The sequence below is a fragment of the Monodelphis domestica genome, chromosome 1, assembly GCF_027887165.1.
Source record: "Monodelphis domestica isolate mMonDom1 chromosome 1, mMonDom1.pri, whole genome shotgun sequence".
Classification (NCBI taxonomy): Eukaryota; Metazoa; Chordata; class Mammalia; order Didelphimorphia; family Didelphidae; genus Monodelphis; species Monodelphis domestica.
This window is the reverse complement of record NC_077227.1, coordinates 440,994,788-441,066,876: the sequence shown is the minus strand read 5'-3', so window position 1 is coordinate 441,066,876 and position 72,089 is coordinate 440,994,788.

The window sequence follows — 72,089 nt, the reverse complement described above, 5'->3', positions numbered from 1 at the left end:
TTCCTTAGTATCTCCATTGTTCAGACCACAGCTCATAACTCAATGTGAATGGGCACACATGTAAATAAACTATTTATATACACATATGTTTATATACACATATATGATATTGATTATATTATCTTGAATGTGAGCATATATACTTATGTATTCCTATGGGTATAATAATGTTTTGTAGGTTAGGTTTTATATGCTTGTGTTTTTATGGACTTATATGTATAAACATACATGCATCTATTATAGTCTGTGTGATATATACACGTTATATATGCCTCTACATTACACACATGCATATTTTGTTGTTGTTTTCAGTCATGTCTGACTCTTTGTTCCAGCATTTGGGGTTTTCTAGGCAAATATAGTAGCATGGTTTACAATTTCTTTCTCCAACTCATTTTACAAATGAGGAAACTAAAGCAAACAGAGTCAAGTGACTTGCTCAGGGTCACAGCTAGTAACTCTATAAGATCAAATTTGAACTCAGGTCTTCTCGACTCCAGGCCTGATGTCCTATCCAATGTGTCCACCTGGCTGTACATATGTATAAATAATATAATATACTATATAATATAAATGTACTATATCCTATATAATATAAATATACATACATATTGTGTAATTAGAATTTTTCTCCTCAAGAACTCTCTCTCCCAGCATTCCCAGTTACATATCTATGTAATGTACTAAGGTAGGGAAGATATACGTTTTGTGTAGCTCTGCCCTCTCACACTTCTTCTGGGGATGCAGCTTTTGAGGCTGGGGGAGAGCTTGGCAGGAGAATTTTTCTCATGTGACTTTACTTTGGCTTTTACTTTTGTTCTTTTATTGCAAATGATTATTAATAAATCTAATAAAACATAATACTTGGAGTTATTTGATATTAACTTAAATTGTATAATATATGTATGTAATATTGTATGTCAATGTACATATAGATACAAATATACATACATCTATACATATATACCTACATATTATAGATACACATAGTTTATCTAATATATACATAGAAAACATACTTGTATGTTATCCATATGCATATGCACATATAATAAACATATATATGTTCACCCATATTATAGCATAATATAGAACATAATCACATAATAGGATAATAGAATATATCTATATATGCATATACAGATACGCATGCATATACACATACTCATTTATTTATATTTTATTACAAAGATCAGTATGGTAGAGTGCAGAGTTATAGAAATCTATGTCCTTGGAACCAGATTAAAATGAAATATATAAAAATAAAGATCTGCATGGAAATTTGGCAAAAATGGGTGGAATGAGGAAGGATTGGAGGAATTAGAGAAGAGAAAAAAGAAAAGAGGACACCATACAAGTGCCTGAAAACACAATTAAATAATGATTCAAAGGTCCTAGATAAGAATCACTAATTGGGTTGAAAGAATCCATACTGGACAGAGAACATTGAATGCATCTTTAAAATTTGGCCAAAGCTGTAGGTAGCAGCAAGGATTTTTAACAAGAAGAAAGACTGGACAGGGTATCAGGAGACCTGATTTCTAGCCTCAGCTCCGCTGCTTGCTAACTGTATGACCTGGATTGATCTCAGTCCCTTTTCTGGGACTCAATTTTCCTCTTCCATGAAATGAGGGGTTTGGACTAGATGATTTCTGAAGTCCCTTCCAGTTCTGATGTATTGGGGTGGCAGCTTTAACCATTGATACTTGCATACTCAGAAGAGAAAAAGTGGGAAGACCACAGAGGAGAGGAGTAGAACATTTGGGACTCATAGAAACAGTAGTGGTCATCTTTTGTTGCCATCATTAAAAACAACAAACAAACAAACAAACAAACAAACAAAACCCTCACCTTCCATCTTAGAATCAATACTGTGTACTGGTTCCAAAGCAGAAGAGTGGTGAGGGCTAGGCAATGTGGGTCAAGTGACTTGCTCAGGGTCACACAGCTGGGAAGTTTCTGAGGCCAGATTTGATCCCAGGACCTCCCGTCTCTAAGGCTGGCTCTCAATCCACTGAGCCACCCAGCTGCTCCTAACATTAATTTTGGAAATATTCTGCCTATTGAGCGCAACTTTCTGTTATTCTAGCAATGATTTGGTTAGCTCCTTTCTCTTTGTTTCTTGTGTCCCTTTCTGTTTTAGGTCTTACTAATGCACTGGTAATGAATTAAGGGATTATATATTATATATATATATATATATATATTATATAATGGATATATTTTATCACATATCAATATTTACAAATCATTCCCCTAATTAGAATAGAAGCTTTACCAGGGAAGAAAATACCTCTCATTTAAACTTCTTTACCTCCCCTAGGCTCTAGCACAAATCTCTTTGCACATGGTATGTGCCTAATGAAGATTTGTGTTGTCTTTTATCTATTAATAGCCTTAGACCAGCACAATTATCCCCAATTAACTTTTAGAGCATTATAAACCTTGCCTCACTTAAACCAAAAAGACAAACTCTTGAAATAAGGACATTCCCATTTCACAGATTAGGAAATGGAGATGTTGGAGGCTAGTGTCAGAGGCAGGATTTGAACCCAGATTTTCCCGACTCCAACTTTCACCACTCCAGCCACTGTATCATGCTTTCTCTTAACCACTGAATTCCTGAAGAATGGCAACTCAGAGCCAGCTTTTGGGCTGAAGGCTCTTAGTTGGTAGCTTTGCCTTCTTATTCTCTGTCATTCACTTATTGCCTGTCACTAAAGTGTTTTTTTTTTTTTAAGAAATTCTTTTTGGAATTCAGCTTTCTTGATGAGGAAACAAAGACAGGCAGCACATTGCAGTGGGGGAGAGGAAGGTGGTGAGACTTAAGAACAACTTTGGAAGCCCAAACCACAGAGGAACAGTGTCACCTCATGAAATATTAAATCCATTAAATTAAATGGAGCAGATTTTGAGAGAAGCAAGAAAATGTACCAAAAGGAATAAAGAGCTGAAGGAGGAACAAAGGGTCAGCCTCTTAGTAGCCTTTGCAAATTGGTATGCACACAGGAAGCAATAATGTGTCTGCAATTTAGTGATTCTGCAGGCCTCCTTCCTGCCTAACTACCTGTGGGGCCAGAGGGAGAAAGCACTCCAGGCCTGTGGTGCTTTTGTTTCACCTTAAAATCAGGTGCAGATTTGCTCAGATGTGAATTAGGTTCAAAATGCTGTTTTCCTTTCAATTTTTATACTTATCTTTCAAGCACACATTTTCCACGAGACCTAGATATTTGAACCTTGCAAATTGGAACTTTATGAAATAGAGAAAACTCCATTTTATATGTGGGGTAGGCAGATGAGACAGTTAGACTTGCCTGGGATCCAGGTTCCTATATGGACATTTCTCAGTTTTCTTATGGCTTTCTTCCTTCTGATAACCGTTTCGACTATCCAGATTGGTCTGGGAAAAGTTAGGTATGAGTTAGCCCAGGGAGCTTTCTATTTGCCCTTGATGCTAGGGAGTCTCAAAGGCCAGATATCCTTTAATCTGCTAATTCACTCGTTTCCTGTCACCAAAATATTTTTTTAAAGACATTTTTTCAGACTTAAATTTCCTTGATGAAGAGACAAAAATAAAAATACACAGGCAGTGGCTTGCTATGGGGGAATGGAAGGTGGTGAAACGGAAGGACAGCTTTAGAAGACAAAACAATTGAGGAATCGTGACACCTCATGAAATATTAAGCCCATTAAATTGGAAGGAGCACGTTTTGAGAGAAGAAAGATAATGTCCCACGTGAAATAAAGGGTTGAAGGAAGAACAAAGGGTTTTTACAGGGAATTCTTAATCTGGGATCAATAGATCCAAATATTTTTTTTTTGCCAAATTTTTTTGCAAAATTGTTTCAGAACTCATTTAAAAAATTTATTCAAGGAAAGAGGCACTATCTCTGGAAAATGTGGTATATTCATGGTAATAGTCTCAACTAAAATCCTACCACCTATAGGAAGCCTTTCCCAATCCCACTTAATTCCAATGCCTTCCCTCTCTTAATTATTTCCTATTTCTAGTTCCTATTTCCTATTCCTATTTCTTACTTTGTATATATTTGTTTACATGTTGTTTCCATCATTAGATTGTAAGCTCCTTGAGAGCAGGAAATGACTTTTGCCTCTTTTGTATTCCCAGTGCTTAGCACATAGTAGGTACTTCATGCTTGTTTAATTGAATTGAATTTTTCATCTCAGTCCCTTTTCTGGGACTCAATTTTCCACTTCTGTAAAATGCAGGGTTTGGGGCCTCTGTATGGGGGCGTTTTATGATTGGAAACATAAAAATAAATAAGTTACTGTGAAATTAACCTGGGGCGGTATGGCTCTTCCAAGCTCTACAAGTATAGAATAATCATTAAGAAGGCCTACACCACTTTGCAAATACAAAGAGTTCTGCCTAAACACTCAACAGAATTATTGCTATTAATCCAAGGCTCTGAGCAGCAATCTGAAACTGATGAGCAAACTCGACTTGACGGGAAGGAACATGGAAGAGAGCAGCTATTTTTTGCTTCTTTACTGCAGTCGTGCCAGGGCTCTGCCCTCTGAGCAGCCGCCAAGGCCCGGGACAAGGCTGCGTGTCAGGGAGGAAGAGGATGAGCACGAGTACTCGTGAAAGACTGCCAACTTCTGGGTTCCTTTGGGGCCACTCACCTCATTGACTTTTGCCTCCAAAGTTGGAAGGTGAATTAGCCAGTTTGAAAACCAGTAATTGGATCATTTGGGTATTTCACTGGCAGGCTGGTAGGCGGGACTCCAGTGTGGTGGGGAGTCTGCCTGCATTAAATAGGCTAGATTTGACTAGACTGGAATCTTGAAGGCTAAGCAGCGAACAGGGAAATGCCTTCGGTGAGGCCGAAGTCGGCACGATGAGTGATTTCAGCTATGGAAAGGGTATTAGAGGCTGCCTTGTTCTACCCTTTTCTTTAACAGAGCGGAAACTGAAGTCGAGGGAGAAGAAATAATTTATCTAAGGTCACGCAACAAGTTCAAGAAAAGGACCCAGATGTGATAGCTGATCTATATGTTGCTTAGCTCAGTGGCCCCAGAGCTTGTAATAATCTCTCTATCTAGCTTCTATTTATAACACAAGAAGCTCTCTTCATAGGGGCAGCTGAGTGGCACAGTGGAGAGAGCGTCAGCTCTGGAGTGAGAAAGACTTCTCTTCCTGAGTCGAAATCTAGCCTCAGTCACGTATTAGCTGTGAGACCCTGGGCAAGTCACTTCACCCTGTTTGCCTCAGTTTCCTCATCTCTAAAATAAGCCGTGAAAGGCAGTGGCAAACCACTGCAGTATCTTTGCAGAGAAAACCCCAAATGGAGTTAGAAAGAGTTGGATGCAACAGAAATGGTTAGGCAACAACAATAACAACCTCTATTTATAATTGAGTTTAATGCCGTTAACATTTATTAAGGAACTCTTATGGGCAAGGCAAAATCATCATATCATCCGTTAGAGTTAGCATTTATATAGCACTTAATATATAGTCCAGGTCCTGTGCTAATTAAGCACTTTACAATTATTATCTCATTTGATCATCACAATATAAGCTGGGGAGGTCGGTGCTATTATTGAATAACTAGGAGGTAGATGCTGTTATTATCCTCATTTTTCAGAGGCATAAGCTGAAACAAACAGAGGTTAAGAGACTTGCCCAGGGTCACACAGCCAGTATATATCTGAGGCTGGATTTGAACTCAAGTTTTCCTGATTCTAGGCCCAGTACTCTATCCACACATCATCTATCTTCCCCATAGGGGAGAGAGAGCTCAACTCCATTTCAGAAGGTCTTGGCTCAGGTCTGGCCTCCTTAGACTTCTTCTTCCTTGTTTATAAAATGAGAGATTTTATAAAAATGGTTTTGAGAATCGAGCACTGGCTTTGCAGTCATGAAGGCAGTCATGAGCTTAGGTTTCACTATAGAGACATACTGTGTGACTCTAGACAAATTGCTCAACCTTTTTGGGACTCGGTTTCTCCATTTATTAAATGAAGAAATTGGTCCCTTCTAGATCTCCATCTATGGCTTGGCTTTGATAGCCTCTTTGGCCCCTTCCTGATTCCAGTCATCTATGATCTTGTGACTTTCTCCAAAACCTCCTCACTCTGGGAAAAGTTATACCAGAGCCATAGATGATACCCAAGATGGCTCTTGTTAAATTTGTTTCTGGAATGGATGTGGGAGAATATCAAGGGGAGTATCCTGGGTCTAAATGTCATAATCGTAGAAGGAGACCATTAATAGGGCAAAGGGAAGAATAAGCAATTGTTAAAAAATACTATTATTTATATGTTATTATATTTTAATATGTTTTTGTTTTATATTATATAATATATAATAGAAATTTGATGTTTAATAATATGTTGTAATTATTTAATAATATATCAATATATTACATATATCAATACATGTATTAATATTATGTAATATTAATTTGATATTTAATAATATAATTTATACTATTATATATTAAAAATACTACTATGTGGGGGGCAGCTAGATGGTTAAGCAGACTGAGAGAAAGACCTAGAGATGAAAGGTCCTGGGTTCAAATATGGCCTCAGACACTTCTTAGCTGGGTGACCTTGGGCAGGTCACTTAATCCCCTTCCTTAATATTTACCTCTCTTCTGCCTTGGAACCAATACACAGTATTTATTCCAAGAGTGAAGATAAGAGTTTTAAAAAAAATCAGCTTACTGTGTGTCAGGCACCGTGCTAAGCACTTATTATGAATATTATCTCTTATGATCCTCAGGACAACTCTGAGATGCATGCTTTTATTGTCCCCATTTTATAGTTGTAGAAACTGAGGCAAATAGAACTTAAATGACTGGCCCAGGATCACACTACTAGTAAGTGTCTGAGGCTGGATTGGAACTTAGGTCTCTCCAGACCTAGTCCTCTAGCTACCATACCATTTAGGATTTGTCATGATAAAGCTTCATGACCCCTTTTGGGGTTTTCTTGGCAACTGTACTAGAGTGTTTTGCCATTTATTTCTCCAGCACATTTTACAGATGAGGAAACTGAGGCAAACAGGAAGTGACTTATTCTGGGTCACAAAGTCAGTATCTAAGGCCAGATTTGAGCTCACAACTCCAGACCTGAATCTCTATCCATTGAGTCACCTCACTGCCCTCCTTTGGGGTTTTCTTGGCAAAGATACTAGAGTCATTTGCCATTTCCTTCTTCAACTCATTTTGCAGATGAGAAAACTGAGGCAAACAGGGTGAAGCAACTTGTTCAGGGTCACATGTCCAGTAAGTGTCTGAGGCCAGATTTGAACTCAGGAGGATGAGTCTTCCTGACTTCAGGGCTCTATTGACTGCGTCTCCTAGAAGCTGCCAGCTGACCTTTAGAGCCATTTTATTGTGAGTACTACATATGTACCTAATCACAGACAAATCTCCACTTCTATCCATCGGTCTGATCAGTTATTCTATGCTCTGCACATTCTGAAAAGGACAGAACCTGATTGCCCCTCCTGACTCTTGATGCCAGGAGGAGGAACTTTTAGGGCTGGCAGACACTTCCTGCATGAAGCAGGAACTCCTTCCTGTGTTCCACTTCTACACCACTGGGAGACGCACACACACACACACACACACACACACACACACACACACACCACTGCTTCTCCCCTCTCCCCACAAAGCAATTAAAGTTGTTAAAATTTATTCTTGGTATAAAAAGTAGCTACATTTTTTTCCCACCATAAGGCACACATCTGCCTGATTTAAAAGCTTGAAGCTCCACACCCTAAAGATAAGTTGGGATCTGTAGTAAAAGAGAGAAGTTTGAAGTAATGAAGCATAAACATCAACACATATAAAAGGTAATGAAAAGAAAGTGGTAGCAGGACTCAAAAGCTTTTGCTCAGGAAATAGGTCTCTTTGCCTGGGCCCTGGGAACGCAATGAAATCCCCATTTGCAGAGCTGTTGCTCTCAGACACAGGCTCAGATCTTCAGCTGGCAGGTGCCTCGAAGGGCTGTGCTGAGGGAAAGGGGGAGGGCTTCTGCTGGAGCTTCAGCAAATTCTATGCCTCCCCCCAGAGTGGGAGACCTTGGGCTCTGAATGACTGAATGGGGTCATACTATGCTTCCTGCCCCAAAGCAGCCCCTGAGCCTTCACTTTCAGGCTCATCTTCCTGGCTGAATCTGATCCAGACTTTGGGGCAGGGAGACAAGGAGCTGCAGTTGTATGAGGCTTCAGGCACTTATTAATTGTGTCATCCTGAGGAAGTCACTTCCCTTCCATCTTTCTCAGTTTCCTCCATTGTAAAAAATGGAATAATAATAGCACACACCTCCCAGGGTTTTTGTGAGGAGATAAAATCTGGCCTCAGACATTGTGTAATTGTGTGACCCTGGGAAAGTCACATAACCCCATTGCCTAGCCCAGTGATAGCAAACCTTTTAGAGACAGAATGCCGTACTCCTCCCCTCCCACACGCTAGGTATACCCTGCCCCTTCTCCCAAGGGGAGGGAAGAAGTGCTCCCATTTGTCTGCTGGAAGGAGCGCAGATGAAGTGAGGGATGTCCTCAGTGAATATAGAGAGGGGGATGGGAGTCACCTAAGAGCTCTGCTCTCTTCCAATTCTGCAGCTGTGAGCCTCCCATCTTATCCCCTGTGTCCTCCCATTGACTGCTGGGCAGAGGTGGGGCATGTGGAAAAATGTTATTAGGCATGGTGGAGATGGGGAGGAGAACAGCTCTGCCCAAGTCCTTCTGCCTTTCTAGTAAGGAACTTGGAGGGGTTGGGGAGGGAGGATGACTGAGTGCCTACACAGAATGTTCTGCATGCCTTCCTTGGCACCCCTGCCATAGGTTTGCCATTACTGGCCTAGCCCTTACTGCTCTTCTGCTTCAGAATCAATATAGAGTATTGATTCCTAGATGGAAGGTAATGGTTAAAAAGAATAAATAATAATTTTTTTTAAAAGAGAGAAGGCAAAAAGAATAAATAAGATCTAATGAGATAATGTTTGTAAAGTACTTTGCAGAGTGCCTGGCACATAGTAGGTACTTATTAAATCTTTCCTTCCTCCCTTCATCTCTTCCTCTCTCCCTTCCTAAGTGAATTAGTTTATCAAATACTAGCCTTCCATTCATCTCACTCAGTCCTCTGGAAACTGGTAATCAGATAGATCACTTTTGGTGCCGGAGAAGGGAAAGGGATGGTTCTGAAAGGATGAGTCATGACTGTCCCAGAAAGAACTATGCAGATGTGGATTGGGAGGACATAAAGGAAGGACTAGTCTTAACACAGCTACCAGATGGAAAGTTTTTTTTTTTTCCACTTGATGTACTCAGAATTTCCTAGACTTTAAAAGTAAAGGGGTTAAATAGAGGAGCTTCACGTTAAAGACTTTGAGTTCTCTGATTCTAAGATTTTCTTCTGTAGGTCTTCAAGTACAACTGTCAGAAAATGGAGAAGGGAAAAGGAAAATAAAGGTAGGAAAAGTCTTTCTATATCCCAGCCTTGATTTGGACTCTCTCCTCCCTCCTTCCCTTGCTTCCTTCCTTTGTTCATTTTTTTTAATGGGGAAAAATGGGAACCTTTTGTTGAATCACAGGAATTTGGGTACTGTCTGAATCTGACTAAACTTCTGCGGGTCAGTCCTTAATTTCCCCTGCAGAGGCAAAATTCTAGGCAGGTGGGATGTGGCCAGGATGAGTTGCTGGCACTCTTACAGATGTCCTGAAATATACCTCTTTGAATGAGCCCTTGAACCAAATATTTATTCCAAGTGTTCTGATTAATTTCTCTTTTCTAGGTCTGTAATTACCCAACAGCCAATCAATCGTGTGTTTTACTGTTCCACCTAATTGCTAATTGTCTGAGCTTGATTTTCAATCACTGATCTTCCAGTAGGAAGTGTTCCAACATGGATGACCACAAAATACAGGCTCCTTTATTAGTGCAGTGCCCTCTAGTCAACCTGTCCCTGCCTAAAAGTGTTTTCCTTCTCATGCATGGAACCACATGGTACATTGACTGCTACCATTCATTATCAACTAAATTGGGTCATTTTAGAGCCTTTAGGAATGTGCGATTATTCCTTGAGGGAAGGGCATTTGACACAATGGAACATATCTTTGACTGGGAATTGAGATTTTGGCTCTTGTTCCCTCCCTATCCTAGGAGCCTAGGATTTGTATCACATCTAGACATAGAATCAGAAGGTAAGAGTTAGGAGGGACCTCAAGAATCATCTAGTCCAATCCATACCCAAGAGGAATCCTAACATACTTTATGAGTAGTCATCTGACATTTGCTTGAAGACTTTCAATGAAGGGAAATTTATCACCTCTCAAGACAGTCCATACCAATTTTGAAAAGGAGAATTAAATCAGAAGGGAGGTAATTTTAAATTATATGAACTAACACTAATACACCACTTTGCTGTGCAAAGTATTTTTAAAAATATTTCATTTTCTCACTAACCCTTGACAGATGATACTATTACTTCCATTTTACAAATGAAAAGAACAAGGCTCAGAGAATTTAACAGAATTTTTCTTGGTCATCCAAGTAGTTAATATGATTTTTGGCATGGTATATTTACCCTCCAAGTTGTGGTTTAGTCAATTTTCAGTCATGTAAGACACTTCTTGGTCCCATTTGGGATTTTCTTGGCAAAGATGCTGGAGTAGTTTGCCATTGCCTTCTCTAGCTCATTTTACATATGAGTAAATTGAGGCAAACAGAGTTTAGTGGTTTGCCCAAGGGTCACGAACTAGTGTCTGTGCCCAGATTTGAATTCATGAAGATAAGTCTTCCTAACTTCAGGCTTGGAACTCTATCAACTATGCCACCTAACTGCCCCATTTACCCTCCAAATATACATATCAAAGAGCAATAACAAAACCTTCTCTACTTGCCTTTCTATGTTTCAGGTTATTATGGGGATCAAATGAAATCTTGGTTATAAGCACTTAGTTAAATTTTTAAAAGCTATGCAAATGTAAGGGATGTGAATTACACTGATCTAATTGACCAGATAATGGGTCAATTACCCTCCTTGCTTGCTTATAAAGATACAACCTGTTTCTCCAAATTTCATTGATTTGGACACTTTTAAATCTGTCTGTGTTAACAGTGTAAAAAAAATTAACACATTTTCTGTTCTCTAGCTTTGGCTTTATTCTGTAGCTTAGATCTTCCCTCAGAAATATCCCATCTTAGCTTTAGCTTCACTGAAGGGAAGAAAACGAAATATAATTAACTTTTTAATTGAAGCACTAAAAGGAAAGAGGTGCTCTAATTATTCATTATTACTGTATGCAATGTTCCCGAAAGCTATCAACTTATTTAGTTTGGGGAACAAGAGATTTCAAATGAGTGCTGTGGGCATATTGTAATTAAAATATTTATTTAGAAATAGCACCAAAGCTGTATAAGTTCTGATCACAGGATGTGTCTGTCAGATTCAACCTATGGTCATATTTCCACCTCAAGGCAAAATCAAAGTTAAAAAATCAGGAACCTGAGGGAGAGGTGTTAAGATTTAGGAAGGTTCAGAGTGCTAGCAGTCTAGTACAAGGACACATGGAGCTCACAGTATGATCATAATGAGAGGCAGCTTTGTTGAGAGAAGAAACTCACAAAATGAAACAGTCCAGAAGAATGATGGAACTAGATTCTCTGGGAGTTCAGGTGGAATTGGGTACCTTGTTGAGACTCCCAACGGAATTATGGTCTTTCAGGGACTCTGAAGGAAATCAGCTACCTTTTCTTCAACCAATAAAGTCTGATGGATTTTTATTGTATTCTTATCTATAAAATACTCTCCTGGTTCTGCTTACTTCACTTTGCATCAATTTATATGTTTCCCCAGGTTTTTCTGAAACATTTACCTTTGTCATTTTTTTTAGCACAGTAGTAGTTCATTGCAATTATATGCTAAAACTACAATTGATGGGTATCTCCTCAATTTGTAATTTTTTGCCACCAGAAAAAAGAGCTGCTATAAATGTTTTTGTACTCATGAATCATTTGATCTCTTTGGGATATAGACCTACTAATGATATTGCTGGGTGAAAGAGGTAGCCCCAGTTTTATAGGCCTTTGAATTTGATTCCAAATTGTTCTCTAGTATAATTAAAATAGTTTGCAACTGCACCTATAGGTACACTATTAATGTGCTTATATTTTACACATCCCCTCCATCATTTGTCATTTTCCTTTTCTGTCATGTTAGCCAGTATAATAGGTATGAGGAGATAGCTTGGAGTTTTTTATTTGCATTTCTCTAATTAGTAATTTAAAGAATTTTTCATATGACTGATAAAGTTTTAATATCTTCTTCTGAAAACTGTCTCTATATATGGATTGGGGAATAGTTCAGTATAAACTCTTAAGGAAAGAATTTGAGGGAGAATGGGTAGCTTAGGAGAATGGTAAACCCCTTCAAGAAATGGATTTTCTAAGAACTAAGATAGACCAAATAGAAATTAATGACTACAGAAAATATCAAGACATAATGGGCTAAAATAAAAAGAAAGAAAAGAAAAGAGGAAAAAGAAAATGTCTAATATAAAGAAACAATTGACTTGGTAACCTGGTCCATTTAAGAATCACTGGACCTCCTGAAAATCATGATTAAAAAAGACCCAGACACTATATTTGAAGAAATCATAAATGCAAACTTCCCAGATCTATTAGAGTCAGAGAACAAGGTAAAAATAGAAAGACACAACCTTATTTATTTTTTATCCTTTATCCATCATCATTTTTTCGAGTTCTTCAGAGTTTCTCATTGGTTATATGCTGCAGACTACTCATATACATTTGCCTCTTCTTTGGCCATTGTATGATATTCGCCATCAGTTTTTCAGACAGTGGTGTTCATTTGTAACCTGCATATAGCAACACCAGTAAAATGTTAGCATTGAAAAGATGGGTCTTTTCTTTCATGTTAATTTTGGAACCGGTAAAAATACTTTATAATTTCCCCAAAGCAAGGGGATACAAAGATGACAATTGAATCAATCCCAGCTCTCAGAGAGCTTACATTCTTTGAATGAATGAATGCAGCATTTATTAAGCATTTACTATGTGCAAAGCACTGAGTATACAAATGGAAAAGTAAAACAGTCCTTGCTTTCAAGAAACTCATATTTTAATGGTGGAGATAATCCATATAGAAGGTTTCAAATACAAGTCAGATGAAAAGGTCCCATCATCCTTATGGTGCAGCAGTAAAAAGGATGCTAATGCTTCTTCTTTAAGGTCATTTCCACTGACAAAATAATAGCAGTTTTTGATGTTGATGATTTGATAGTGCCAAGGACATTAAAGGTAAAAAAAACAACTTTTTTTTCCTGGGTTTTTTAGTAGCTGTGGCTGTAATACCCATAGGAGCAGTCATGAGGCTACATCTTTACATACATATTCAAGAATATGTGGAATAAATGCAGGCAGAAAAATAAAAAATAAAGAAGTACAAGACAGTAAAGGAGGAAAAGTACTACCAGTTGGGAGGTGGGAGATGTGTCAGGAAATGCTTCACGTAGAAAGTGGTTCTTGAAGGACTTGAGGGCTTCTATGAGGTAGAAGTGAGGATGTTTATTTCCCACATGCACATCCTAGTGCAAAGGTAGTGAAAGGGTATGGAGTGCAGTGTGAGAAACAGAGAGAGGGTCAATGAGGTTGGACGATAGAGTACAGGAAGTAGAATAATGGAGACTGGAAAAATAAATTGAGGCCAAGTTATGAAAGGTTTTAAAAGAAAAAGAAAAGCATTTTTTTTAATACTAGAGGCAACTGGAGTTGTTGAGAATGGAAGTGACATCAAAAAATGACCTTTTTAAAGAATAAGTCCAAATCAGTTTTATCCAAGACTTCAGTGAAATGTTTATATATCTTTTTGTATTTATTTTTCTACAGTGCTGATTTTGAACAATAGGCTAAAGAAACCCACCAAAAATTAATATATTAAAATAATGTACAAGAGGCATCTACATGTTTGAGACTCATACATACAAAGAGTGATCAGTGTGTCGTTGCTGTAATTACTACTTTAGAATACGTAGCTTTGCGTTTATCAGCTAATATTATAGCTATCTTCTGATTGTTCACTTTCACATAATTCACATAAATGTACAGAGTTCTTAACATAGAAAGTGAATCCCCTTTGAAAGCCACACCGAGGCAAAAGTTCAACACCAGACAGTATTGTCTGGTTGCAAGAATTAGAACTTTTATAATCCAGAAAGAGACAAATCCAGGGACAGTGAGAATGCTGCCTACCAGAAATCCTACAGAAAAAAGACTTGTCAGCAAGCAGAGACTAACACAACATTAGAAGACCCCCAAGGCAGGACTCCCGGAGTGTCCACCATGTTCCATGGACTCCTCCACCCCCCTCACATTTATTAGCTCAGCAGGAGAGAGCAGGCTTAGGTTTCCTTGCACAATGGGAGGCTGCTGCTATTACCAGAGGCAGCTGAAAAATGAGAACTTTTCACTGGGGGAGAGGGGTGGGTGGGATGCAGCTACTAGGAAGGGGGTCTCTTTAGAGTCTATTAAGTCATCATCATAGCAACTCACATTTTATGGAAGCTTTTAGGTTCCCTGAATGCTTGCCCTGCACCAGTTCTATGACATAAGCAAGATATTTCAGAATTCTGGTATCTTTGAGTTAGAACCAACATAGAGGTAATCTCTTTCAATGCAAATTGTTCCCTTACAGTAAACTCTGCTCATAATTCTCCAGTGGAACCTACCACTTCCTAAAACTACCTGGTCATTGCACTTTTAAATTGTTCTGATGATAATTAGATCTTTCATGCTGTGGAATGAAATCTTCCTCTATGAAACTTCCATCCATTGCTTTAGTTCTGTGCAAGAGAAGCAAACAGCCTCCAATCCTCTCTCCCTTCCTGCTTACCTTTCTTTAAAAACTCCAACTTGTCCTTGTTCTTCTTTTTGCACCTCACCCTCTAATCCCCTCCACAAAAATAATAGAGCAGAAATGATAATAAATCGATAAACACGAACGTAAAGGTAGCAGGTTCTCACTTGGTATTTCATGATTTTTTTTCTCATCAAATAAAAAGACATAATTGAAAAGGAGGTACTAAGACCCCCAAAGGTTACGGCTAATAAAACCCTAAGTGACCCATCTCTCTCCTCACTTGGACCTTTTTCAAAATCCTAGCTTCTTTCCAACCTCAGCTTATTCTTTACCTTCTATATGATACCTTTCCTGATCTCCCTAGCTATTATTATGCGGCTGGGTGCTAGAAGGTTAGATTTAGGATTAAGCAAACCCAAATCTGAATCCCTTTGCCTTCAGGGGGGCACTGTACATCATGGAGAGTTTCCTTGAATTTAAAGTGGAAGAAAGAGAATTTGTCAGTATCTCTTGAGACAGGACACCCTTCAGGGGCAGAAAAGTTCAGCTGTAGTGTTGAAGAAAGTCTAGAATCTCAAGTCAGCTCCATTTAATTCAATTCAATCAACATTTACTCAGCATCTTTTTAGAGTAGGATGCTATAGTAAATGATGGACCTGGGTTTAAGTTCTTCTAGGTTCTCTACTAACTAGCTGTATCACAAAGAACATAAGGTTTTAAATCTAGATCCCCAGGCATTGCATTTGACTTCTGACTCAAACACTTATTAGCCTTGACCTTGGACTTTGAATTAAGGTTTCTGTACCTCCTAGATGATAACAATTCCTGTTTTACTTCCTTTAGAGTCATTTCTTTTGTTATTTTGATGTACCCATGGTTTCATTGCCTCCTCTGCTGATGTACCTCTCAAGCCTAGGGGAGCACAATGTGGAACAACACAGATTTATTAGAATTGAGACAGAGTATGTAAAAGTTAACATTACCAGTGGTACAAAAAAATCTCAGGGTTCATTAGGATAATAGTAACAGTTCATTTTCTCTTTCTTAAGAGAACTTTTCTAATCATAATTTTAATCATGAAAGAAACTCAAGTACATAAATTAAGGAATAAACCTCATCTAAAACTCATAACATTTTACAAAGAACATGGAATAACAGACAATTAACAAATAATTGATTGGTATTTTTATCTTAAGTTAAAGACAATGTATACCTGGTCATTATTCTCCTGATCTCTTCTTCTTGACATACTCATATGCTTAATTTTAGATAAATGTATATTTTAAAAGGTATTATTTAATTACATCAATATATCATAATTCAGTGTCCTTTTCTTTCTTTGTTAGATATGTTTATTGTTTGGGAATAATACAAATAAAGCAATTATTGACATTAAAAAAATTATCCAGTTTAGCAATTATCCAAACATAAGTGATTGGTATTATAATTAATACAAGTATTTCAACCCTAAAACCTTCCTACTGCAGTTTAATGTGATTTTCTCTATGACTTGTAGCCGAACTGGCCATTAGCAGAGATTTAGAGATAGCCCTTGGACTTCTTTTCCTCGTGGTGTCTTTAGCAGTTATATGGAAGGACATGGAAGTTCATTAAGATCTCATTAATTAGTCCTTTGTCATCATATGATTCATATGATCATAGAGCTAAAAAAAAGTTTATATATCATCTAATGTAACTTCAGTTTACAGATGAAGAAAATGAGGATTAGATTGTGGAAATGATTGACTTTTAGAAGAAACAATGTCTGGTAGGCCCTTGCTGTCCCCCCAGCCCCACACCCTCCAAATGGACTTCCAACTTTCACCCCCCAAACCATGAAAAGCATTTAGAGTTTAGCCACACAAACACAAGTTTTTCCTGCTCTGTCACTGCCGCACATTTCGTTCTCTTCCTCCCTCTCTGTTCTATTAAGAGTAATCTGTTCTCAAAAGACTAATCAATTCAATCCATTATTTTTAGACAATATACATCATTTGATAGCACTATAGTTCAACTCACTATCTTAAGGACTTCATCCTTCCCTGTCTACAATGCCCCTAAATATGTTGTTGTTTTTTTTTTTCATATTAAAATATAAGCCCTTTGATTTCAAAGATTGTCTCATTTTTTTTTGTTTGTTTGTTTGTTTTTTTTTTTTTTGGTTTGTGATTCCAGGGCTTAGTTCAGTGCCAAGCACTGTAAGGACTTAATGAATGCATTTCATTTATTCATTAATAAATGCTTCTTGTCTAAGGTAGACAATTTACCATCATGTAAATAATAACTTGCCAAGTTGGGATCATTCTAACTGGGTTGAACTGAGTAGAGTTGTACTGAACCTTGCTCAAAAAATTCTGTCCATTGTCAAAATTTCAATGTGAGTATTTATACCTCAGAAATGGGCAGTATTACAAGTCAGGGCTTTTTTGTTGTTTGCTGATTGTCTACATTTAAGAAAGTAATGAGGAAAATTGTACCAAAGCAGATTAAATTCAAAAATATGTTTTTCTTCCATACTGTTTTTAGAGAGCTGATTGTTAAACATTTGCCAGTAACCACTGCTGAGTGAAGGTTATTTTCACTTTCCATATGAAGTTAACATTATAAACAAGATTATAGGGATTATATTTAGTAAACAAATGATTTCAAGAATTTTATTAGCTAGTTTATATACAACTGTGTTTCTTAAAAAGATCACCTATTTGTTGATTGGAAAGCAGTTGTGATGTATATGTAGTGGATCTCCAGTTGGCCTTGAAGCTGAGATGATTGGAGTTCATATTCCAATACTGACTATATGTTCTTGGACAAGAAACTTAACTTTTTCAAGGTTCTAGATAATTCCATAAGATAAGAAGTTGTAGGGAAAGGTGTTGATTTGCCTTGGTAAAGAGATTTTCTTTATCTGGGAGTTCCCCATAATAGTGAAATGTAAAAGTTAAAATTAAGTCTCAGTAATAAAAATATTGTATTTTAGGAGGCTTATTAATGATCATTAGAAATCAAAGAATAAAGAGGATACAAAATAAAGACCACGTGCCCATGGCTGATTAGCCATTTCAAAATCCCTATGCTTAGCTTACCACTGCCACCATGCTAGCTGCAAGCCCAAGCAAAAGGCCCAAGAGGAGCGTCCACTCACTAATATCCTCTGTCTACAGGAAGTATGTAATGACAGGAAGTCAATGGGCTCCTGGGAAATGTAGTTCTTTTTTAGAGTAACAGATTTTCAATTATACAGAAATCAACAAGTCCATTCCTTATCCCTATATTTACTGATTAAAGTTGGCCCCTCAAGGCCTACTTGGCAATATTTGGCAGCAAGCTCTTATGAGTTATTTCAATGTATTTGAATATAAGAAGACAATTTTTCTTATAATATTCAACTGTTCAAATTTTTAATTATTTCAGTTTGATCTTTTGCCTAAATAGTTCAGATCAACAAGTTTTTTGTTGGAATGTTGAAACAGGATTCCTCTATAAGAACATGGGCCTAGAAATAAGAAGAACTGGTTTTGAGTCTCAGGTTCCACCATTAATAAGACATGTGACCTTGGGGATATTTCTGAGTTCCTGTTTTCTCATTTGTAAAATGGGGATTTTAATATTTGATATTTGAACTATAGGTCTCAAAGACTTTTTTTGGGGGAAAGTATTTTCTAAACTTTATAACATGTTCTTGAAAAGCGATGAAGCTGGTGCTGATAAAATGATGATGGATAAGGAGAAAAAGGAGAGAGAAAAAGAGAAATAGAAGTGAAGGAGTATAAAGATATATCCATTCCAGGGGGAGAGGAATAGGTCTCCAAAGCCAGCTGTCAAGAGAGCAGAAACTCAAATTTAGGGAAAGGATAATATTCAAAGCTTGTTCTAATCTAGACCTAGATGGTGACAGATGATTTGAACTCTCCTTTCAGAGCAATGCTTTCCAGTTGATGGTATAGGATGCACTTTAATGTGCCTTACCTATTGCACATTGGGGTGTGTTAGGTCATACATTTAAAAAACATTTCACTAAGGAAAAGGAAATACTAGAACTGAGGTCCTTATAGCCTTAAAGCACTAAGGCTGCCAGAATTATCAAGAGACAGGGCCTTGCCATTTAATTAGATTTTCTTGTTCCCTTAAGACTCTTATTGCACTATTTGGAAACAAATATGAAGTTTTAATAGAGAAATACATTGCAAAGGTAATTTTGTGAATCTATGGTCTATTGCCTTTAAGTAAACAACCACTCATGAAATATTTTAGTGCAAATGAAATTTAGAGGGAGAATACAAAGCCATTTCTCTTGCTTGGGCAAATATACACATGAGTGTATTATGTGTTGGGGTATATGTGATCCTAATATCAATTTCTTGTCCTTTAATGAAAGGAATTTGATCCTGAAATTGGTACTTTTCATGGTTATTTTTTCAAGTCCCGACATGGCTGTAAGGGTCAAATTTGAGATCAAATGTTTGAAAGTGCTTTAAAACAGTCATGTATCCTGGACATGAAAAGGTTTATTTATTTTTGGAAATATAGAATAAGAAGAATTGTGGACTTTGAGTTTGAAACATTGGATTCCAGTCCCACTCTGCCATTGAAAAGCTGTGCAACTCTGGACAAGTACAACCTCTCTGAAGCTCAATTTCTCTCTATACATTAAAAAAAAATCCTTTATTTACCATCTTAGAATCAATACTGTGCATTGGTTCCAAGACAGCAGAGCAGGAAAGAATAGGCTATGGGAGTTAAGGGACTTTCCCAGGGTTACACAGCTAGGAAGCATCTGAGGCTACATTTGAATCTAGGACCTTCTCTTTGAGCCAGACTATCAATCCATTGAACTGCCTAGCAGCCCTACCTTCTATACATTTTTAAAGTTGAAAGAAATGTTAGAGGCCCTATAAGTCAACCTTTTTCCTTACAGAGAACCATACTGAAATGAGGTAATTTGCCCAGGTAATCGAGGTAAAATATTTTAACATAGTTTCTTCGACACCAAATCTTCCTATGAGCTCTACTGCTCCTAAAGTATAAGCCCTGTCTGCTTCTCAAGGTTCTTTTGAAGACTCCATGCAGTAGAGAGTCTTTTGAAAAGTGTTCTGAATACTGTCAGTCAATAAGAGTTTCTTATGTTTCTACCATTTGCCAGGTTCTCTGCTAAATGCAGGGGACCCATAGAAAGCTCCCAGATCATCACTGTTCTTTGGGAGTTCAGTCTAATGAAGGAGATATCCTGAAAACAGTTTGTTTACAAAAAAAAAAAATTTATACAGAATAAATTAGGGATAAATAATAAAAAAAAGGGTTGTTATTGTTATAGTGATTTCAGTCATATCAGTCTCCCCATATTCCTAAATTTTAACTGTTACAGATGGCGACCACTAGATTGGATGAGAACTTCTCAAATTTTTTAGGCTAGAGAATTTTTTTTTAAGCCACGTATCTCCAAGATGCCTTTTAGAAAACCATCTTGATCAGCTCCTGCCTGCAGCCCTCTCCAGCTCCTGCTTCTGCTCCTGGCCTCTCACCTGGTGCCCGAGCTCCCGGCCCTGTTTTTCTGCACTCTGGCTCCCGGCCCTACCCACCCCGGTGGTCTGTCTCTCACCCATCTGGCCTCCGACCCAGACAGCTCATCACCCAGATCCTTGGAGCAGATCGCTTAGGACTCATTTCGACCATCTGGTAACAGTATTAGCCACGTGGGCAGAGGGGAGAGATGAGAGGGAAAGGAGAACAGGCAATTTTCCCTTAGGCTAAGTCTCCGAGTGGACAGGGGTATTGACTCCACGTGGGCGGCCTGGGCTCCACGTGGACTGGGGCAGGAGGAGGTATCAGAGCAGGGGAGAGAGAAAAAGGAGAGGAGAAGAAACAGATTTTTTCAAACAGAAACTTAAAAAGCAATGGGCTGTTTAAAAGGATACCTTTTGACTCTTCTGGTAATTTCATTGATTTTACCTGCCTGTCAGGGAGCAGATTCAGCCCAAAGATTCAACTTTAACTTTGAAGGGGCAAATGGGTGGCTCAACAAACTGGGAGCCAGACCTGAGGACATTTGGTCCTGCTTTAAAAAATCTGGCCTCGGATACTTCCCAGCTGTGGGGCCCTGAGCAGACCCCTTAGACCCCATTGCTTAGCCCTTACCACTCTGCCTTCTGACAATAGACATTTAAATGGATAAGAACCCAAGGAACTTTGAAGAGACTAAAGGCTATATTCTAAGGCATTTCAGACTCCAATGGTTTATAAAAATCTCTGTATTCTATTGCATTTTTTGTTATGGTTTAACTTTGTGATTTTAAGTTCATATATTACTGGATTCAATATTCTCTTACACTGAAGGTTGATTGAATTTATTTTGAATGTACTGAGTTTTGAAATTCTGTTGTTTTTCCCCTATAACTGTGCTGAACAAATATTATTGTAATTAAGCCCATATGACAAAAACAAAACAAAAAAACAGCCTTTCTATTTTGACTTTGTAAATTATCACAATATATCACATATAGATGGACTTCAGGACTGGTTATAATTGTATAACAAACTTGGACAATTTTAATGTGCTAAATACCTCAAATGATTTGACTTTAAGGGTTTTTAATATGATTTTTGGAATTTTTTTAAACAATCTGGTTATTTTTGCCTGCCCCTACCACGAGGTAAGGCCCATTCTAGTAGCTGAAGTGAAATACATTTTATAAACCCCAACCTTCCCACATGTGAATGGAAGTTGGGCAGTTAATCTCAGGGCATTTGTATCCCTAAAAGCCTCCAAAAGGAGCACCCCTTTATTTATACTCTTCAGCTCACTACTTTACTTCTACCAGAATGATATATAGATTTCTTGATTATTTTCTTAACCCAAGATGAGTTTTACTTTGTTTAAAAAATAGGTTTAAATACTAAGGTTGAAAGATTGCTACATTTGTAAAAATTGTGACAAATGTCCATCAATTCATAGGTTTTAAAAATGTCATACAGCAACTTATGTGAAATATGAAAGTGTGTTTGTTTGCTATTGTAAGTAATTGGGCTATTGAGCATTTTGGGGATTTTGGTAACTACATATTTGTACTACTGTATTTTTAAAAATGAAAAAATTGTTAACCTTGTTCAATTCATTTGCCTTCTACTCACAGTGATCATGGCCAGATATTAAAAGGAAATGGATTTCATTTTTGGTGAGAAAGCCTTGTAGTCTATATTTTCTTAGCTGACACAGAGTGTCAATGATTATAAGCTATATTTTTTAATTTTTAAAGCTCTTTTATTATTATATTTTTCTTGCATGTGCAATATACTTTTTCAGTTTTTTTATTATTTTTTCTCTCCTTTTTATATTTGAAGCACATGTCACCAGCATTAAGATTTTCTTTAACTTTTTGACTTTTCAGTGCTACAAGTTTGAAATACATCTGCTAATGCATGCCCTAAAAAGCTTGTGACTATAAAAACGATGCCACTAATTATTTAAATAAATTATGGGACTTTGCTTAATGATTCTGTCTGCTTCCAGGACAAGATATACACACAAGAGCCATTGCACAGAGCCAAAGAAAAGCCAATCTAGGGTGGATTGATGCACTTCTAGGCCAATACAAAGGTCTTGAACCTAGTGTGAAGACTTGAGGTTACTATGTTTAACATGTGTTAAGATATAGGCTTTCCTTGTGTCCACACTCACTCTGAAAATACTCACAGATGAGTATCCCCAAAACCTTGACTCCTATAATCTGGTCCCCTTTTCTGCCTTCCATAGTGTGGTACCTTTCTGTAGTCCTGGCTATTGACTGGGTAAATGCATCATTGCTTGGATCATTTTGATTGGGCCCTGATTCAAGGACCTGTTATAGATTTATTTTTCTTTTACTTGGAATTTTTACACATAAGACTTTGATAGTCTATATTTTCATCCAGAATTTTTTTCTTTTCTTTTGGATTTTTCTGATATCTTTTTAATATTTCTTGCCAATTGATTCATATACCTCAGCCATGTATCCCTAAGTGATCCCGGTTTTTTTAATCACCCTCTTAACAGGGGGAATGTAAAAAAAAAATATTATTATTTAAATTGCAAAGTTTAAATTCCTTTTGAGAAGAATTTTAGGTAAAGAAGATGCTACCTCTCTGAATCCAGAACTGAACTGTTGGAGAAGCCATTATGAAGAAACCTCCAGACCACAAGTTGCACAAAATTGAACTTTGGGTATGGTTGATTGAACATTTATTTGTATGTATACTTTTATGACAAAGGGGACTGCCCCCTAACTGGCTTTCTGTCACTGCTTCCAGTAATTATTGGTTTTGTTCTTTTTTTTTCTTATCCTCAAATTATTGTAATCTTTAAATTGATTATGTTTTTATGATCCTTTGGGGAAGGACTTCTTCCCAGAGAATCAAACGAGGGAATATAAAAATAGACTCGAATACAGGACTACAATCCCCACAAGATTTGCTCCACTTCCCCAAAATGCTTTGTAATCTCACAGGAATTCTGAGGTGGGCCGATATCAAGGAAGGATTTAACCTGGTGGCAAAGGTTTTTGGGTCTCTTTTTTTGGACTTCCATTTTGGAGCAGAGGCGTCTCTTCCATGATGTGAGGTTATTTTGTCTAGGCCTCTGGCCTAGGCACATGTTTCTTACTTGTATATTCTTTAATCCTTAATAAACCTTTAAAAATATAATACTCCTTGCAGAGAGAAACTAATTTCTACCTGCCTCAGTCTCCCCATATTCCTAAATTTTAACTGTTACAGAATGACACCTATGTGATGAACAAGGATGACTAGAAAGGTGGTGGCATTCTTGACAGTAACAGGGAAATTTCCAAGTGGAGGAGAATTTGGGGAAAAAAAGATAATGAGGTCAGTTTGGAACATGTTGAATTTAGGATATCAATGATATAATCAGTTTGATATGCCTAATAGGCAGCTTCCAGTATAGCGGTAAGGAGAGAGGTTAGGGCCAAGTAAGTGGACCTGGGAATTATGAGTGTAGAGATGATTATTGAAACTTGGGAAATCACCCACTGAAATAGTTTAGGGGGGAAAGGAAAAGGCTCAGGACAAAGCCTTTTTAGACACCTGTGATTAGAGGCTTGTGACCTAGATGAAGGTCTGCCCAAGGAGACTAAGAAGGAATAGTCAGACAAGAATGAAACCATGGGATAGAAATGTCATTGAAACCTGGAGGGAAGAGAGAATCAAGAAGAGGGCAATTGATAGTCTCAAAGACTGCAGAGAGTGAACAATTGTCAAGCTTGAGGCTCAGATAGTTTAAGTGACGTACCTGTGGTTAAAATAAGTCCTAGACTCTTGGTAAATATGAAAGTAAGGCTCTGAATCCAAGTGGTTGTTGCTCAGTTGTCCCAGACTCTTATTGACCCTATTTGGGTTTTCTTGACAAAGATACTAGAACACCTTGCCATTTCCTTCATCTGTAAAATTAGGATAATAATAGCATCTACCTTCCAGGGTTGTGCCTTTTCCAGCTCTTTTTACAAATGAGGAAACTGAGGCAAACAGGGTTAAGTGACTTGCTCAGAGTCACACAACTAGGAAATGTCTGACCCCAAGCTGGAGTTCTATCCACTGTACCACTTAGCTACATCACTTTGGAGAATAATTTCAGTTGAATCTTGAGATCAGGAGGCAAGCTATAGAAGGTTTAAGTAGATAAGGGGAAGGAAGGGAAACAGACCCCTCAAAGTAATTTTAGATTTGAAATCAGGAAGACCTGAGTTCAAATCCCTCTTCAGATACTCACTAGCTGTGTGGCACTGAACGAGTCAGTCTTAATTTCCTCATCTGTTTGGTAACATAGGTAAAGTGTTTTGCAAACCTTAAAAAGCTTTATAAATGCTAACTAAAAGCACGTATGCCATGAGGTTATGCAGATTAAATAATATAATGATCTTTGGATAGATACCATAAAGTGTTATACATAATAGCAGCATTTATGTAGCTTAAGATTTACAAATTATTTCATGAACACATAGTGTATATTTATGATGTATGTGCATACATACATTTCATTTCATCTCCCTAAAAACCTTATGAGGTAGGTGCTATTATTCCCCCATTTTACATATGAGGAAACTGAGGCTTGGAGTTGTTAAGTGACTCACCCAAGGACACACAAGTAGTAAGTGCTTGAGGCAGGGTGTAAACTCTTTTAAATTCTACACAGGCTGCCTTTTGACTTTAACATTCAGCTTCCTAATTTTAAATCCTAAACTCAATCTACTGCACCACCATGCTGGTTTCCCTTAAATATGTGGACTCTGAAAATAATGGCTATTCTTGTTACTCTCCTGACAGAGTGAGGCTAGAATCAGTTGACTCTGGGAAGCTTTATTATTGCTTAGGCATTGGAGCTTAAGTTCCTGGGCCCCTGCCCTCTGCAGCCTTGTTGTAGCTGTCAGATCATAAACTGATATGCAGTAGTGATGATTATTGATGGAATTCTGGCTCGCCAATCCCCCCTCCCCACTATCCTCACTATTAACATATGTATTTAGAACATTCCTGCTCATTTTGCCCAGTGTGTGGTTAAGATAAATTCTGGTCTCAGCCCACCTTGGTCTTTCCAATTGATACCACACTAGTTAAAATCAGGAGGAAAATGTGGTTGATTTTTATGTGCACACGCACACACACACGCACTCTCACACACACACAATCACACACTCACACACACTCACACACACACACACACACACACACCCTCTCTGAGCTCAGGCATAGGACATTGAGGGGCAAGCTGTGGAATGTTTTGTCATGGAATGAACTTCCCCTGACTTTTGTACTTGGAAGAATATGAATATTTGTGAAAATTGGTACTTGGAGAATCAAGCCTCTTTAGAAGCTGCGGGTTCATTTAATTTCCCCTTGTTAAGTCCTAATTTGGAGGAAAAGACTCTCTTCTCTTACAGTAGAACAAACTTGATTCATATGAATGACACAAATGAGCAAGTGGAATTTTAAGTCTGCCTATTAAGTGAGAATTTCTCTGGGCTGAGGGAGAGAGCGGAGAGTTTTAGTGGCAGGGGGAGCTGTGTGCAGCCCTTTCTGGACTTTGGGGCCTTGGCTACTTCTTTAATATTCCCCAAACATTCCATGGGCAGCAGTCATGGGGGATATTTATGGAGCAAACCTGAAGAGCAAACAATGCTTTTTAACTCCATAGCCTGGCCGATTACTAGCTCTCCTCCCTGAGAAATAGCAGAGGACTTTGGAGATTGGAGTAACAGCAGAAAGAAAATTGCTGTATTACTGTATGAATGCAAAAACCTGGTGAATCGCTTTGCTGCTACTAAATGACATTTACCACTACAAATAAAGGAAGGAAAACTGGGCTTGACCTTCATATTTACTGTATTTTATTGACACGGGGAAGACTTTGGCAAACAATCAGAAGGTTCTGTCTCTCTCCAAGTGCCCAAGTCATTTCATCTCAGGGTAATATGCATAATGACAAACAGTGCTTTAATAAAACATGAATAAAATTGTCATCATTTCATTTGAATATTTTCCATAGATCTCTAGTGAAAGTCATGCAGTAGGCAATAAGGCTGTAGAGGAAGTATGGAATATCAAGTGTTGTCTTCTTGGCCCGGGGTTTCTGTAGGAAAAATATTATGACCCTACAGGAGATTACAAAACATGGTTCATAGAACTACATATGTAGTTTATGCATTCAGTCATCAAGACTATGAAGCCTCATCTAACATGGGAGGAAACTGAAATCAGCGAGTGACTTGCTCGTCACCCAGTTGGTAACAGGATGGAGATTTGAATTCAGATTCTCGAACTTGAAATCTAATGATTTTTCCACAATCCCATACAACCTCTCAACCGAATGATCCAATTAATTATATTTCTCTTCCAAATTTAATTTGTAGAAGACAAGTGTGATTTGATTCAAGAGATATTCAATCAGTGAACATTTATTGAGTCCCTAGGTAAGACAAACAACATATTCATGCTAGAAGGTACCTTAAAAATCATTTTCCTTGGAAACAATGTGATTATTGTAACCAAGGAATAATGTTCTAAATTGACTAAATAAACTAATTCAAATGGAAAAAAAAGTAAAAACCCTTTAATGCAAAAAAAAAAAAAATCATCATCCTTGTTCAACAGGTCAGGAAACTGAGGCCAAGTGGGTAGATCTGCATTTTGGACATTAGAAGTATCATACTTATTTTCATATATTCCACTCTTCCCTACTAGACTGTAGGCTTCTTCAGGATCAAACTCTTGTTACCCATTACCTTTTCTATCCCCAGAGTTTAGCACAGGGTTCTGCATTTATACATGCTTATTTTTTTAAATGTATTTAATTTCGAAGTAAGTTGCTAAAAGTCATACAGCTAATAATGGCAAAATTGAGGCTAGGTACCAATCTTTTGGCTCTCATTCCAGCCCTCCTTCTTTTATGTCATGCAAATTTTCTGGGGCATCCTCTTCCTACTCAACCCTCTATTTTAGGACTTCAAGACTACAGTAAGTCACTGAGTATTTCTGGTTCTCGGTTTCCATGTCTACAAAATGGGAAGTTTGAATTAAGTAGCCTCTAAAGTTCCTTCCATCTCTAAACCTCTAACTCCTGGGTTGTTCACTCTTTTTTCATGTCTGACCCTTTATGATCTCATTTGGAGTTTTCTTTTCTTTTTTTGTAAACTGCACATTGGTCCCAAGGCAGAAGAGTGGTAAGAGCTGGGCAATGGGGGTTAAGTGACTTTCCCAGGGTCACATTACTGGGAAGTGTCTGAGGTCAGATTTGAACCCAAGACCTCCTGTCTCTAGGCCTGGCTCTCAATCCACTAGGCTACCCATCTTCCCCCTCATTGGGAGTTTTCTTGGCAAAGACATTGGAGTGGTTTGCCATTTTCATCTCCAGCTTCTTTTACAAGATAAGGAAACTAAGTCAAACAGGATTAAGTGACTTGCCCAGGATCACAGTTAGTATGATCAAATCTGAAGCCAGATTTGAACTGAGGAAGATGAATCTTTCTGACTCCAGATCTGCACTCTATCCACTGTAACATCCAGCTACTAATCCCTATAGTTCAGTGCCAGGAAAGACCATCTGAGAGGATGCACTTCATACCTAGTACTGGGAAGCTTTAATTATGGTTTCCAGCAAGATTTACAGCTCCTTAAATCAGAAAACAAAATGAACTCATCTTTCTGTCCCTTTAGATCATCACGAATATGAAAAAAAGTCATCCCTATTCCCTACCCCCAGTGGCACTAAGCCTTAAATGTGATTCCTTTTCTAGATCTATATTCTAAAATCTATATTCCTTTTCTGTGTCACTAACTAGAGTTAAGCAGATTCTGACCACTCAAGTGAGCCACAGAGGTCTTAATCCAGAAGATTCAGGATTCTTTGTGGGGGAAATTATTTTCTTCAGTAGTTCCCAGTTCAGAGAAGAGATGAATGTGAGACTCATTGTTTCCTAAGAACCTCAAGCTGAGGAACAAATGATTTGTGGACATGGAGGTCCACAGTGATAGCCCTGCTACATACACCAAAGTCTGAGATCTGTGGATTGTCTCCTCCTGGGGATTTGCAGATTATTTCCTTTGGAGATCTGAAGCAAATCCATTCTGTCTGGCAGCACACTATGAGGTTCACCCCAATACAATCCCTCTCCCACCCCTACATCCTACCTCACTGTGGAACATCCTATAGAAAGTCAACATGTTTTCCCTGAATTCTACATATTTATAATCTTTTCCACAAGATCCTGGGATCACCCTGGTGAGTTCCAACAGATGGCACTGTTGAGATTCCTCTCCTGACACTCAGATGGGAACTTCCTTGCCTGTGCTCTCCCTTCGAAATCCTCTCAAATCTCCATTTCTTTGCAAATTCCATCTTTACTCCCTCGCTGATGCCTCTTAATTTCTTTCTACATCTTTTATGCATGATCCAGCTCAGAAAAGCATTTTGGGATATAGTCAGTATCAGAGTTGCAACACAAAATAAAATCACAGCTCATTATTTTTTCTATATCAAGGCTTATTTCTCCCTGTTCTGTGGAGGCTAATCTTCCCTGAGCTGCTGCCTTTGGATCCTTAAACCCTGACAATTTCTCCTTTCATCTGTCAGTTGCACCACTTCGGGATACCTGGGATGCTGGAGTTTAAGACTGGAAACGGTTGGAGAGCATCTTAGAACTCATGGGCTGAGCTGAGAATGCAGATTTAGAACTGCAACATTTGCATGCAGACAGCTGGATGCGATACATCCTTACAGTGTGCCCTCCAATGTATTCTTCTGTCTTCTTCAAACCAATGTGCTGAGAAGCCTCCTTAAGTCGAAGCTCCCCCTTCCCCCTCCCCCCCACCCCAGATCAGAAGCAGGACTATAGTGGCATGGATTGGACTGTATTCTACCTTTGAAGGATCTAGGAAAATTGTGAAATGTTATTACTAGATGTTGCCTGCTTCATAGGGTAGGTTATATACATTTTGTTTATAGCTCTGCCTCTGGAATTGTTCAGGAACTTACACCAGCAGGTGTCAAGAGATATGACAGAGTTTCAAGATTCTCTAAGGGTCCATATGCCTAAGACCATAGTTTGGGAGAGGTAATGGAGGACTTAGTTGGTGGTAAAGGGGATAGGGGAAGAATGAAAATCTCCCCCGGAAAGCAGGATCCAGGAGAGACAGCTGATGGTTTAAGATTGGCTCAGAGAGAGAAGAGGGGGGTTTGAGTAATTTCCCCCTTCAGCCTTCCCTCCTCAGCTATGGCTGCTCTCACAAACTGGCTCCTGACTTCCTCCACTACTAGAGCCTAAAGGTTTCTTCTCAGGAAGATTACTCTCCCCCCACAAGCTGTCCCACTCACACTTGAGTCACTTTGGGAAAGGATGACAACTTTAATATGAATTAAGTCAACTAGGGTAACACAAAGAAAAATGGCTGGCAGGAAGGGAATTGGTGAGGAAAGCAGGGGAAAGGAGTCCCTTCTCTAACTACTGCTTTCCCTCCCTCCTTCCAGAGTTGGGGAAACTCTGGCCTTGGCATCCTGGGCCCCCTGAGAAAGCGTCAGGCTGGACTGGCCCTGGTCTTTGGCCCCCTGGCCACAGTTCAGACCCAGGGCACCAGGAACTGTGAGGTAAAGTTTTTGACGGAGGCTCAAATGTCTTCTTCAGCTGTCCCTTCAGTTGGGAATTGGTGGAGGGGAGAATGTCCAGTTACAATTCATTTTCCTTTATTAGTCTTTCAGTGGACACATTTAGCTTATAACAAAGGAATTTGCTTAAGTGGTAAATCATAAACACTAAATATAAAGCATTCCCTCCATACATCTCAGGCATTCTCTACCACAAATATAGACACTACTGATGGATAAACTGGGTACATTGATGGAATACAGTAATAGAAAGGCATATAGAAAATGAACACATAGCATCAAAGCAACTTACACCTTTGGTACTTCAGGGTTCTGATGTTTTTTCTTTTTTCTTTGTGTCTTTTCAGTGTTCTCCCTGGGCACAGGGTCTCTACTGAGATAATGTAGGTAATAAATTTAGCAAACTTGATAGTTTCATAATAATAATAATATTATTAGCAACAACAATAGCAGTGGTAGCAATAACGACAGCATTTTTATAGAGCCTGCCCAAGTCTAGAAAAGATCTTCAGCAGGTATATCCAGTGAACAAACTTTTTTCCATCCACAGCAAGTCTTAAATATTATCTCCTAAATTACTGAAGGAGTAACGACACTATTGAAATCCTATATTGGTTTTAGAGTGCTGTGAAGTTGTCGTGGTTTTATGTATTTTTATTTTCTGCCTATGATTTCCTTAGAGATTTTAATTTCTGTTTTCATGGCCAGTCTGGGATCCATTGTCAATATTCATTTCCCTTTGAGATAATTTTTAGCCTCTGTTCTTTTCTTTTGGCATCAAATAGTAATAACAATAACAATAATATTCCTCTTCAGTAAATCTGCTATTATATTGGGGCAAGTACATCTTCTCCCTGTGCTGAGGGGATCTTATCCTCTCCCCATCCTGAGTAGCCTGACCTGCCAGTCAACATTTTTCAAATACCATAGTTGCACCAGGTTTTGCATCCCTGTATGTCCTGAACATGAATAAAAGAAAGGGGACAGGGCTTTTCTGGGCTTTTGGTGCAGGCAGCAAGGGTGAGAGAGGTAATGGGGAAGAGGAAGGGGAAGAGTTTTGGCAGGCTAGGAGACACATGGTTGGAAGACTTAGAGTAAGAAAGAAATTTTAAACTATGCTTATCTACCTTTCCTATTAATAAACTTTATAAAATGAATAACTGGATAGATATATTAATTTTTGCTTGTAACATCCGCCACATTGGTTTAGATAGCAACCAATCCATATCCTTTCAACCTATATGTCTTATTTATATATTTCCATAACTCTTTTGTTATTATTTGTTGTTATTTCATACAAGAAAAAAATTCTTTTTACTAATACAAATAAACATATGCTATACAATTTATATATTTTAGATGCCTAGGACGGAGGGGTTAAGAGACCAGCCTATGATCACAAAACCATCATGAGTCAGAGGCAGAATTCAAAGGAGGTCTTTCTAACTCCAAGGCTATCTCTCTATCTGTTATAGCTTCACTATTCACAGTGGCCTCCATCAACTTTTTCAAGATCTACCCAATGTATTAGATAGAATTTCCCCCTGGTTCTCGTAATACCAAGTGGATATGAGACCCACAAATAAAAATAATTAAACTACATATTTGTACATGTGTAGTGCTTTATAGTTTATCAATCAATTCCATATACATTGTACTTTAACCTCATACCATCTATATAAAGAATTATTGTCTCCATTTAATTGATGGAAAAATGTCAAGTTCTCTGGAGTCATGCAGTTAGTAAATGGTAGACCAGGGACTGATTCCCAGACCTTGTGATTTCTTATCCATTGTTATTATTACTTTATCATGTTATAGAAAACCCACTGAGAAAGTTATGGAAGGTGTGTGATCTAAAAGAGTATTTGATTAAAATAAAAACAAAAATGATGATTATCCTGGATGTCTTCTTTAAGGAATAAAATTAGCAAGAAAAAAAAGGAATAATCAACTAAGATAAGATTGTAAAAGAATGAATTTCAATACACTGTAGCCATACTATCAGAGGACAGTTTATCACAGTGATAATGGCATTAAAAGTAGACATTCCTCTTAAAATAACTGACCTTACTTTTTGCTGAGTGTCCTTGGCATGGCCACAAGACACTCAGGATAATTATCAAACAATAAGTAACCACTCAATGGACACTACTTCTTAGTTATATTTGTGAACACATATAAGTGTGCTTGGAAGGGCAACTTAGGATGAGTTGGTAATGAATCATTTTTAGAAAGTAAATGATGTAATACTGAAAGCAGGGCTTGATTTACCATAATATAAAGTGGGGAGAACTGCTGCTAAGTCAAGCTTTAATAATAATTTTTCTCAGTACTCTTTTTGCTGATAAAAATGATCTCCCTACTGCAAGTATACTTAAAAATATTCTTGTGAAACTTGACCAATAAATTAAACTGAATCTAGAGCATTACCACAGACTTAATGATTGTCCAAAGTTACCTATAGATAATATTGATTCACAAACCATAAGGTCAATGTTTTCAATAGATGTTACTGTACCACATACTCATAATCTCCAAACTGCCAGAAATGAAAAGCTTTTGAAATATAGAGACCTAGGGATGGTGAACCAATCCAACGATTTTGGAGAAAGCGATTTGGAATTGTACCCAGAGAGTTACAAAACTGTGTATATCCTGAGATCCAGCAATACCACTGTTGGATCTGTTTCCCAAGGAGATCAGAGAAAGAGGAAAAGAACTTATACATTCCAAAGTGTTTACAGCAGCTCTCTTTGTGCTGGCATAGAACTGGAAATTGAGGGGCTGTCCACTAACTAGAGAATGACTAAGCAAGGTGTGGTTATGATTATAATGGAACACTACCTTGCCATAAGAAATGATAAGCAGAGTAATTTTTTTAAAACTTTTAAAAACTACATAAAATTATGAAGAGCAAAGTTAGTAGCACCAGAAGAACATTATATATAGCTACAGAATTAATGTCTGAAGAATAACTTGTGAATGTCCATTTCCAGAGAGAGAGCTGATAAATAGAAACACAATAGACATTTATACATACATTTTTTTGTTGTTGTTGTTCAAGTGACATGTTATGATGTGGGGATAAGGGAGAGATTCCTAGAAATTTTAATGAAACCAACAAGCAAATTAATTTAATTTATTTTTTTAATTTAATTTTTTTTCTCTTTTGAATTAATTTATTTAGTCAATTTAGAACATTATTCCTTAGTTACAGTAATCACATTGTTTCCTAGCTCTAGGTCTTTCCCTCTGCCCAACACACAAAATTGCCTAGCTTAAAATATAAGTTATAAAGCAGTATAGGCAATGCTTAATGAATGTGATTATGGGATATGTGTGTTTATGTGTTAGGGGAAGGGCTGGGAATGGGGAAAATGCTTATGTTAAATCTGTAGATAACTTCTCAATTTTCTTTTAACTAAAGTCATTGCAACCAAACCTGGAGTATTTTTCCATCACAAAAATCAAAGAATTATAGAACTGGATAGGTCTTTGGAGATCATTTAGACCTATCTCCCCATTTTATAGGTGGAACAATTGAGGCCCAGAAAGGTTGTTTCCTTACTTTCTTTTAGCAGTTGATGACTGTTCTCCTTAAATTACTTGCCTTTATTCCATATATACTTAAATATATGCATGCTCAACACTCTGAAAGAAAGTTTCTTCAAAGTAGGGACTGTAGGATCTGGGAAGAGAAACTAGAGAGTTCTGATCATGAATTGAGCATTGTCTGCCTTCCCATGTGTAAAGAAGCATAAGACAAAAACCTCTATCTGGGCATGGTTTTTCTGCATATGATGATACTACTACTAATAATAGCTATCATTTAGAGAGTACTTTACAGTTTGCAAAGTACTTTATTTATATTATCTCATTTGATCCTTACAACAACCCTAAGAGGTAGTAGCTATTATCATATCCATTTTACAGATTAGGAAACCAAGGCAATAATATGCCTAAAGACACACAATTAATACTTGATTGAGGGTACATTTGAATTCACATTTTCCTGACTCCAGGTTCATTGAACTATCCATTCTGCCATCTAGCAGAAATCTGATGAAATCTGTTGACCCCTTCTCACAATGTTTATAAATACAAAGAGTAAATATTAAAGAGTTTAAAAAGTTGTCAAAATAAATATTAAAAATTCATAGATACCATGAATTCTATCTTAAATATTCTATTTTAATTTAAATTTAAGTTTTAATTTAATTTTAATTTAACTTCATTTTTATTTAATTCTATTTTAATTTAAAAATTCTATTTTAAAGATCCTTACCTTTAAATCTTAGATTAAGATTCCTTGGTTAAAAAAGATGATGGAGAAGCCATCTTGCAAAAGGAATTCTTTTTGTTGGACCTCCTGTCACTCCTTGCCTTGGATTCATGTTTTATATCCTGAAAATCCTTCTGAGACTAGGGATGAATTTCCAGGAACTAATAGGTGAATCCATTGCCCAAATGGGACATTCTAGAGAGCTACCTGATTTGCTAAACTCAGTTTTCTGGGATCAGCTCAGTGCTCCTATTGGAGAATGGCATTATCTTTTCCTCACTTTGTCCCACTCTTTTCAAAGCCAGTAGAAATCTGCTTATGGTTTTCATTGGGCAGAAATCTCAGCCACTGTCAAGTGGAGCTAACCCGCATACCCTGGGCCCTTTGCTCTAGTGTTGTTTTTATTTTTTTTAATTTTAAACCCTTACTTTCTGTCTTAGGAAATAGTCCAAAGCAAGAGGACAAAGGCTAAGCAAACAGGATTAAGAAACTTGCCCAGAGTCACACAGGTAGGAAGTGGATGAGGCCAGATTTGCCTTTGCACTGCTTTTAAGGTGTCCTCACAATATGTGTAGCTGTCTACCTGAAAGGAGATGACTTTCCCTTGACTTTTGCACCTAACTGACCAGCATCTTCTAAGACTGCCAATAACCCCCTCTCCTTACCTCAGCCTCCCTAATTTCTGGTTTCCTTCAAGACTCAGTTGAACCACTACCTTCTCTGTGAAGTCTTTCTCAGTCTCTCCAGCTGCTAGTAAAATCCATTTCTATGCCTTACACCAAAACCAAAACAAAACGAAGACTACTTTGTTTTCCTATCTGGGCTATGAGGTACCACTTTCTGTTCTCGTATATTCATGTTTCTCCCACTAGAACTTAAGCTCCTTGAGGGAAAGCCTTGCTTCATTTTTGTCTTTGCACTTGACAATAGTGCTTGGTACATGGTAAGTGTTTAATAAATGCTTGTTGACAGATTGGAAAAGTCAGAGGAGTTTATATCCCTTGAAGAAACGGCTATATGTGTAGGAGGTTGAGGATGGACTGGGAAAACAAATGATTGATTACTCCATCTAAGAAGCCTTCCCTATTTAACCCCACTCCCCTCAGTTGCTGTGCACTTATATATTCATAAGATCATGGACTGAGAGCTGAAAGGAACATTAGAAATAATCTAATTTTGGGCGGCAGCTGGGTGTCTCAGTGGTTTGAGAGTCAGACCCAAAGATGGGAGGTCCTGGGTTCAAAACTGGTCTCAGACACTTCCTAGCTGTGTGGCCCTGGACAAGTCACTTCACCCCCATTGCCTAGCCCTTACACCTCTTCTGCCTTAGAACCAATACCCAGTATTGATTCTGAGATGGAAGGTAAGGGTTTAAAAAAAGAGAGAGAACCTAATTATTTTTTACATTTTACAGACGAGGAAATTGACTCCCTAAGAGCTTAAGTGACTTGCTCAAGATCACAAAGATAGTACGTGGAAAAGGTGGGATTCAAACTCAACCTTTGCTGACTCCAAACCCCAGCACTCTATTCACTCTGTCATGTTTGATTTGTCCTTCTGTTTATCATAGAAAGTTATTAGACAAGACCCTCAGAGATCATCTAGTCCAGGGATTCTTAATATTTTTTTTGTGTCATGGATATGTGGCAGTTTCATAAATCCTAGGGACCCTTTCTTATAATAATAATGTTTTTAAAGTATTAAATAAAATGCAAAAGAAATATTAAAATAGTTATTGATATATTGAAGAATAGGTTCATGCCCCATAGGTGAAAAAGTCCTCATTTAGTCCAACCTCCTCACTTTAGAGATGAGGACATGGAAGTCAACAGAAACAAAATGACTTGTCCAAGGTCACATAGTCTGTGGCAGAGTCAAAAGTTGTACTCAGCTGTCCTGATTTCAAATCTAATGCCCCCTCTACTTTGGCCTTCTTATAGATCCTCTGCTTTGTGACCAAAGAGGTATGACATGATGGATGACACATTGGCCCAAAACTAGTGTTTGACTCTTACTTTTTCCAGCTGGAGATGCTGAGTCAGGCCCCTTAGAAGAGGAAACAAATTTGGGAAATGAACATGAAAGGGAGACTAATTAATACTAATTGTTTTGTCTCCGGAGAGGCAGGTCATCTTCCTGGAATCTTGGAACTCAGGTACCATCTTCAGGTTGAGGAAGTGCCTATATCAATTTTTTAAAAAGCTAATCATTTTGAACCTCTCCTACTCTTTTTGATGCATCACATTTCAGTTCTCAGTGGCAGGCTAAATTAATGTGTGAAGCTTTGATGAATGTACAAATATTTACCCAAAATGCAAACACAGCAGAAAATAATGGAGGGGATAATAAATCAACCTTTCCTTAAGCAAACATATCTCTAAATCTGGCTCAAACTCTCACAGCCCTTTTTTATTATTTATTATTTGCTATAACATGACTGCAGAAGAGGGCCGCTGTGACCTCGTCTCCTGAAAGAGCAACAGGTGTGGGCTGGCCATGATGGTGTTTCTTTCTCAGTCTCTCTCTGATGACAGTTTGGAGAGTAAACACTTTTCTGGGTAATTTATCCAAGACAGCTCCACCATGGCTGTGAAGGTTTGCAAGCTCATGTGGGTGAGGGGCTAATTCCCCTGGAACACTCCATTACATTGGCCTTGAGCTAAAAGGTCACCCATCCATGCTGACTATATCCTCGGCATCAGAAGGACCAAGCCGCCCTAGAATGCCTTTCTCAACGATTGTGCTGGGTCCTTTTTCCCTTTTCCACCTGAAAATCTCTTTGAAGTCCTGTGGCGGTCTAGCCAGAGCCATCAGCATTTTCCCTTGTTGGGTATGTCTCGTTTCATCTCCAGGGATGTCTCTCAGCATCCCTTTATGATGTGGTCTTTGTAAAGTTTGGAGGGGAGGGGAAAGAAGAGGAAGAAAACAGACTCTGTTCCTCAGTTCTCTTCATACAAAACAATGCTCTGACAATTCCCAGTACAACGGTGTGGGCAGAATTTTAAGCATTATTTTTGCAGGTTTGTTGGAATCCAATGCAGAGCAACAACTATCCTGAGGGTGCCAGGGTGGTAGGTGCCTTGTTTAATGCTTATATGGCCCCAAAGAGGACCTGGACCAGGCTCAGATGTCATTCTGCTCTATGGCTGAAGTAGTTTTATGGTTCCCTTCTGCTCCATGACTTACTATCTTCCCCAGTCATTCAGTCATCCAGCTTATATGTCATTTGCCACTCCTTGCTCTCTGACTCATACTGAATTCTTTCAAAACCTTCCTGTTGTTTTTACATTCTCTTCTCTGACACCGCCACCACTCCTCTTCAGGCCCTCATCACCTCATTCCTAGATCATTGCAATAATTTGCTGGTGGGTTTGTCTGGCTTATATCTCTTCCTGCTCCGGTTCATTCTCCATTCAGCCACCAAAATGAATTTCCTAAGTCACAGGTCTGATCAGATCACTACTGACCCCTTTCTATTCATTCAACTTCCTATGCCTCTGGTATAATGTATAAACCCCAGTTTGGCTTTCAAAGTTCTGAATAACTTGCCTCTTTACTAACTTTCCAGTCTTCTTATATTGTTCTCTCCTCTGCTTCTTCTACCTTATATCTTCTGTGATCCAATGACATTGGCCTCCTTACTGTTCTTTAAAAATGGCATTCAATCTCAAGATCCTGGACATTTTCATTTGCTGTTACCTCAATGCCTGGAACTCTCTCTCTCCTCATCTCAGGCTCCTGGCTTCCCTGGGTCCTATTAGGTCTCAGCTAAAATCCCACTTTCTAATAGAAGCTTTTTACAGACCTCCCTAATTTTAATATCTTTTCTCTCTTAATTATTGCTAATTGACCCTGTTTATAGTTTGTACATAATCCTTTATATGCTATCTTTCCCAACAGTCTGAGAGTTTCTTAAGAGTTGGGATTGTTTTCAGCCTGCCTCTTTTTTTGATATCCCCAACATTTAAAAAATTATTTTAATTTTTAGTAAAGATATTCTATTTTATCAATTACATGTAATAACAAATTTTCCTATATATTTCTGAAGTTATTTGATCCAAATTGTCTCCCTCCCTCCCATTCCTTCCCTGTTCTAGAGCTGGCAAGCAAAACAATCTGGGTTATATATTACACAAAACATTTCTATATTGTTCATTTTTGAAAGAGAATAATCAAATAAAACCTGTAAAAGGGAATTCTTTGTTCTCTTTGAGTTTACACTTATGAAAGGGAATCCTTTATTCCCTTTGTCTATTTTGAGTTTGGTTAACAATAACTTAAATATCCTTACATCTCTAGACTGAAGACAGGATTAACTCTCCTTTATCTACTTTTAAATTGAATCAACAAAAGATTGAATGCCCTGCTTAGTACTCTGTGAGATTTAGAAAATTCATACCCTTAGTTGTGAATCCTATGATAAGAGTTGACACCTTCATTGGATGAGAGTTGTGAATCCCACAGTCACCACCCCCTGGACAGTGCTAGACAATTTGGAAACTGTGATTGGTCCTTGTGAAGAGGGGAGAAGACAAGAAGTTATTGTAAAAGCAAGCCCCGAACTCCTTCAGAACAGATTGTCTTTGAGAAGATAGTCTGAAGCCAGTGTCTTCTGGAGATAGTCTTCTGACTGGGGAGAGTCTTCAAGGGAGCTTTGCTGGAGACTATGGCTTGGATTGTGGGCTTGGAGCTCAGTTTCAACTTGGACTCTGACTCCTGGACTAATTCATTGGATGAGTGAAAGACTGACTCCTTTCCTATTTTCCCAAGAGACTAGCTTCTATCTTGGAGGGGGTAAATCATTCTATGTTCCCCGAATTTATTAATAATATCCCACTTTATGTCTAAATCATATATACACTTTGGACTTATCTTGGCATAGGGTGTGAGATATTGCTCAATTCCTAGTTTTTGCCATATTGTTTTCCACTTTTCCCAGGAGTTTTTGTTAAATAGTGAGTTCTTATCCCCCAAACTTGGATTTTGGATTTATCAAACACTAAATTGCTAAGGTCATTTACCCCTAATCTATTCCATTCATCCACTATTCTATTTCTTAGTGATTACCAGATTTTTTTTGATCATTTGTGCTGTACAGTTTGAGTTTGAGTCCTGATAGATCATCATCCTTCACATTTTAAAATTAAGTCTTTTAATATTCTTGACCTTTTGTTCTTCCTGATGAATTTTTTTCTAGTTCTATAAAACAATTTTTGGTAGCTTGATTGATAATGGCACTTAATAAGTGAATTAATTTAGTAGAATTGTCATTTTTATTATATTAGCTTAGCCTACCCATGAACAATTAATGTTTTTACAATTGTTTAGATCTAACTTGATTTGTGTGGAAAGTGCTTTGTAATTGTATTCATATAATTCCTGTGTTTGTCTTAGAAAATGGATTCCCAAGTACTATATATTGTGTAGTTATTCTAAATGGAATTTCTCTTTCTATTTCTCTCTCTTTGCCTTTGTGCCAATATATAGAAATGCTGATAATATGTAGATTTATTTTATATCCTGAAACTTTGCTAAAGTTATTTCAATTAGTTTTTTAGTTGATTCTCTAGACTTCTCAAACACTTTTAAACAGTTCCTGAAAAATAATAGATAATAATAAATATTTCTTGACAACATCATTATGTATGAAAAGTGAGCCATAAACCATAAAGTAATATGTAGTGTTATCTAAAATAATCTATATTATTAGGAGGAAAGAGACTCGGATTCTATTCCCAATTCTACCACTAATTACTGTGAGATCTTGGCCAAGTTGATTTGACCTTTCTGTGTCTCATTTTCTTCATCAATAAAAGGGGCATTATAATTTCTGTCCAGACTAACTTGTAGGATTGTTGTGAGAATCAGTAGTGAGAATAAACATTGAGAGTTTTAGCAAAGTACTATTAAAACACCAATTATTATTATTATTATTATTATTATTATTATTTAAACCATTATTTAGAGTAAATACTGTGTATTGGTTATCCAAGGCAGAAGGCAGTAAGGACTAGGCAATGGGGCTTAAGTATCTTGCCCAATGTCACAAAGCTAAAAAATATCTGAGGCCAAATTTGAACCCAGGACCTCCTGTCTCAAAGCCTGACTCTCAATCCACTGAGCCACCTAGCTACTCCCAAGTATTATTCTTATTAATATACTTTTAGGTACTTGAAAGCACTGTAAGAGGAGCATAATTTACTTTATGTATATTGCCTTTCCCTTGTCTCCACTTTTCTCTCCATGGAGAAATCATGAGTCCCATGAGTAGCAAAGTGGAGACATTCACCAGTCTTCCTTTTTGATGGTCCACTATTTGTTTGTTTATTCTAGTATTGAAAAATTCTCCTTTCTGGTCCCATGGGTCAAATGGCCTGACTGGCTTGAATGCTTTTATAGTGGTCAACCCAGGATCAGTAGAGAGGGTGAGTTCTTGAGGTCTGAAGCTGGATTAAAAAGCTACTTCTACTCTCTTCATTATATTTATTTTTCTCCTCTCCTAACACCTTCCCTATTAGAATACAATAGAGAGACAGTATTATTGTGAAGGAGGAAGTTTAAAGTTATTCTGTTGCCTTCTTCACTGATGGAATATTTTGATACTACTAACAGTGAGCAAGGTTTTTGTTTTCTGCTCTAAAAAAAACATAAAAGTATGAACCTTCATGTCTAAAGGAAATGAAATGCAGAAAGCAAAGGCTTTAAACCTTGGTTGGATATAATACTTTGCTATTTTTATTTTCTTTTCCTCAAAAACAGTACTAATTATAGAAATTTATTGGCCTTCTGTAGGATCCATGGTGGACTCATCAGGTTGAGAAAGATGGAATTTTTCTCTATTCTGCAGGAAAATAGGAATGAAATCTAAAAACAACAGACAATATTTATTTTCCCTGTGAATTCCTATAAAATTCTGCAATATCTTATTCCCATTAGAATCTCTGTGTTGGTTTACTAAACACTGTAATTCAAGTTATCTATCAGTGCTGTGGTTTGAAAATGTTATTTTGACTTAGGGAAAGGTTTAATCTAACCAAATAGGACAACTGAAAATCAGAGCAAATGAGATAATTTTTTATTTATACTTTGTTTTTTTTAAATCAACTGAAAAATTACAGAATGGGAGAAGACTACCTCTTCATGTAAACAGACAAACAAACAAACAAACAAAACAAGATCTGGAGATTTTGGTAGGTTTTAAATTCAATATGATTTAGCAGTATAATATGTCTGCCAAAATTTTATTATATCTTAAAATGCATGGAGAGGAACAAAGTATTCAGAATAAGTGAGTCATTATCCTGTTTTATTCTGCCCTGAGTAGGCAACAGCTGGGGCATCATATTCACATCTGGGTATAACATTTTCTTAACCCTTACTATCTATCTTAATATTAATACTAAGTATTAGTTCCAAGTCCTTACCAAGTGGTAAGGACTAAACAATTTGAGTTAAGTGACTAGTCCAGGGTTACACAGCTAGGAAGTGTCTAAGGTCAGACAGGTTTAACTATGACCTCATTTCTCTAGGTCTGGGTCTCTATCTATGGAGCCCTTAGCTACTTAAGCACAGCATTTTAGGGATGACATTGGTAACCAGAATTTCAAAAGACCCCAAATCACATTGGTTGAAGGAACTGAGGATGATTTATTTGAATAAGGGAAAACATTGGAGGACAAAGGGAGGGAATAGCAGTTACCTTTGGAAATTTGAAGAATTGTCAACTAGGACAGCAAGATTACTCATTGGATAGAGCCCTAAGCCTCAGTTTGAGAGGACCTGGTTTCAAATCCAGCCTCAGATATTTCCTAGCTATGTGACCCTGGGCAAATTACTTAACTTTGATTGTCTAGCCCTAGCTGTTCTTCTGTCTTAGAATTGATATTAAGACAAAAGGTAAGGGCTAGAAAGGAAAGAAGGAAGTAAGGAAGAAAGGAAGGAAGGAAGGAAGGAAGGAAGGAAGGAAGGAAGGAAGGAAGAGAGAGAGGGAGGGAGGGAGAGAAAGAGGGAAGGAAGGAAGGAAGATAGACAGAAAGAGAGAAAAAGAAAGATGCTATGGGGTGGGCCAGCCTCCCACAGGGAATGGGGTCTTGGAGGTGGGATGGTGTTGGCGAAATGATGGATGGGACAGTTTTTGCATTCAACCCAAAGCATAGGTTTCACAGGACAAACTGTTCTGCCTTGGCTGAGGCCTGGCTTTATTTTATACCCTCATGATCATACATCTACTTGGCACATAGTTTCATTCTCAACATACATGTTTCCATGGAACTTAACAACAGACAAGAAGCCTAGGGAGATAGTCAAGGAAACATTATTGCTAAGTTAGGATCAGAGGGTAGAATCAACATGACCCAGATATAGGTTAGGGAATTCAGAGCACAGATTTGCCAGAAGTTTTTATGACTAGAAAAGAGGGTCCTATCTAAGTGGGTATATAAGAATCCTTAGATTTAATTTTGTAAATGGGCTCTCCTGGTAATATCCTAGGGGGACAGAGTGGGACATCTGTATTAACCCTGCAAGCATGTTGCTTTCATCTATTTTTTCCTGGGGCTAAGTAAGAAAATAATCATATCAATTCTAATAATAAGGAGATGTTAATAATGAAAGCCACATAGGGGGATTCCAGTGGATGTTTCCATCCTTCCTGGGGGCTGCTTTGCAGTCTCCAGTTTCCATGTGGACCTTGTCAAACAGCATGGCCTTGATGGCTCCTGGCAGAAAGAAACAAAGAAAGGGAGGAAGGAAGGAAGGAAGAAAGGAAGGAAGGAAGGAAGGAAGGAAGGAAGGAAGGAAGGAAGGAAGAAAGGAAGGAAGGAAGGAAGGAAGGAAGGAAGGAAGAAAGGAAGGAAGGAAGGAAGGAAGAACAATTATATACCTGGGAAAAGGATTAAATTTGTTCTATTTGTCTCAGTGAACAGGACTGATATAGTAAAGAAGGAGGAAGGAATGATTTCTGGGCCCTGTTTTGGGTCCACTTCATTCTAAAAGCTTATGATAAGAAAATAGTTTAAAAAAAGAAAAAATCTAAAAGTAGATGATGACATAGGTCAGAAGTTAGAAACTATATAGCATGTTCTAGATAAGGTAAATTCAAGGAAGACTGGGAGGATTGAGAGTCACAGAAGCAATCTTGATTCCAGGCACTTGTCCTTGAGACTATTATGGGGTATTGCACAAGGAGAAATTGGTGTCTGCAAAGCAAAGCTTTTGAATCAGAAACACTGAGAAGAAGGTGAAAGGAAGATGTGATGATACTTGAAAGCTTTAGTCTTCAACAGAATAATAATCAAGAAAAAGTGACCTGAGAAGGAATTTGATTCTGAGTTTCCTCCACTAATAAGACATTGGAGCTATGAGTTAAAGTATTAAAGATGTTTGCTAGTTGTAGGAAAGGAGGTCTGAGTATAAGTATATGCTTCTGGAGCTAGATGTGGACCTTGCTTGGAAACTGGTTAAAGGCTGCTTTGATCTGGGAAGAACTGTGGGCACACAATATGTATATTATATATTTTAATATTTTAAATATATTGTTTTATTCATTTTGATTCAAAGGGAACAAATCAAAAAATTATAGTCTATGGAAACATGTTAGTGTGATGGAGTCCATTCATTGTTTTGTTGCTGTGATTTCAATAAAACATAGCTTGGAGGGACAGTGAAATTTTCTCAGTGGATGGGGACTAAGCCAAGAGGTGGATTGCATGAATCAACATATACCATTTCTTAGATTAATAAACTAAACACTGCATTCCAAAAATAATGGAACTAGGGGACTGAGGGAACTAGCTCACTCTGAACTACAGAGTACCTACCTCTTTCTCCAAGCATTCTCTGTTGATAGTGAAGCATATAACCACCGTGGTGAGTTTAGAAAAAACAGTGCTTGGTCCTTATTATTGAACAAGGCCAAACAAATGTCCACCCAACATTTGTTGGTTAAACTAGAAAAAATACATAGAAGTTATAGCAATGTGTATTTCAGTTTAATATAAAGAAAAACAATTATAACTATAAAAAAGTGAAAGGACTCCACTGGGAGATAGTAAACCCCTTATTATTGAAGGTCTTTAATCAAATCCTGCATGACTACCTGTCAATGATGCTATAAATGAAGTTTCTTTCAGGCATAGATTGGGTTAAATTGCCTTTTCACTCTGAGATCCTATGATTTTGCCATGTTGATAGATATTTGAAAATCTACTTTATCAAGGTCATGAAAATCAAGATATTTTCTCTCTGGTTTTATGTCACAGCAGTCTTGGGGAAGGTAATTTATCTAGACTATATGATCCATCTTCTTTTCTTGCTTTCTTTGGATCAAGAGCCAATCCTCCCACTAAATTTCTGCTCTGACTCTGAATTGTGACAGAAGGGAGTCATGAAGACTCTGCTGGTGGATCACAAGTTTTAGAATGTTCCACCAGACCTAAAAGCTTTTAATAAAGGATCAACAATGGCCCAACAATGGATAGCCCACATAATTATAGCCTTAAAACCTGCCCAGGTTAATTCAAAGAGCTTTACCATCAGCAGAAAGATGTCCACCAAGTGGAGGCAAGGGAAAGGGTTGCTGTTCTCCCTACCTCATTGTTGGAAATTGAGTTCTGTTTTGCATCAAAAGAGAAAGAATAGCTGTTACTCTAGAGAAACTTTCTCTAGCACTCTGTTTATTGGACTGGAAGTTTATAATCTAATTCATGCAAGTAATTTCTTCCTTGGTCCTTTCTGTTACCTTAGAAAACATTGGAGTAGATTGAAGTTCCTTCCTTGCCAGCAAAAGGGAATGATTTTAGATGCTTCTTGAAAAGCATTTGCATTATCTCTGAGGGCTGGTATTGGCAATAAAATTGATAATAGGAGAAATCTCATGGTCTAATAATCCAACCACTCAAGATATCCTAATGTTAGGGATGAGGTAAGAGTTAAAATGCTACCTACCTCCAGAGAAAGAACTGATGGAATCTGGATGTATAGTTTTTTCTTTATTTATTATTCTTATTTTTTTCTTATTCTGTGTTTTCTTTTGCAACATGACTAATATGGAAATGTTTTGCTTGACTGCACATGCATAATCTATATCAAATTGCTGTTCTTCTCAAGAAAGGGAAAGGAAGCGAGAGATAATTTGGAATTTAAAATAAAAAAAATCTTAAAAATGTTGTTTACATGTAATTAAGAAAAGAAAAAGAAAAGAAAAATTAAATATGGCCTCCCGGCCTGCGAGAGGCTGTAAAGGTGAGAAAGATAGGATAGAGATAGAGTAGAAGTTTGGATCCCGCGAAGGGCGTGAACGAGCCGACTTTAGAGATGTGAATAACCGAGTCAGTAGACAAATATTATTTGTATGAGCCACAGCTAAGCTCCGACCACTGAGTGTAATTATTCAGGCTAAAACCACCCAATGATCTCAATTTAACACCATACTGGTCAGAGGATAAAGCTAGCTCAGATGGAAAGGAGATCAGAAACTAAAGCAGGTAGATAATGCTAGGTAGCATTAGGAGAAAGAGAGGAAGTAAGGCAGGCCTGGCCTAAGGACCAGGCCTTAGTGAGAAAGATAGAGAGGAGAGAGACAGGGGAGAAGATGTTCCTTATCAAACCTGTGGATGCTCTTCAAGTGGGCGGAGCTTACTGGGGCTCGTTTATTTATAGTCTTGACAGCTCAATACATATTGAACAGTTATATGATACCTCAATACATATGGATGAGTTACCTGGGGTATTCCCATTGGATAATGCAACTTATGACAAGGTGAAGGTGGGGTTATTATCCCCGGGAGAGTGAGACAAAGGAAAGCAAGGTTTCGCGCCTAAACTTCAGCCACGCTGGCAATAAAATTTATTGCCATGCACAGGATGGCCATGTGCTCACTCACATTCCTTGTCTCCCCATAATGTCTATGGGCTGGACTGCTACATTAAATGACAAGGTAAGATGTGGTTTATGACCATTCTGGTACTATGCATGTTCCCACATAATGGATTTATCTTTTCTTTGGAGAAAAACTGCTATGGAAAGATATTTAGTTGGCTATGATAGGACTCACTATAATGACACTTGTATTAGAAACAGAATTCAGAGTCATTCAGAGAGCCTATTGGAGAGTATTTAGAAACAGAATTATAAAGTCTTAGAGTTAAAAAGGATGTAAGAATGCATCTGGTTGATCATTTTACTTTTCATAAAAATCTCTGGCTAAATTCTTGTCTCATTCCTTCTTGAATATTTGAATATTTTCATTGCTAGAGAATGCACTACTTATAAAGGCAAAGTAGCCCGTTTTGGGGATTCTAAATGTTGAGATATTTTCTACCTGTCATTTCTACCCACTGATCCTGTTCTTCCACTTCCCCTGGAACAACAGAGGATAAATCTGATCCCTCTTCAATGTGATGTCTTCAGTCTTCTCTCCTCCAGTCAAAATATTTTCAATTCCTTAAACTGTCATAAGGGATTTTTTTTTTGCTTAACTCCTAATTTTGGCAACCTTCTATTCATTGTGTTTCAGTTTGGTGACATTCATTCTTAAAATTCAAAGCCTAGAGCAGAATACTATTCACTAATGTGTCATCATCAGCTAACAAACCATGTGATTATTTAATGAAGATACTTCTATTAATCTCTGGATCTTTTCTCCATGAGCCACTTTCTTATCTGTAACCTATCCTAAATATGTACAATTGATTCCTTGAACCTGAATATAAAATTTTACATTTATTCCAAACCCATCATTTTAGTTTGTCAAAATCTTTTAAAATCAGTTTGTTTAACAAGACAACAAAATGATTTATTATTAATTATAATATTCTCTAGTCCAAATTAATCTTTTCCCAGGGAGTTTAGATACTGAAATTTGTCTCTATTTGAAAAAAAAATTATTTCCAAGTAATGCTTCTATATCCAATCTCCCCCTCCCCCCCACTTTTCCCCAGTGTCTATGCTTTCTATGGTAATGAAAGTCAGAGCCCAGAGAAGTAGTGTTTCATCTCTCCTTCTCTTTGTTTTAAATTAATTATTTTTGTTTCAGAGAAAAGAAATCACAAATTTAAATGATTGTGGGAGTGGAGTGGGAAAGAGAGGTTACAAAGGAAAGGAGGTTGATACCATCCAAATGTGTGCTAGAAAGGATTAATGTTTCAGAAGAGAAAGAGATTAAACAAAGCCCTAATGACTTGAAATAGTTTACTTGTTGAAAAGCTCTGTTCTGCCTTTAATTACTGCTTTTAAAATTAGGAACCTCAGACACTTCCAGAAAGGAAAAAAAAATTTAAAAAGCCTATTGTAGACTAGTTTTGCTGAGTTATTTGACAATTTCCTGATGAGATTGTACATCATGGAAAATCTGAAAGATTCCTGTTTATTTAGATTTCAAAAATGACTAACATTTGTTCAGTTTGTTTCCTGTGATCCTTACAACTACCCCCTCAGGCTAGATGAGGCAAGTATGATTATTCCCTTTTACATTTCAAGAAACTAAGACTGAGATTGTTGACGTGATTTAGTCAAGGTCACACAACTGGGAAGTGGCAAAACTGGGGTTGGAACCTATAACTTCTATTTTAGCATACTTTCCATTACAGCACATTGCTTCCCATTAAATGTTTGCTATTAACTGATTGAAAAATCACCTAGACATTATGTTGGAAGAGCCTGTGGATGTCCTTGGCATTCATACTAGAAAGCAAGAGCAGACCACATTATCAAAAGTTTTCTGGGAAGCAAGAGTGTAGCAACCAAGGGTGGAATTTGGTTAGGAGAAGCCACCTCTTGATTTTTTGCCCAGGAGAGGGATATGGAGATGAGACATCAACCGAGAAATCCTTATTTTTCATGCTCTAGTGCCTAAGCCTAGCTTCCCTCAGTACTACCCTGCTAGAATATTCTCTTCATCTTTCTGAGGCTTGACTCATCTTCTAAGCATTTGTGATTGTCAAAGTCCAGTCTACTTGATATTTCTTGTGAGAGTGAGCAAAAGGGAAAAGCTGGAAAGAGAAGTAGAAGGAGGTGTCTAATGGTGAGTCCTTTAGACTCACTCCTTACTGGGGAGTCCAGGAGTCTCCATTTGACTCCTGAGGAACATGGTCCTGTGAAAGACATTGCCTCCTCCTCACCTTTGTTCATGTTGCTCCCTTCTGCAGTAGTCTGCACGTCCATTTCATTTGTCTAAATATTAATATTTTTCAAGGCCTCAGTCAGGTCCCACCTCTTCGAGGACAACTTCTCCAATAAGCAGAGTTATGATTAGTCATTGTGGCACCTGGGGCAACCACTTTCTGAAGTATCACTTGGAACAAGTCTCACAGAAAGCACTCTCAAATTCACTTTGTAATTTATGATGTGACAATATTACAGAAAATAATAAAGACAAATTTAATTAAGCAGGGAAGGAGAATTGGATACCATAGTAGCTTGAGGGAGAGGTTAGCAAAGTTTGAAGGGACCTTGGTGGTCATTAGTCCAATCTACGACTTTAGAGTTTCATGCCTTTTCTTTTCTGCCATAGATAAATTAATGAAATCCCCCCCCACACAAGATGAGGAGAACAATGATACACTTGGATTGCCACTTATTGTCTTTAGGGGAAGGTTTGCTACTTATGGAGGGAAGGCAGAAAAGGGGGTTGATTGCCTGAGAAAGCAGGGGTAGTTGGGGAAAGCCTTGGGTTAGAGAGGAGTGGGCTGGTGTGGGAAAGAGGGAGATACTGAAAAGACTATTTCACTATTGACCCCACAGCCATACAGAATCTAAACTTCCTCTTTTCTGTTCCTTAGATAGCTCATAAGTCTCTTCTTTTCTTCTTTGAGTTAAATTTTGCTTCCTTTAAATTTCCCTCCCTAAGAACAAAGTCCCAGTGGTCTTGAGCTAATTATAGTTTTGCCAGTGATTCCAACCCATACAGAACTCTTAGAATTCATCTGGCATTATCATCTTCTCATATATAATATTTCTTTCTTTTTTTTTTAAACCCTTACCTTCCGTCTTAGAGTCAATACTGTGTATTGGCTCCAAGGCAGAAGAGTGGTAAGGGCTAGGCAATGGGGGTCAAGTGACTTGCCCAGGGTCACACAGCTGGGAAGTGGGTGAGGCCAGATTTGAACCTAGGACCTCCCATCTCTAGGCCTAGCTCTCAATCCACTGAGCTACCTAGCTGCCCCCTCATATATAATATTTCTTTGTGGATTACTTTCAACTGTTCTCCAGGGTGATTTTGGAAGGGATGTGTATAAAAGTCATCTTATCAACTAATCTTTGAGCCCTTTGAGAGTTTATATGTTTTTGTGTCCCAGAGGGTGACTGATGCACAGTAGATTCTCAATAAACATGCATTCATTAGAATCTTGAATATCAGAACTGAAAGGAATGGTGATCTGGTTCAATGCTTTCACTTTGCAGTTGGTAAAACTAAAAACCAAAGATTACTGTCTGACATATAAACATAGATATGACTTCCTGAAGAAACTAGGGCTTGTTGGGTGACAATGGGTATTCCCCTTCCCTTTCCTACGTCTCAATTTATTTTCCTGTTAAATCAATGTTTGGTTGAATTAGGTGTTCTTAATATTTTTGTGTGTGTATTTTGTGATTACCTTTGGCAGTGCAGTGAAAAATAATCTTTTTAAATACCTAAAATACAATACATAGGATTGCAAAGGAAACTAGTTACATTAAAATACAGTTACCAAAATACTATAAATTCTGAATTTATAGATGCTTTGAAGCATATTCATGGATGAGTATCCAGGAGAGCAAATAAATCCCAGGTTAAAAACCTCTGAATTTGAATTGTGATTGGAAATGTGATTTCTTCTTTACTCCTTTACACACAATAGTGATATCACTGTTTTTGTCTTAGTCACTATGGACCTTATTTTGATATATACTGTGAAATATTGGTCTGTAACTAAATTATTTTCTAATTGCTTTTTAAAATTTTATCAGCAGTTTTTGTTAAATAGTGAGTTCTTGCCCTTATTTGCTTTTATTATATTGGCTTGTACTATCCATGATATAGACTTGGACCTCTAGCTCGAATCTCTATCTGGGTTCTTTGTTTTTATCAAACACTAGGCTATTATGTACATTTGTTTCTGTATATTGTGTACTTAATCTATTCCACTTGTCACTGTCTATTTCTTTTTTTTATTAATTTTATAATATTTTATTTGATCATTTCCAAGTATTATTCATTAAAGACAAAGATCATTTTCTTTTCCTCCCCCCCAAACCCCCTTAGCCGACGCGTGATTCCACTGGGTATTACATGTGTTCTTGATTCGAACCCATTGCTATGTTGTTAATATTTGCATCAGGGTTTCCTTTAGAGTCTCTCCTCTGTCATGTCCCCTCAACCTCTGTAGTCAGGCAGTTGCTTTTCCTCCGTGTTTCTACTCCCACAGTTTATCCTCTGCTTATGAATGGTGTTTTTTTCTGCTGGATTCCTGCAGATTATTCAGGGACATTACACCGCCACTAATGGAGAAGTCCCTTACGTTCGATTATACCACAGTGTATTAGTTTCTGTGTACAATGTTCTCCTGGTTCTGCTCCTCTCGCTCTGCATCACTTCCTGGAGGTTGTTCCAGTCTCCATGGAACTTCTCCACTTTATTATTCCTTTTAGCACAATAGTATTCCATCACCAACATATACCACAATTTGCTCAGCCATTCCCCAATTGATGGGCATCCCCTCGTTTTCCAGTTTTTGGCCACCACAAAGAGCGCAGCTACGAATATTTTTGTACAAGTGTTTTTGTCCATTATCTCTTTGGGGTACAGACCCAGCAGTGCTATGGCTGGGTCAAAGGGTAGACATTCTTTTGTCGCCCTTTGGGCATAGTTCCAAATTGCCCTCCAGAATGGTTGGATCAGTTCACAGCTCCACCAGCAATGAATTAATGTCCCTACTTTGCCACATCCCCTCCAGCATTCATTACTTTCCTTTGCTTTCATGCTAGCCAATCGGCTTGGCGTGAGGTGATACCTCAGAGTTGTTTTGATTTGCATCTCTCTGATTATAAGAAATTTAGAACACTTCTTCATGTGCTTATTAATAGTTTTGATTTCTTTATCTGAAAACTGCCTGTTCATGTCACTTGCCCATTTATCAATTGGAGAATGGCTTGGTTTTTTGTACAATTGATTTAGCTCTTTATAAATTTGAGTAATTAAAACTTTGTCAGAGGTTTCTATGAAGATTTTTTCCCAATTTGTTGTTTTCCTTCTGATTTTAGTTACATTGGTTTTGTTTGTACAAAACCTTTTTAATTTGATGTAGTCAAAATTATTTATTTTACATTTTGTGATTCTTTCTATGTCTTGCTTGGTTTTAAAGTCTTTCCCCTCCCAAAGGTCTGACATGTATACTATTCAGTGTTTACCCAGTTTACTTATGGTTTCCTTCTTTATGTTTAAGTCATTCACCCATTTTGAATTTATCTTGGTGTAGGGTGTGAGGTATTGATCCAAACCTAATCTCTCCCACATTGTCTTCCAGTTTTCCCAGCAGTTTTTATCGAATAGTGGATTTTTGTCCCAAGACCTGGGATCTTTGGGTTTATCATATACTGTCTTGCTGAGGTCGCTTTCCCCCAGTCTATTCCACTGATCTTCCTTTCTGTTTCTTAGCCAGTACCAAATTGTTTTGATGACTGCTGCTTTGTAATATAGTTTAAGGTCTGGGACTGCAAGGCCCCCATCATATGTGGTTTTTTTTTTTTCATTATTTCCCTGGATATCCTTGATCTTTTGTTATTCCAGATGAATTTTGTTATGTTTTTTTTCTAAATCAGTAAAGAAATATTTTGGGAGTTCAATGGGTATGGCACTAAATAGATAAATAAGTTTGGGTAGGATGGTCATTTTTATTATATTGGCTCGTACTATCCATGAACAGTTAATGTTTTTCCATTTGTTCAAGTCTTGTTTTAGTTGTGTGGAGAGTGTTTTGTAGCTGTGTTCATATAGTTCCTGTGTTTGTCTCGGGAGATAGATTCCTAGGTATTTTATTTTGTCTAAGGTGATTTTGAATGGGATTTCTCTTTCTAGTTTTTGCTGCTGAGCTGTGTTGGAGATATATAGAAAACCTCATGACTTATGTGGGTTTATTTTGTATCCTGCAACTTTGCTAAAGTTGTTGATTATTTCAATTAGCTTTTTGGTTGAATCTCTAGGATTCTTTAAGTAGACCATCATGTCATCTGCAAAGAGTGATAACTTGGTCTCCTCCTTGCCTATTTTGATGCCTTCAATTTCTTTTTCTTCTCTAATTGCTACTGCTAGTGTTTCTAGTACAATGTCAAATAGTAGAGGTGATAATGGCATCCTTGTTTCACTCCTGATCTTATTGGGAATGCATCTAGTTTATCCCCATTGCAGATGATATTAGCTGATGGCTTTAGATATATACTGTTTATTATTTTTAGGAACGACCCTTCTATTCCTATGCTTTCTAGTGTTTTTAATAGGAATGGGTGTTGTATTTTATCAAAGGCTTTTTCTGCGTCTATTGAGATAATCATGTGGTTCTTGTTGGTTTGCTTGTTGATGTGGTCAATTATGTGGATGGTTTTCCTAATATTGAACCAGCCCTGCATCCCTGGTATAAATCCTACTTGATCATGGTGGATGACCCTTCTGATCACTTGCTGGAGTCTTTTTGCTAGTATCCTATTTAAGATTTTTGCATCTATATTCATTAGGGAAATTGGTCTATAGTTTTATTTCTTTGTTTTTGACCTGCCTGGTTTTGGAATCAGTACCACGTTTGTGTCATAAAAGGAGTTTGGTAGAACTCCCTCTTTGCTTATTATGTCAAATAGTTTGTATAGTATTGGGATTAACTGTTCTCTGAATGTTTGATAGAATTCACTGGTGAATCCATCAGGCCCTGGGGATTTTTTCTTAGGAAGTTCTTTGATGGCTTGTTGGATTTCATTTTCTGATATGGGATTATTTAAGAATTCTATTTCTTCTTCTGTTAGTCTAGGCAGTTTGTATTTTTGTATATATTCATCCATATCACCTAAATTGGTGTATTTATTGCCATATAATTGGGCAAAGTAATTTTTAATGATTGCCTTAATTTCCTCTTCATTGGAGGTGATTTCCCCCTTTTCATCTTTGATACTGTTAATTTCCTTTTCTTCCTTCCTTTTTTTTAATTAGATTGACCAGTAATTTGTCTATTTTGTTTGTTTTTTCAAAGTACCAGCTTTTTGTCTTATTTATTAAATCAATAGTTCTATCACTTTCAATTTTATTAATTTCTCCCTTAATTTTTAGGATTTCTAGTTTGGTTTTCTGCTGGGGGTTTTTAATTTGATCGTTTTCGAGTTTTTTTTATTTGCATTTCCAATTCATTGATCTCTGCTTTCCCTAGTTTGTTGATATATGCACTCAGGAATATGAATTTACCTCTGATTACTGCTTTGGCTGCATCCCAAAACGTTTGAAAGGATGTCTCACCATTGCCATTTTCCTCGAAGAAATTGTTAATTGTTTCTATGATTTCTTCTCTAACTAAACAATTTTGGAGTATTATATTGTTTAATTTCCAATTAGTTTTTGATTTGGTTTTCCATGTACCATTACTGAACATTATTTTTATTGCCTTGTGATCTGAAAAGGCTATATTTATTATTTCTGCTTTTCTGCATTTGTGTGCCATATTTCTGTGACCTAATGTATGGTCAATCTTTGTGAATGTGCCATGTGGTGCTGAGAAGAAGGTGTATTCCTTTTTATCCCTATTTATTTTTCTCCATATGTCTATTAATTCTAATTTTTCTAAGATTTAATTCACTTATTTTATCTCTTTCTTATTTATTTTTTGATTTGATTTATCTAAATTTGATAATGGTTGGTTTAAGTCTCCCACTAATATGGTTTTACTGTCTATTTCTTCCATCAATTCTCCTAGTTTCTCCATTAGAAATTTGGGTGCTATATTATTTGGTGCATACATGTTGATTAGTTATATTTCCTCATTATTTAAAGTCCCTTTTAACAAAATATAATTACCTTCCCTATCCCTTTTGATCAGGTCTATTTTTGCTGTGGCTTTATCAGATATCATGATTACCACTCCTGCCTTCTTTCTGTCAGTTTAGGCCCAGAAGGTCTTACTCCATCCTTTAATTCTGACCTTGTGGGTATCAACCCGCCTCATGTGTGTTTCTTGAAGACAACATATGTTAGGGTTTTGGATTCTAATCCATTCTGCTATTCATCTACGTTTTATGGGTGAGTTCATCCCATTCACGTTCAAAGTTATGACTGTCATTTGTGGACTCCCTGGCATTATGATATCCTTCCTTAATTCTAACCTTTTCTTCTTCAGCTCTACCTTTTAGTCCAGTGATTTACTTTAAATCAGCCCCCCTTGTCCCCTCCCTTGATATATTTTATTTTTTAGTCCCTTCCTTTTTGTTCCCTCCCTCTCCCCCCTCTCTTTCCTTCCCCTTTTGTTTTCTCACTCCCCCTTTCCCCCTTGGTTTTCCCTTCTCCCTACCCTTGTTGGGTAAGATAGAATTCAAGATTCCAATGGATCTGGGTGTTTTTCCCTCTCAGAGTTGATTTCCTTGAGATTAAAGTTTAAGTAAAAATTCTCTTCCTCTCCTTCTTATAGGAGTTTCCTTCCCTTCCCCTTCCCATGTGAATCTTTGTGTGAGAAACATTATTCTATTTGGTCTTTCTTTTCCCCCTATTTACACATTACATTTTCCCCACATGTTAGTATACATAGATTTATATAAATGTAGTCCTTATAGAAGAGAGTTTGAGTAAAAGAAGAAGATAACATTTTTTCCTTTTCCCTTTCCTTCATATTTACCTTTTCAGGTATTCCATGCTCTTTGTTTTTCAGAGTTGAACTTTCCACAGAGCTCTGGTCTTTTCTTTGCAAATACTTGGAAATCTTCTATTTTGTTGAATGCCCATACTTTCCCTTAGAAGTATATAGTCAGTTTAGCTGGATAGCTGATTCTTGGTTGAAGACCCAGCTCTCTTGCCTTTCTGAAGATCATGTTCCATGCCTTACGATCATTCAGAGTAGAAATTGCAAGGTCTTTTGTGACCATGATTGGCATTCCTTTGTATCTAAATTGTCTTTTTCTGGCTTCTTGTAGGATTTTTTCATTTGTTTGAGAGCTTTGGAATTTGGCAATTACATTCCTGGGAGTTGTCTTTTGGGAGTTTAGTGTAGAGGGAGTTCTGTGAGCTCTGTCAGTGACTGTATTGCCCCCTTGTTCTAGAATCTCTGGGCAATTTTCTTTGATTATATCTTGTATTACAATGTCGAGTTTGCTCTTTATTTCTGGCTTTTCTGGAAATCCAATTATTCTTAAATTATCTCTTCTCCCCCTATTTTCCAAATCTGTCACCTTGTCAGTGAGATGTTTTATGTTCTCTTCTAATTTCTTGGTCTTTTGGCTTTGCTTTATTAGTTCTTGCTTTAAAGCCTGGTTTTCCTTTTCAGTTTGGTCATACTGGTTTTGTAGATGCGTGAATTTCTTTTGCATTATTTCCCATTTTTCCTTCCAGAAGGCTTCCATCTTTTTGATCATTTCTGATTCATATTCTTCATGGGTTTGTGGAGAGTTTCCATTTCCTTTGGAAGGTTTCGGAGCATTTTCTTGTGTTTCCTCTTCTATCTCCTCTGTGTTTTGTATTTTTGCTCCATAAAATGTGTCCAAAGTCGCCCCCTTCTTCTTGTTTTTTTTTTTTTAATTTGGGTTTTTTGTGCTTCTGTGGAGTTTGCCATCTCTATCTGAGTGGGGAGGATTAGCTTTTCTTATATCTGTCTGGCGTTCAGAGGTTTTAGCCCTAGGCAAATTGTCAGTTCTATGGCTTGGCCCTTGTTTCTGTGCCTCAGCCTGCCAGAAGAGCCAGCACTCTGAGGGGGGAGGGGTCACGGCATCCTGGATCTCTGAGGGCTGGTGATAGGATTAACCTCAGACTGAGTATGCCCTCAGGGAAGGACCTTCAGTGAGACTCAGATGGAAGGGTCTCCTCAGGGGGCTACAGGCTCCTCCTGTCTCTCTCTGTTTCCCTGCTGTCTGGGTGCCCCCTCAACTGGGTCAGGTTGTTTTCAGGATTCGGCCTTCAGCTCCAAGGCCGTTTTGCCAGCCCTGAGGGTTACTGTTGTTTCAGAAGACCCTGCACTCTGAGGGGGGAGGTGCCGTGGCTTCCTGGAGCTCTGAGGGCTGGTGATAGGATTAACCTCAGACTGAGTATGCCCTCAGGCAGCAACCTTCAGTGAGACCCAGATGGAAGGTTCTGGTCAGGGGCTACAGGCTCCCTTTCCTCCCCCCCCCCCATCTCTCTCTGACTCCTGCTGTCTGGGTGCCCCAGCAACTGGCTCAGGTCATTTTCAGGTGGTGGCCCTCAGAACAGCCGGCTCCCGAGGCTCCCCTGCCTGCCCTGAGGTTCCTGCTGCTGCCTCAGACTCAGCACTCTGGGTTGGGGGGGATGGGTCCTGGGACCTTCCCTTTGCCTTCCCCTTAGATCCGAGTGATCTCCAGCTCTGACTCTTGGGGGGCTGTACCTTTTGATCCAGGTCCAGGAGGAGTGTTTCCGGGGTCTATTCTGCTGTTTGTTTTGGATTTCGATGCCCTAGGAGCATTCTGTTTAAGATCGGTAAGGAAGGGTTTCTGGGGCTCCGAACTTTAGCTTTCTCTAAGCTGCCATCTTGACCGGAAGTCCCCTGTCACTGTCTATTTCTTAACAAATACCAAATTGTTTGATGATTATTGCTTTGTTGTACATTCTGAGATCTGGTACAGATAGACCCCCTTCTTTCTTATTTTTAAAAATTTCTCTTGATATTATTAACCTTTTATTCCTTCAGATAAAATTCATTCTTTTATCATGACTCTATTAATTATTTTTATGTCTCTATAAACTAATCTTTTAGTAGTTTTATTTGCACAGTTTTGTATAAGTAAATAATTTAGGTTGGGATATATACAAGTAATTACTATTTCTCCAATTATTTAGGTGTATTTTTATTTATATAAAGTATTTTGTAGTTGTATTGATATAGTTTCTATGTGTTTCTTGGCAAGTTGATTTCCAAGTATTTTATTTTCTCTAATTATTTTAAATGAAATTTCTCTATCTATTTTTGCTTAGTTTTCTTATTAACATACAGAACTTATGATGGTTTATGTGGATTTATTTTCAATTAAAATGTTATTTGACTCTCTAAGTTATCTAAGTAAACTATCAAATCATCTGCAAAAATGATAATTTTTTATTTGCCAACTCTTAGTTCTTTAATTTCTTTTCCTTGTCTTATAATAGCTAGCATTATAGCACCATATCAAATAATATTGGTGACAATTGACATCTTAGCTTTACTTCTGATCAGATTGGATTGGCCATTAGTTCATTTCCATTACTTATAATGCTGACTCTTGGTTTTAGAGTTGTATTACTTACTACATAAATAGCAAGGACAGGTCCATTTATCACTATATTTTCTTTTTTTTTTTAATTTTAGAAATGGTGTTGTATACTGTCAAAACTTTTTTTTTGCATTTGTTGATTTTTTTTGTTCCTGTTATCTGTATGGTTAATTATATTCTTGGTTTTTTCTATTAACTAGTCCTATATTCCTGGCATATATCCAACTTTGTCATAGTGTATACATTGTTATGATATATTGCTATAGCCACTTTACTAATATTTAATTTAAAATGTCTTTATAGATGAATATTAGGGATACTGGTCTATAAATGTCTCTCTGTGTGTTTTAACTCCCCCTACATTGGAAATAAAAAAAATATTTTGAATTTGCTTTAATACTTCTCATTGTCTCTGGAATTATTAATCTCTAATTTTGAGATAATCTATTACTTGACCAAGATTTTCTGCCCCTTATAATAAGTCATTTTTTCTATTTCCATGTCTTTCCTTCAAAGACCATTTTTTAAAAGTTTATTCCTATATCACTTTCATTTCATTTATAATTTCATTTTGGATGAAGTTGTATGCTGGGAGCTAAGATGGTAGAGTAAAGGATGCTCTATGATCCTTTCACATTCACACATAAAGAAAATTAATTGCTTCGAAACAAAAGAATACATCTCACTTGGGTAAGAGGAGAGAGTGGTCCAGGCATTTTAGCATCTGCAATAACCAGCAGAACTTGGAGCAGCCTGACATCAATTCTACCAGAGGCAACAAAACTGCAGAATAAGAAAAAGTCCAATCAAAGCCACTCAACACAGATATAGAAGGCAGAGAAGAGAGGAATCCTATAAACTCTCATGTGGCAGGGGGGCCCCTATGCCACAAGGGAGCAGAGAAGGGGAACTATAACTTCCAGACCCTGCTCACTCTGACATGGCAGAGAGCACTGGGGCTATAAGGGAACAGAGAGAGAAAAGTAACCTGCTCACACTGTGTAGTAGTAGAGTGCCTAAGGTAGGAGCAGGGACTTGTCCAATCCAGGCCATTTGTCAGAGGCAGGGAAAGAGCAGAATGGGTACTAGCCCAGTCCACAAAACAGCAAGGGAACTGGTAGTACAGGGTGCTGAACATAGCTGGACAAAATAGCTACAAATCTCCTGAGAGCAAAGAAGCAGGTCCACCTCCTTGAAAGACACCATGAGGAATAAGGGCAGTTGGGCCTACCCCAAGTACTGGGGAAGAGTACTCTGATAGCTTGGAGCAATGCTCCCTCTATGCAAAGAACAGAGAACTTCAACAGATAGATAAGGTAACAGGGAAAATAAAACTCGAAAAATGAGCAACAGATAAATAAAACAAAACTCTCACCTTAAAAAGCTACTTTAGTGACAGGAAAGGCAAATATACAAGCTTAGAAGAGGACAACAATGCAAAATGTGACATCTCAAGAGAAAGAGTACAAGGATTTCAAGTCTCAAAAGAACCTCTGAAACAACTTGAAAAGAGGATTAAAATAAAAACAAATAAGACAATTGACAGTATAACTCACTAGCTGGGAAAAAATTCACTGAAGAAACCAATTTCCTAAAAAATAGACTAAGCCAGAGGGGAAAATGAGGCACAAAAATACCTTGAGAAAAACAACTTCCTAAGGAATAGGAATGGGAGCCAAACACACACACACACACACACACACACACACACACACACACACACACACACATACACACACACACACCTAAAAAAATCTCTTTAAAGAATATAAAAACTCAAAGAAGTAAATCCCCCCCCCCCCATTAGAATTGATAAATAGACACTAATGAAACCATAAGACAACAGGAAATCATAAGAAAACAGGAAATGAGATGAAAAAATATTTTAAATGAAAAAAATTGAAGAAAATCCAAAATACCTCACTTGAAAAGTGAGAGACCTGGAAAAGAGATCTAAGAGAGATAATCTAAGGATAAATTAAATACCTGAAAGTCATGATAAAAAAAGGAAAGAGCCTGGATACCATATTACAAGAAATCATCAGGAAAAAACTGCCCTGATATCCTCAAGTGAGAAGGAAAAATAGAAATTGAGAGAATTCATTGCTTACCTCCTGAAAGAGACCCCCAAATAAATAAAAAACCTATTGTAACCAAATTCCAGACTCCAAAGCCAAAGAAAAAGTGCTACAAGCTGACAGAAGGAAACAATTTACATTTTATGGAGTCTCAATCAGGTTTACACAGAGCCTAGCAGCTTCTATATGAAAGGACCAGAAGGCATGGGATATGATGTACCAAAAAGGCAAAGGACCTAGGACCACAACCTAGAATTAAATACTCAGCAAAACTGACCATAATCCTCCAGGGCAAAAAATAAAGAAGTGATATTAAATAAGAGAAAAGAATAGCATACTTTCCTGATATTTCTGGATTTTTATCCAGAGTCAAAAAGAAAATTTGATGAGCAAATTTGATGCTCAAGAGAACCATAAAAATATGAAAATTTAAGGGTTTTAATAAGGTTGAATTGAGTACATTCATACCTGGAAAGGTGAAAAATGAAATAATTAAGACATCTATGATACTTGAAAAAGGCAAGGTACTTATAGTATGCAAAACACCTAAAGTATCTCAGATACTTAAGAACTCTATCACTATTATAACAATGAAAAATAGCACACAGAAAGAAGGAAAGAAGCTAAATAAGATGGGCTTATATTTTTTAAAAAAGGGAAGAAAAATAAGAACAAATGGAGAGAAGAGGAAAGGAGAGATAGAAGAGGATAAACTGCCTCTCATTAAGAAGTACAGAAACAACAAAGACAGTGGAAAAGAAGATGGGGTTATTCTCATCGAAAATAGCTCAAAATGGAAATAACGCACTTAGCCAGCTATTGAACCCTACACTATAGGGAAACAGGAGGGTAGGGAGAATAAGAGAGAGGGGGGAATGGACAAAAATGAGGGTGAATTGGGGGAAATTTTTGTTATTGAAAACAAAACATCTGTAAACAGGGAAGACTAAAAAGAAATAGAGAAAAGAATAAATGAGTAAATAAGATGGAAAGAACACACAATTAGTAATCATAATTGTGAATGTGAATGGAATTAACTCACCCATAAAATGGAAAAGTATAGCAGAGTTGATGAAAAGTTAGAACCCCATGGTATATTGTCTATAAGAAACACATTTAAAATAGGAATACATAGAGTGAAAGTAAGGGGCAGGAACAAATTGACTATGTTTTAGTTAAAGTAAAAAAAAAGCAATGCTAACAATCATGATCTAGAAGCAAAAACAAAAGCTAAGCTAATCAAAAGAGATAAGGAAGAAAATTATACCATAATAAAAGGCACCATAGACAATGAAGCAATATCAATATTAAACATATGCTCCAAATAAAATAGCATCCAGATTCCTAAAGGAACCTAAGTTACAGGAGGAAAAAATAGTGATATATTACTAGTGAAGGACCTCAACCTTCCTTTCTCAGAAGTAGATAAATCCAACCAAAAATACACAAGAAAAAAGTTAAGGAGGTTAATAAAACTTTAGAAAAATTATATATGATACACCTATGGAGATAACGGAATCAAAAGAGAAAGGAATACACGCTTTTTTCAGCAGTACATGGCACAAAAATTGACCACATAATAGGGCATAAAAACTTCACACCCAAATATGAAAACACAGAAATATCACATGCATACTTTTCAGACCATAATGCAATAAAAATACATTGAACAAAAATACATTCAACATTCAAAAATACTATGCTAGAAATAAAAAAATTAATTGGAAACTAAATAATATTATCCTAAAGAAAGATTGGTCAAAGAACAAATAGAAACAATTAACAATTTCATTAAAGAAATGACAATTAAGAGACAACATGGGATGCAACCAATATAGTTCTTAGGTGAAATTTTATATATATATACATATATATATATATATATAAGCTTACATCAGTAAAATAGATAAAGAACATATCAATAAATTGGGCATGCAACTAAAAATAACTAGTAAAAGAACAAACTAAAACTCCCAAAAGAATCACCAAATTGGAAATTCTGAAAATCAAGGGAGAGATTAATAAAATTGAATGTGAGAAATCCATTGAACTAATAAATAAAAGAAGGAGTTGGTTTTATGAAAAAATCAATAAAATAGATAAACCATTAGTTAACTTAATTTAGTAGAAAGAAGAAAACCAAATTACCAGCATCAAAAATGGAAAAGGTGGAATCACTACCAATGAAGAAGACATTAAAGCAATTATTATGATTACTTTGCCCCACTATATGCTCATAAATCTGACAATCTAAGTGAAATAGATGAATACATACAGAAATATAGACTATATTAACAAAAAAGGAAATAGAATCACAACTCCATCACAGAAAAAGAAATTGAACAAACCATCAAAGAACTCTCTAAGAAAAAGGCCACAGATCCAGATGGATTCACAAGTGAATTCTAACATTCAAAGAACAAATAACTTCAATATTATATAAACTATTTAGAAAAATAAGGGAAGAGAGAATCCTTCTAAACTCTTTTTTTATGACACAAATATGGTATTGTTATCTAAATCAGTAATAGCTAAAACAGAGAAGGTAAATGATAGACCAATCTCCCTAATGAACATCAATGCAAAAAAATTAACTAAAATACTAGTAAGGATATTACAACATTATATCACAAGAATCATATACCATCACCAGGTGGGTTTTATATCAGGCATGTGGGGAGAATTCAATATTAGAAAAATCATCAGCATTAATGACCATATCAATAACAAAACCAATAGAAACCACATGATTATTTCAATAGATGCAGAAAAAGCATTTGAAAAAATACCACTCATTCCTCATAAAAACATCAGAAAACACTGGAATAAATGTAACCTTCTTTAAAGGAATAAATGGCAACTATTTAAATCCATCTATAAACATTATCTGTAATAGGAATGGGATACACTAAAAACCATCCCCAATGAGATTAGGTATTAAGCTAGGATTCCTATTATCACTCCTTTTATTTAATACTATACTAGAAATGCTCACAATAGTAATACAAACAGATAAAGAAATTGGAGGAATTAGAATAAGCAATAAAGAAAAAGGTTATTTTTTACAGATGACTTAGAAAATCAATTAAAAAAGCTAAAAGAAACAATTAACAACTTCAGCTATTTATCACCAACAAAATCCAAGAAAAGGAAATTCCATTAAAAATAACTCTAGACAATATAAAATAATTGGGAGTATACTTACCAAAACAAACCCAACAACTATATGAACACAATTACCAAATATTCTTCATACAAATAAAGTCAGATCTAAACAACTGAGGGAAAAAGCATTAAATTACTCATGGATAGGTCTAGTAATATAGTTGCTAAATTAATACTAATTTTTATACCCAACGTAAAATTAATTAGTTCCATAACAATAAAACTGCCCAAAATTATTTTATATAACTAGAAAAAATAACAACAAAATATATGTGAAAGAACAAAAGGCCAAGAAGATCAAGAGAATTAATGAAAAAATATGAAAGAAGGAAGCGTGACTTATTTGTATCAGATATCAAATTATACTATTTAGTGGTAATCATCAAAACAATCTGGTGCTGGCTGAGAAATAGAGTGGTAGGTCAATGAAACAGATTAGGTAATTAACACATGGATATTAATGTTCATAGCAACTTAGTGATTAATAAACCCCAAACTGGAAAGTAGTATTGCAGAGATTAGGCATGAACCAACATTTCATATCATACACCAGGATAAAGTAAAAATGGATACTTAATCTAGAATTAAAGGGTGATACCATAAACAAATTAGGGGAAAATGGAAAAGTTTACCTGCTAGACTTAAAAATAAGGGAAGAATTTATGACCAAACAAGATATAGAGAACTTTATGAAAAATGAAACAAGTAATTTTGATTATATTAAATTAAAAAAGATTTTGTTCAAATAAAATCAATGCAACCAAGATTAGAAGGGAAACGACAAATTTTGGGAAAACGTTAAAGTAAGCATCTCTTACAAAAGCCTCATTTCTCAAATATACAGAGAACTGTATCAAATTTATAAGAATACAAAATATTTGCCCCTTGAAAAATGGTCAAAGGATATGAATAGGCAGTTCTCAGAGGAAGAAATTAAAACTATTCATAGTCATATAAAATGCTCCAAATCGCTTTTGACTAGAGAAACACAAATTAAAACAATTCTGAGATATCACCTCACACCTACCAGACTGACTAACTTGACTTAAAAAGAAAATGATAAATGTTGGAGAGAATGTGGAAAAATTGGGACACTAACACACTGTTGGTGGGAGTGTGAATTGATGTAAGCATTTTTGATAGCATTATGAAACCAGTCTTAACTGGCCCCAAAACTATGCATATCCTTTAGTCCAGCAATACCACTATTGAGTCTGTATCTCAAAGAGATCAGAGATAAGGGGAAAGGACCTCTGTGTACTGAAATATTTGTAATAGCTCTTTTTTTGCAGGCGTAAAGAATTGGAAAGTGAGGAGTTGTCCATCATTTGGGGAATGGTTAAACAAGCTGTGCTATATAGTTGAAATGGAATACTATTGTGCCATAAAAGTGATGAACATGTTGAGTTCAGAAAAACTTGTAAAGACTTACTTTAACTGATGTAAAATGAAGTGAGAAGAACCAGAAGAACAATGTATGTAGTAACAGAAATATTATGATGATCAACTGTGACGGACTAAACCATTATCAGCAAAGCAAGTCTCCAAGATAACCCAGAGAGATTCATGACGAAAATGCTATCCACAGTCAAAGAAGGAAATGTTGGAATCTGAGTGTGAATCAAAGCATGCCGTCTTCTACTTTATTTCTTTCAGGAGATTTCTACTTTATGTGTGAAATGTGTCTTCTATCATGACATGGGCAATATGGAAATGTGTATTACATGAAAGTATGGGTATAACTCATAACATACTACTCATTGCCTTAGGGGAAGGGAAAAGATAGGAAGGAAAGGGAAAATCTGAATTTAAAAATGTCAAAAACAATTGTCAAAAAAGTGTTTCTACATGTAGCAGGGGCTGGAGGAGGAAGAGAATTTGGTACTCACTTAAACAAGTTAATATTAGAAGAAAAAAATGTTTATTTCTCTTATTAGTGATTTAGAACATTTTTTTCATATGGGTATTGATAGCTTTATTCTTCTGGAAACTATCCCGGTGTCTTTTGAACATTTATCAATTAGCAAATGGCACTTTTTTCTCATAAATTTGTCTTAGTTTCCTATATATTTGAGGAAATGAGACTTTATCAGAAACTTGCTATAACTATTTTCTCTGTGTTTCCTGCTTTCTTTATTTCTAATTTTGGCTTTGCATTGCTTTTGCTTGTGTAAAACCTTCCATTTTATCTCTCACAATTCTCTCTTTTTCTTTGTTTTAAACCCTTACTTTCCATCTTAGAATCAAAATTCTGTTTTGGTTCCAATGCAGAAGGGTTAGGGCAATGCGGGGTAAGTGACTTGCCCAGGGTTACACAGCTAGGAAGTGCTTGAGGGTAGATTCGAACCAGGACCTCCCATCTCTATTTCTTGTTTGACCATAAACTCTTCCCTGATAAGAGTTTACATATATAAGATATATATGAGTCCCTTATACATAAATATCTTAATTTGCTTATGATGTCCTCTTTATGAGTAAATCATAGATACTTTTTCAGCTTAAATTGGTATACAGTATAAAATGTTGGTCCATGTCTACACTGCTGTCTGACAGTTTTTGTTGACTAGTGAGTTCTTGACCCAGGAGTTGGGATCTTTGAATCTATCAAATATTAGGATACTGTGGTAATTTAATTCTGAGTATTATGAATATTAGTATTATTATGAAGTAGATGAAGTTGTGTGGGAGACAATAAAATAGTTAATAACTAGCATGTATAGAGTACTTTAAGGATTGCAAAATGCTTTACAAATATCTCAATTGATCCTTGAAACAACTTTGGAAAGTAAAGGCTATTATTATCTCATTTTCAGATTACAAAATTGAGACAACAGTGACTTGTTCAGAGTTGCACAGTTAAGCCATTAAGTCTGAGGTTGAATTTGGACTCAGTTCTTCCCACTTTAGCCCCAGCCCTCTCTCTTGACCTTCTGAAGGAACAAGAGGCAACTGATTCAACCATCAGTTCCAGACTCCACTTTAGAGATCACCTATGGACCACCAATGCTGTCCATGGGGTTTTCTTGGCAAAGATATTGGAGCAATGGTTTGCCATTTCCTTCTCCAGTGGATTATGGCAAACAGAGGTTATATGACCTGTCTAGGGTCACATAGCAAGTAGTATCTGCGGTGACATCTGAACTATGGTCTTCCTAACTCTAGACCCAGCACTCTATCCCCTGAGCCATCTAGATGCCCCAGATTGATGGTGGGTCATGGCTCCACCATGAAATCCTTAGTCCAGAGGCAGATGGAAACTCTGGCAGAGGAGGTGGCATTTACACTTTGTAGAATGCCATATATTTTTTAATTTTCCACCAGTTTCCCAGAAATCATTGCTGGCTGTTTCTGCTGTCCTTGCTGGGCAAATTATAATTTTCATGTAGGGCTCAAGGGGTGTAGCTCAGATGAATATCTTAGAGGAAAAAAACATATTATCTTCTTCCACAGTCTGATGCCTTTATCTGAGCCAGCAATTCATGATGTTGGGAACTGCAGGGTTTGGGTGACCTTTCTCAGTGATATTCACAGCAAGCAATGATAATAACAAGTAGGAAAGAGGGGTGGGGGGAAAGCCCAGACCCTTTTCCAGAAATGGGGGGGGTTTACACATATGTGTGTGATGTGATGACTTCATTATAAAGAAAGTTTCCTAAATCTCAGCTGCTCCTGGGAATTGGAGAGCCCCTGGGCTTTATCCTCTTCCCTGAAGAACCTCCTGAGACCCAGAGTAGCAAACAGACTTTCCCAAGGTCAGGTATTTTGCCAAGTCCCCCTTCCACTCGTTATTATTCTTCCTAATCCATTGATAAAGCATATTTTATAACTTTCCTGCTATTGGAAGGGTTCCATTTTTCCAACTATGAGTTATCTCCTCTTCCTTTCCATTCCAGAATTCCAGTTTAATTTATCCTGGAATTTCTGTGTTCCAGGACATAGGATTATTATATTGATTTTATTATATTATATTTTATATTATATACTACATTATATTTAGAATATGGAGATGATCAGAAGTTACTTTTACAGATGTTAGTTATCACCTCTTGGCATGTCTGGCTTTGACTTCTAGCCTGTTTAAATTTGCTTTTCCCTGAGGCCTCTTTTGTGCTCAGTAGATAAAGAACCAGGCCTAGAGTCAAGAGGTCCCGGATTCAAATGTGACCTCAGACACTTCCTAGCTGGGTGACCTGAGCAAGTCATTTAACCTGACCACCTAGCCCTTACTGCTCTTCTCTCTTAGAATTGATACTAAAGCAGAAAAAAGGGTGTGTTGTTTTGTTTTTTAAACCCTTGCTTTCAGTCTTAGAATACATTAATTCCAAAGCAGAAGACTGGTAAGGGAGAGGCAATGAGGGTTAAATGACTTTGCCCAAGAAGTGTCTGAAGTCACATTTGAACCCAGGACTTCCTGTCTCTGGGCCTGATTCTCAATCCACTGAGCCACCCAGCTGCCCCCAGAAAAGTGATTTTTTTAAAAAGCTACATTTCCCGGGACCCCTGAAGGATGTGGTTGGAGGTTATTGGAGATGTATCTGAGGGCTTAGTTTTGGTGCTGGCACGTTTTCTTAGCTTTTCCTTTGTATGGCCCTAGCAGGAGGAGGCAAATGATTGTCTCTGCACATAAGGGGTTTTTCCTGGTGATCCCTATTACTGCTAATGATGCACAGTGTCTGGAGTGCTGTAAGATTGCCTTTTTACAGGAAAAGATAACAGAACTGCTGTAAGGATGACTTTTTAAAATTATCCCAACGTTGTCCTCTTCTCCTCCTCCTCCCAGCATCATTAGGAGGCAGATTCCAGTTTACACAGAGCTGACTGGAAGCTCTGAACAGATAGGAAATGAGCCAGTCTGAGCCACCTTTTTGGGGTGTCTCCAGAACAGCTGGGCAGGCTCCCAGGGGAATGCTCTTTGCCACCCATCTAAAGGGCAAGAAATCTGCCCTCCTTCCCTTCTTCCCTTCAGCTAAATTCTCAGCTTGAGAAAGAGCAAAGAAGCTCAGGAAAACAGGAGGAGGAGCACGACAATGAGAATGGCTAAAGGAAGTACAGAGAGATGTTTGGGGATTGTTGGTTTTTATTTTTAGATTAAAATGAATAATGAATATCTAAATCTTTTTCTGAGCTTCAACTTGGTTATATTTTGATATAGTTGAGGCAGCCAAAATACCCTCAATGTGAACTCAGGGGGTTGGCCCAATGTAGTTGGGATGGGATAAAAATAAAGTTGATCTTTGCAGGAAAATGAGGTGACTCAGAGGATAGAGAGCCAGACCTGAAGATGGGAGGTTCTGGGTCCAAATGTGATTTCAGATACATCTAAGCTGTGTGATCTTGGGCAAGTCACTTACCCTAAATGCCTAGCCCTCATCACTCTTCTGCCTTGTAACGAATATTTAGTATCACTTCTAAGACAGAAGAAGGTAAGGGTTATTAAATGAAAAAAAAATAATTTGTAAGATACTTTCATATAACATATTATTTAATCCTCACAAATGCCCTAGGAAGTAGATCCTGTTCTTATCCCTAATTTACAGATGAGGAAACCGAGCAAAATAGAAGTTAAGTGACTTGCCAAAGGTCAAGCAGCAAGTAAGTATCAGAGACAGGATTTGAGCTTATATCTTTTTAATTCCAAGTCTAGTACTCTATCCACTGGGCCACCAGAAGGGTAGAGGCAGTAGTAAACAAGAACTCTTAAAGTAAAAAATAAGCAAGAGGGAAAGAATACTCTCATGAATATTTGCAAAGTCAGATGCCACTGAGAGCAGCAGGAACAATATAGGAAGGAGACTGTCATCAGAAAGAAATAATTTTTCACAAGAGAAAATAGTCAAGAAGAGAAACAAACATAAACTTCAAGGCCCCATATGGCTACATAAAAATGGGTAAAGTATAGATTATAAATATTGTGAGCTAGAGATCTTAATACAGGGATATTTATTACCTGTGTGATGTTAGGAAAATCTCTGAAGCTCAGTTTTCTAATCTTTAAAATAGGAAAATTAAGTCTTTTCCTAACTACTTAATAATATTGTGAAGCTTGTGGAAATATATCAGCATAGGCCTCTGTTGTTATAGATGCCCAACACTGAAACCCTTTGGATAGACTTGAAAGAAAGAAGTGTTATCATTGCTTAATCATATGCCAAGGAAACAATTCTTTCTGAAGTCCTTGATCTACTTATCAAAGACTTAATTGTTTCATAGACAACTAAATTCTAGGAGAGATTATGATTTCCCCCAAACAAGATTATTACAAACACTTTTTAATTTGAAGTGAGAAAATATCTTCTTACCTTTGTTCCAATTCCACCATGTTGAATGGAGAATCCTTACAGAGGATTGTTTAAAGAGGAAGTGTCCCCTTCTTTTTATCGGGGATAGATGGTTACCAATATTTTTTATCCTAGTCCTGACCCTCTTTGGGAAATCAAAAGACTTTGTGCCTTGTTTTATATTCCTGAAGGAATATTGTCTTTTATTTCAAGACCAGTTCTAGACTTAGAAGTCAAAATGGTTTGGCCAAAGAGAATTATGACAAGGTGGTTGTCGGAAGGGGGGAGACTCTGCTTCCTTGGATCTCTTACTTTCTAAGCAACTCATTTGGTTAGATAATTAATAAATCAGTCTTTGACAGACTTTGTTCCAAAATAAGCAAGGCATTTGCTTTTTCTTCCAGTTTCTAACATGAGAATGTATGTAAAACACTTTGAACACTTTAAAGAGCCAAGCCATATGAATGTCATTTAAAAAATAGGTTGATCTTCAATATAGAAATGAGGAAATTTATTAAGAATAATTTATTAAAAATAATAATTAAAAAGTTTAGTTGAATGTTATATTAAGAAGAATTTTTTGTGTGAGGAAATCCATGAAACCAGAAAGAAGGTTCTAGAAAACTTTTGGTGAAGTCTGCTGAGAGGAAAAGAAGTGATATTGTTGTGGGGATCTACTTATGACCACATTGCCAGAAGAAGAAAATAGATGAAGATTTTGAAAAATGATAAATCTGCCAATAAGACCTATAGAGAGAATAGTATTGAAAGATTTCAACTAGCTTGTCATGCCCTGGAGCCCCATCTTTCAAAAACAGAGAAACTAAAAAAAATGACTAGCTTTGACAATTTCATTCATCAAGAAGTGGAGGAATCAAGGAAAAGAACAATTTTTCTAGATCTGATTCTTACCAGAGTTGACTTAGAAATAACAGAACTACCTAAGTAGTCAGAAAAATCACTCTTAATCAGGAATAGGGATAGGTTCATATTCTGGCTGCCACACAGGGCCCCCTCCCCAGGGACTCTGGGAACCGTATCCCTTCGGGGAATGCTAGCTCAGATGCCTACTCCACTCTGGGAGAAAACACTGTGCTAAGCACGACTCCAAAGAGAAACAGAGCTTGTGGGGGTCTCTTATACCCTCTGGAGAATTTTCTATGGTAAGCCTGCAGAGAGACACCACAAACAGGGCGAAAACCTCTTTGCAGCAGCCTCAGGGGTATCACTGAGGGGTCAGCTATATCACATCAAAGGCAAGGGTCAAACTCAGGAGCTGGGCTCCTGAGAGGAGACAACACAATAAGGGAAACCTTCAAAACAAATAAAAGTCACTTAACATTAGCTATGTCCACAAATCCCACCTATGCTAAAGTTCCCAAACAACTCTAAAGTTTATAGTTCAACCCCAAAACATGGGCGCTTGGCACTGAAGTTTCTCAAAGGACAGAGGTAAACTGAGTCATCCAAATTTCTCATTGACACCAGTGAGAAAGAACTGGCTGCTGAAGTAGATATTAGAGTTATTATTATATAGTAAATTAAGGATTACAAAATTAACCAATCTAATGATTTAACAGCTATTTATACGGTACTAGGCATTGTGCTAGGCAGTAATAATATTAATAATAACAATAGTAATACTAATAATTAACATTTTTATGGAGCTTTAAGATTTGCAAAGTGCTTTATGAATATTATTTTGCTCTTTCTTCACAACAACTATGGGAAATAGATTTAATTTGTTATCTTCATTTTACAGATGAGGAAACTGAGGTTAAAGGAAGTTTGGTGATTTGCTGAGGATTACATATCTAGTATATTCAAATTGAAGGTCAGAGTTGAGCTCAGCTCTTCCTGACTCTAGGTTCAGTACTCTATCCCCTTCCCCCAACCCACCTTAATTCCCATGCCTTCTTTCTGTTAAGTTTTTTCCCATTTGTCTTTATGAAGCTTGATTTGTATATCTTTGTTTGCATATCTCCCTCATTAGATTATAAGCTCTTTAAGACCAAGGACTTTCCCCCTCATATTCTCAGTGCCTATTAGTACATAGTAGGTGCTAAATAAATGCTTATTTATTGATCAATTGATTATCTATTGGATTACCAGTTGACTCTTTTGGATACAAAAGTGAAATAGTTGCAGTCTGTGAGGAACTTGTAATCTGTCTGGGAGAGGCACCAAGCATCTATATAGCTAGAAGCAAAATAGAAGGTAGTTGATGATGGGGGAAGAATTAGCAGCTGGAGGAGGGAGGAATCAGGAAAGACTGAAGATATCCCTTGAGCTGAACCTTGAAGAAAATCTTCGCCTGAGATGGCTTAGTGTGCTACATATGAAGAAGCTTATGGCTAGCATATGTGGCTTATACCATGTGTAGTAATGGGTAAGCAATACATACATACAAATATATTGGGGTGTATGGGATGCTCAGGGAGGGGTAGTATCTCTGGTATGGAGGGCTTGTCGTGCCCTCCTAGGACAGCTCTCCAGCCTCTGACCCTCACCTGACACCCAGCTCTCACTTGTGGCTCTCAGTAGCTGCTAGCATGCGGCAGTGGCCACATCCCGGGCAATGGCTTCGACAGGCCGGCTAAACCTTGTGAGGGTAACCATCGGGTCGTCGACCCCTGGTGAACCAGGGCTTTGCTCACCCAGCATGTGAAGACTGCTTCAGCTGAACAGACGGAAGAAACCAATAAGAAGGTTCAACGTCTGAGAGGGCGACGCAGCAAAGCACTGTGGAGTGCTTAGGGCGTGTTGGAGCACAAAAGACAACACGGCCATCCATTGCAGCTGAGTAAGTCTCCAGGTGTAACGACTTTTTGTGCCACTGGACCCAGGCTTCCAACGCCGAGAGAGTGGGACT